The 72,089-nt window shown below is 42.2% G+C and overlaps 1 protein-coding gene across 2 annotated transcripts; it reads right to left on the reverse strand.

Annotated features, from left to right (window-relative positions):
• Nucleotides 1-7,191: 7,191 nt before the first annotated feature.
• VPS4B (vacuolar protein sorting 4 homolog B) lies at nt 7,192-54,800 on the reverse strand. 2 transcript variants are annotated; one of them, XM_030552273.1, is made up of 11 exons: nt 54,629-54,800; nt 48,431-48,542; nt 44,934-45,084; nt 42,673-42,740; nt 34,420-34,539; nt 33,743-33,899; nt 31,764-31,912; nt 31,495-31,576; nt 27,353-27,572; nt 17,914-18,054; nt 7,192-8,752 (listed from the first exon to the last, which is right to left on the reverse strand). In XM_030552273.1, the coding sequence occupies exons 1-11, from the start codon at nt 54,650-54,652 to the stop codon at nt 8,651-8,653; spliced, it is 1,326 nt and encodes a 441-aa protein (XP_030408133.1). In that variant the 5' UTR covers nt 54,653-54,800; the 3' UTR covers nt 7,192-8,650. The 2 variants fall into 2 exon arrangements, with proteins under 2 accessions (XP_030408133.1, XP_030408134.1); XM_030552274.1 differs by lacking the exon at nt 48,431-48,542 and having other exon boundaries at nt 54,629-54,701.
• Between the last annotated feature and the right edge of the window lie 17,289 nt (nt 54,801-72,089).

The following is a 72,089-nucleotide window of genomic DNA, read 5'->3' on the forward strand; positions in this document are numbered from 1 at the left end:
ACAACCTTATTACAAAGTTATTTTAAATATTTGTGTGAGGTACCATATACACAAGAAAAACTTCTAATGCCACAGCTAAAAGTGATCTACATATGAGAAAGGGGCACAAACACTTTTCTCCCTTTGTCTAGTGTCTAAGAAGTCCTTAAACATACTTAAATGAAATTTGTTTTGCCATATAAACATCAGGAACCTCAAGCTCCCTCATGCCTGTTTCATCTCCTGGAGGACTCATTGGAAGACTTCTGAAGTGACTTGAAAGCTTTTTCAGCCCTTCACTGCAGGTTGGGCTTGTCTGAATCATCAAGAAATTTTCTTCCAGCTGCTTATAGGATGCTTTGGTTGAAATCAGTATTGTTAAAAACCAACACACTTTTTTCAAGTATAAATAAGAATTCTGTTTCTTCTTAATCAGGTTTCATTTTCATGATACCTAAGATGTCATCCAACTCTCTAGTTCTCCAGGGAACAGACAAATAAACACTGAGGCAGACAAACAGACAATGACAAGTTTATAAAGTGCTTGTACACAAATACTAGATGTCTAAATAATAAGATGGGTGAACTAGAGTGCCTCATGTTAAAGGAGGATATTGATATAATAGGCATCACAGAAACCTGGTGAAGTGAGGACAATCAATGGGACACAATCATTCCAGGGTACAAAATATATTGGAAGGACAAAACAAGTGGGGTGAGGGTGGAGAGGAGTGTGGCACTATATGTGAAAGAAAATGTAGAATCGAATTAAAAATCTTAAAGTGAATCCACATGTTCCATAGAATATGGATAGTAATTCATGCTCTAATAAGGATATAACATTAGGGATCTATTATCGACCACCTGACCAGGACAGTGATAGTGACAATGAAATGCTAAGGGAGATTAGGCTATCAAAATAAAGAAGTCAGTAATAGTGGGGGATTTCAATTATCCCCATATTGACTGGGAACATGTCACCTCAGGACAAAATTCAGAAACAAAATTTCTCGATACTTTAAATGACTGCTTCTTGGAACAGCTGATACAGGAACACACAATGGGAGAGGAAATTCTCAGTTTAGTCCTGAGTGGCGTGCAGGATCTGGTCCAAGAGGTAACTATAACAGGACTGCTTGGAAAGTGACCATAACGTAATAACTTTTAACATTCCTGTGGTGGGAAGAACACCTCAACAGCCCAACACTTTGGCATTTAACTTCAGAAAGGGGAACTATGCAAAAATGAGGGGGCTAGTTAAACAGAAATTAAAAGGTACAGTGACTAGAGTGAAATCCTTGCAAGCTACATGGACACTTTTCAAAGACACCATAATAGAAGCCCAACTTAAATGTTGTGACAAAGTTCTTCCTCTTCCTTGGTAGGTCCTGCGCTTATTGGCAGATTTGCTCACCTCAGTGATCTTCCCCACAGTCTGGGTCAACTTCTCCTATGTCTGATCAGGAGTTGGGAGGTGTGGGGGGAACCCAGGCCCACCCTCTACTCTGGGTTCCAGCCCAGGGCCCTGTGGATTGCAGCTGTCTATAGTGCCTCCTGTAACAGCTGCATGACAACTACACCTCCTTGGGCTACTTCCCCATGGCCTCCTCCAAACACCTTCTTTATCCTCACCACAGGATCCTCCTCCTGGTGTCGGAGAATGCTTGTACTCCTTAGTCCTCCAGCAGCACACCCTCTGACTCTCAGCTCCTCTCACACACTTCCTCTCCTCTAGCTCCCTCTTCTCTGACTGAAGTGAGCTCCTTTTTAAATCCAGGTGCCCTGATTAGCCTGCCTTGATTGGCTGCAGGTGTTCTAATCAGCCTGTCTGTCTTAATTGGTTCTAGCAAGTTCCTGATTACTCTAGTGCAGCCCCTGCTCTGGTCACTCAGGGAACAGAAAACTACTCATCCAGTGACCAGTATATTTGCCCTTTACCAGACTCCTGTACCCCACTGATTTGGATCTGTCACAATATATACCGCAAATTAAAAAACACAGTAAAAGAACTGAAAAAGAGCCAATGTGAATTAACAACCATGTAAAAGAAGCAGTGGGAGATCAAAAGGCATCTTTTAAAAAGTGGAAGTCAAATCCTAGTGAGGTAAATAGAAAGGAACATAAACACTGCCAAATTAAGTGTAAAAATGTAATAAGAAAAGCCAAAAAGGAGTTTGAAGAACAGCTAGCCAAAAACTCAAAAGGTAATAAAATGTTTTTTAACTACATCAGAAGCAGGAAGCCTGCTAAACAAGCAGTGGGGCCCCTGGATGATCAAGATACAAAAGGAGCGTTTAAAGACGATAAAGTCATTGCTGAGAAACTAAATGGATTATTTGCTTCAGTCTTCATGGCTGAGGATGTTAGGGAGATTCTCAAACCTGAGACGGCTTTTGTAGGTGACAAATCTGAGGAATTGTCAGAGATTGAGGTGTCACTAAAGGAGGTTTTGGAATTAATTGATAAACTTAACATTAACAAGTCTCCGGAACCGGATGGCATTCACCCAAGAGTTCTGAAAGAACTCAAATGTGAAATTGCAGAACTACTAACAATGGTTTGTAACTGTCCTTTAAATAGGCTTCTGTACCGAATGACTGGAAGATAGCTAATGTAACGCCAATATTGTAAAAGTGCTCTAGAGGTGATCCCAGCAAATTAGAGACTGGTAAGTCTATCATCAGTGCTGGGCAAATTAGCTGAAACAATCGTAAAGAATAAAATTGTCAGACACATAGAAGAACATAAATTGTTGGGCAAAAGTCAATATGGTTTCTGTAAAGGGAAATCATGTGTTACTAATCTATTAGAGTTCTTTGAAGGGATCAACAAACATGTGGTCAAGGGGGAATCCAGTGGACATAGTGTACTTAGATTTCCAGAAAGCCTTTGACAAGGTCCCTCACCAAAGGCTCTTACGTAAATTAAGTTGTCATGGGATAAGAGGGAAGGTCCTTTCATGGATTGAGAACTCGTTAAAAGACAGGGAACAAAGGGTAGGAATAAATTTTCAGAATGGAGAGGGGTAACTAGTGGTGTACCCCAAGGGTCAGTCCTAGGACCAATCCTATTCAACTTATTCATGAATGATCTGGAGAAAGGGGTAAAAAGTGAGGTGGCAAAGTTTGCAGATGATACTAAACTGCTTAAGATAGTTAAGACCAAAGCAGACTGTGAAGAACTTCGAAAAGATCTCACAAAACTAAGTGATTGGGCAACAAAATGGCAAATGAAATTTAATCTGGATAAATGTAAAGTAATGCACATTGGAAAAAATAACCTCAACTATAAATACAATATGATGGGGGGTGTAATTTAGCTACAACTAATCAGGAAAGAGATCTTGGAGTCATCGTGGATAGTCTCTGAAGACATCCACGCAGGTGCAGCAGCAGTCAAAAAAGCAAACAGAATGTTAGGAATCATTAAAAAGAGGTATTACAAAGCTTATAATCTACTGAGTGTGTTGATCCTATTTGTATGAATGTATCATTCTTGTATCTGAAACTAGGAATATAAAATATAACTGAGTTCCTATTGTAGTTATTCAAAGTGTGGGCCATTAATGGTGGTTTAGAATCTTGATGGCACCCATCAAGTTGGACAACTGACTGCAGATGGCTTTGTTTGCTTGCAAGCCTTCCTGAGTCAGACTAGGAAAAATGAAGGCTTGGGGTCTCACAGGACATGTGACCCTGTCACCTGGTACTGGAATCCATCTTAAATCTGGTGCTTTTCCATTTAGAAGGAGGGGTGGGGACCCAAAGAGTCAAGATTACCGCTTTATGCCAAAGGTATATAAGGAGGTGGAACAGAACAAAGGGACTGCAGTCATGAGAAATCCCCTAGCTACCACCTGAGCTGGAACAAGGACTGTACCAGGGAAAGGATTGGGCCCAGACTAGAAAGGAGTCTTGTCTGTGAAAGAAGCTTATTAGAACATTTCTGAGGGTGATGTTTCATCTGGAATCTTACTATATTAGGCTTAGATGTGCATGTTTTTGTTTTATTTTGCTTGGTAATTTACTTTGTTCTCTCTGTTATTACTTGGAACCACTTAAATTCTAATTTTTATATTTAATAAAATCATTTTTGCTTATAAATTAACTCAAAGAAATTTAATTCCTGGGGGAGCAAATAGCTGTGTATCTCTCTCTCTCAGTGTTAGAGAGAGCAGACAATTTATGAGTTTACCCAGTATAAGCTTTATACAGAGTAAAACAGATTTATTTGGGGCTTGGATCCCATTGGGAGCTGAGTGCTAGAGACAGGAGCACTACTTAAGCTGTTTTCAGATATGTCTGCGGCTTTTGGGAGATGTGGTTCAGACCTGGGTCTGTGTTTGCAGCAGGCTAGAGTGTCTGTCTCAGTAAGACAGGGTACTGAAGTCCCAAGCTTGCAGGGAAAACGGGCTTAGAGGTAATCTCAGCAGATCAGGTGGCAGTCCCAAGCGGTTTCTGTGACCCAGCCCGACACACATACCATGCCACCTTTACTTCTGTGCTGCTGCCTTCAGAGTTGGGTGGCCGGAGAGTGGTGGCTGCTAAGGGCCCAGCTTGGCAGGTAACAGAAGGGTGGCAATACCACACCATGCCATCTTTACTTCTGCACTGCTGCTGGCAGCAGCTCTGCCTTCAGAGCTGGGGTCCCAGCCAGCAGCTGCTGCTCTCTGGCCACCATGGTGTTGCTAAATCAAAGAGCAAGGACCTGTATTGGAAATGTTTTGCTGCAAAATCAAAGTTTAGGAAGTATCTGGGAGACTGGTGAATTGGTGTATGGAGATTGGCATCATTTAAACCTACTGATGTCCTGCAGGCCCTTTTATTGATGGCAGCTAGTGTGGATTTTAGTGTTTCCATTGTGAATTTTGATTTTTCTTTTCAATAGATCTGTTCATTTTCTTGATATCAAGAAGCGGTTTGTAGCTTGGACTTTTTTTTTGGGGGGGGGGGGGGGAGGAATAATATACAGCAAAGCCTGTTTTTCTTCTGAAGAGGTGGGACAGGTTTAGTTGCTCCCATTTATAGGAGATTTAGGATGGCTGTCTGCATGCCCTGATTCCTCCTCAGGCAGAAGCTCTTAAGCTGTGCAGTTTTTCTTTTTTTAAATAGGTTGAGCAAGAGCATACTTGCAATACTGTCCACCCACCTTAGCACTGCTTGTGAAAGCATGTGGGGGCACTTAGGCTGTCAAATGACAATTCTCTCATTTTACTTATTCTTGTTGGCTTCATGCCCTCAACAGTTTTCATGCCCAAAGGAGGGGGCTGTGCTTATGCCTGCCTGGAGTTGGCTGCCTCTGAATGGCCTTTATAGAGAGGAGGCCACTCTTTCAGGTAAAACAATTCCTCAGTTAGAAATAAGTCCTTGACCAGTAGGGAAAAAGGCCTGTTTATCTTCAGTGGAGCCAACTGGATGAATTTTGATTGGTGCACACTGAGGAACCTTCTGGTCTTATAGAACGGGATAGAAGAACGAACTGGCAGGCAAGAGGTCCATCAGTGCCTGCCAGTTCTTCCACAGCTGGACTGATGTCCCTCTTAGTGCTCCATAGCTAGCTGCTGTAGGAAGGAGGTGGTAATGAAGCGTGGCAACCTGCAACAGAAGCTGAGAGCAATAACCATGACATTAGGGCCAAGTGATCCACAATGAGAGCTGGCACTGACAGCCCATTACCACGTGACAACTTGCTGCAGCATCTGAGGACAACAGCCCACTGCTTTCACAATCTTTAGGTGTGGCACAATGTCCCAACCTCACTATTATACAGTCACAGTGTACATTGAGGATTATCTGCCCTGTTACACTCCAGGAAGGTAAGAGGAGTCCCCTGAATCAGACTCTTCATAAGATGAATGGTGCTACGTTCGGGTGACTAGTGCGGTCTGAACATCTGTGAAACCTCTTTTTTATGCCTCATCTTGGTGGTTCCTCCTCCTCAGGAGCAACATTTCAAACAGATGGTTCCCTGGAGGGAGGGGGATAGGGCCCTTGTGGTTCCTCTTTCAAGTAGCACTCTTTCCAGCATAAAACCCCTTTTTCTCAGGGCAAGGTTCCAGCTGGGGGCTTCCCAGGGTCCCATGCTTTGTGTAAAGGAGATCCCCGGACAAGGCCTGGAGTTAGGCTGATGCCACCTCATGGACACCAAGCTGAGCCACTGCAGGGCTGGGCAAGGGGCCTGCTGTGCAATGAAGGAAGAGTGTGGCCTGCTCTCTTTGCTCTTTCTTTAGATCCCCAGTAGTAGCTCCCTGCCCCTGAAGCCATGTGGGGGTAGGCACTGGGCAACGGCTCTACGGTCAACAGACATGGCTATGGGCAAGAGCTCCAGGGGCTGGGCAGGAAGCTTCTCTGACCCTTTGCTACTGTGCTTCAACCTATCTTCCCCCCACAATGGGCAGAGGAGAGGGAAAGGAGGGATCAGTTGCTTGCTGGTCCCAGGAGGGTTGCTGTCGTCTGTGCCAGGCACAGGGGATTTTTCTTACAACAGACCTGGCAATGAAGCCATTTACTCCCTTCTTTTTCTTTAAAATTTGCTTTAAAGTGGGTGCAGGGGAACTGGTCTGTCTGCCTGCAGCTGGAGAAACAGATGAAATTTGGCAATTTTTCAGAGATGGAGCCACACTTTCCCTGCCTCTGACTGACACGTTTGGTCTGCCTCCAAGGCTGCATACAGCACGATACCCAATGTCATGGATCTGTGGACCTCATTACAAATAAGAAATGTAAGTTGATAACACTATAGCAGAAGTATTGAACATAGAACACTTCCCACAACTAAACAAACTTATTGATTCACATTTGAAATATGTCCAGCATAACACTTAATGAAGAGATTACCGAAAGGTGAATTGATGGTAACCCACAGTATGCTTAACACAGGTCTCTGCACTTCCAAGATACAGCTCTGAGAATCAGAAGATTGCACTAAAGTCTCTGGTTTGAATTTTGTCAGGTTTGTAAATATTTGGAATTATGCACACACTGTAATGTGAGACAAAGGCACAACTATTTCATTGAATTGAATGATGTAAAAAGGAATTTGGGTGTATACAATACAGTGAAAGATTACTGGAAGGAAATGAACTTTCAGTACTATGTGGATTATAAGAAATATCTGAAGATTGCTTCTGTGTAATAGTGCAAACTGTACCCATGAACTGCAGTAGAAAGTTTGTCCAGGACCTCCCAGAAAATACTGAAGGAATAAGCTGAGTATAGTTGTTGTACTATGACATTTTACTTAATTTAAGTACAGCAAATTTCACCAGTCCTATGATTTATACAGTACACAAAATATGTACATAAAAAAAACCAAACCCATCAAAAGGTGACCATATATCTACGAAATGTGCAAATTTCTTTTTTAATGCAAGTTAGTTTAAACAAAGCATATGCAGGGATAGAATTTTACAGTAATAATGGAATGTACTGTATTCTAAATACCTCAATGATCTTTCATATCTACAGTGCAAACTTACAAGGCACAAACTCAATGATGACAGTATAGTGTTGTAAGTTACATTCAGGCACATCTTAGAATCCTTTAGAAAAAAATCACAAAGTAACGATACTACTATTGTATTTTGTTTAGAGAGGTATTTTCAAAATCTTTAAGCATTAAATTGATACATGCTATGCACTGTATCTACTTAGGACAATTTAGCCCATCATCTCAAAGTTGTAGCCTTTTACTACTTCCTCCCTAAATTTCCCAGGTTCTGAAAATAAGATCACAAGTTAGTTCCAGAAGCATCTCACTTACAATATTCAAAGACTGGTTATACCTTGCAGGCCTTCAATTACATAATCTTAGGCAAGTACTTTAAAACATTCTATATGTTTGGTTGAAACTCCTATTGAAAGTAAATCTGGATTAAAAAAAAAAATCAGTGAAGAACTTTCTTCCAAGATTCTTAAATTTAGTTAAGTCTTTGCGAGATTGCACAGTGAAGATGTCTATCAGCTAGTAGAATTAAAAAACAAAAATTTGCTGTTTTAAGGCAATAATTAAACACAGCACACCAGAAAGAGAGCCAAGTACCAGTTCAATATCTGTATCTATCATAAGTACTGGCCATTACATAAGTTCAAAATATTAGCCCCCATCACAGTGTTCTTTGCTTACCTATTTTACAGGACATGTACATCTGCAATATCTGATTATTAGCAAATTTTTATGTATTTATTTAACTGAAAAGAAAGCAATTAATGTGCAGGCTAATTGACTTTCAGAACACTTGACAGTTACACACGTCCTCTCCCACCCCCAAAAAGGTCATTTATCATTGGGCCCAAAGGGACTTCATAAATAATTTATAGTCAGGCCTACCAGATATAGCCTAAAATTTAACATTTAGTAAAACTTAACTAATCTTTTAAGAGATTTCTAATATTTAAATACAATTTACCACATCACTTTTGCTTTGCCATATGATCCTAAAATTATACTCTTAGTATTACCTCTCAGTAGAAGACATTTAATAGACATTTGAGGAAAATAATACATTACAAAAGCTCAAAGGGTCTTTGCAAAGATATCTTCTATTCCATGTGCAAAGTAAGAAAGAAGTGATTTTTTTCATTGGCAATTATTTGAAATGCCATCAGTAAGGAGGCAAAAATACCTATAAAAGAGAAAACATAAGCTCGAATCTTCCACGACTGTCTTTGGTTTAGCCTTCCTGACCAAAGTCTTTTGTAAACTTCGTTAATTTTTCCAGATCCTGTTCATTTACTGTTGGTTTTGTGCTAGCCAGTGACCGTAGCATATCAGCCTGTCAGAGAAAGAAAACAGCACAGATGAATATATTAAGAACAGAAGTATTTTCATAAACACAACATTAGCAACAATATCATATCCAATAATCTTGCTGCTAATATGCAAACTGGAAAAAAATCATCAACTGGGACAGCCATGAAACATGGAAGTAAGAAGTTACACAAAAGTGTAAATGACCAAAACATTTACGTGCATACTTTCCATAATATAAAATATGTGGTCAATGAATAAAGACAGAAATGTCACTGATATACTTCTAACAGTGAAATCTTGGCCAGTAAAATTTTTACGGTTTAACCTACTCTGGTAACCAGCATACAACTTGGTTCATCATTGCTTAGTGGAAGTGAAGAATAACTTCATATGATAGGTCTGTCCATTGTTGCTCACTATCATAAGTGTAACTTCAATAATTTAATATTTGGGGGAGGGAAATCAGGAGTTCTCAAGTACATGCCATGGTACAATACAAGTTGAGTTGATATATGAAGCAAATATTTTATAACTGATATATAGCAAAGTTTAGCTATTCATGACTGACAGGCAAACTGTCTCAAAAGGCTAATATCGGTGTCATTTCAATTCAGCCAATCACCACTATGACACACTAGATTTTCCTAATCTATATCTATGAAGCCAGAGCCCTGGAGATAAAAAGTACTTACTGATATATTCAGGACAAAAAATTGTAGTTTCAATCATACGTAGTACTGATTGACTGGAGTAGGTACATTACAACCATACTATTAAAAAAATCCCTGCCAAACACACGAAACATTAACAGGGCTATTTTTTAGACAATGATCATAAATGAACTGACAACAGATATTACTCTTTAAAAAGAATCAACGCCTGATCTGATTAAGAACAAGAGCTGATTTCTAACACTGAAAGACAAAACATTGGATTTCTGCCAGTGAAGAAGTTGGGTTTCTTAAATATGTCCAGCAAAACCAGCTGTAACAATCTGGGTCCAGACACCCCAAGGGGAGAAGAGGTTACTCACCTGTGCAGTAACTGACGATCTTCGAGATGAGTGTCCCTGTGAGTGCTCCACTCAGGTGTTGGTGAGACCCTGCACCTTCACTCTGAGATTTTTACAGGAGTACTCGTACCCATCGTGCACACGCAGAGCCTGCCCCCCAGCTCTGAGTGTACCTTAACAGTACACGTGCGTGACCAGTCTCCTCAGTTTCTTCTCTACAATGGAGGCTACCCCCAACTCCAAAGTAGAGGGAGGAGGGTGGGTAGTGGTGCACTCACAGGGACACTCATTTCGAAGAATGTCAGTTACTGCACAAAGTGAGTAATCTCCTCTTCGAGAGATGTTCCTGTGGGTGCTCCACTCCAGGTGACTTCAAAGCAGTGCATCACAAGGAGATAGGGATCGGACCATGTGGCTGTCTAGGCCACGACGGGGCAATGAGAATTACTATGGCACAATCTGTCTGTATCTTTGTCAGAACTCTGTGGAGAACTGGTATTGGGGGGGGAAAGCATACGTTAAGTGTTCAGCTCATGATATCGGGAATGCATCTCTTAGGGAATGGTTGCCCAATCCCACTCTGGAGCAAAATTTGGGACACTTCTTGTTTTTCGCAGTCATGAAGAGGCTCAGGGTTGGATAGCCCCAAACATGGAATATGTTGTGTATGATCATGTGATTTATCTCCCATTCGCGATCTCAGGGAAAATGTCTGCTTAGTTTGTCCGCAATGGTATTCAGGGCCCCCAGGAAGATAGGTGGCTGATATCCAGATGTTGTTCACGTGGCACCAATTCCAGAGCTTCATGGCTTCTGTGCAAAGCGAGTGAGATCGAGCCCCCCTCCCTGCCTGTTGACATGCATGCAATGTTGTCTGTCATTATCTGAACATGTTGGTTCTGAATGAATGGAAGAAGTGACGGCAGGCATTGCGCATGGCTCGCAGTTCAAGGAGGTTTGTGTGTAGGGAGGCTTCGGTGGAAGACCATCGCCCCTGGGCTGTATGGTGGGACATGTGTGCTCCCCATCTGGTGAGGGATGCATCAGTAGTCATTATAAGTGATAGAGAGTCCTGGAGAAAAGGGACTCCTGAGCAGAGGTTGGAGGGAACTGTCCACCATCAGAGGGAGTCTTTGACTCTGAAGGGTATCGATAGAGGCTTGTTTAGAGCGTGTACATTCAGTTTGTAATCTGTGGCCAACCAAGCTTGGAAAGCACTTCATGTATAGGCATGCATTTTTTACCATGAAAGCACACGAGGTAAGCCTAATAGTGTGGCCTAATAGTTGCAGGCAGTCTCGTGCAGTGACCTGGGGACTGTTGCAAAGTTTTGTAACTAGGAGCTTTATGGTGTTGAAACAAGTGAGCAGGAGAGACGCTATTCCCATTCTGGAATCGAGGTGCGCTCCTATGAACTTCTGTTGTTGGGTAAGAGATAAGGTGGATTTGTTTTTATTTGTAGGCCAAGGGAAAGGGAGCAAGCGACAGTAAGCTGCGTGGATCGAAGTGTTGAGGCTTTGAGGAGACAATTGTTGAGGTAAGGAAATAATATAATCCCGTTTCCTGAGGTGGGCAGTAATCTCGGCTAGCAGTTAGAAGAAAACGTTGGGGCAGTAGATGGGCCAAAGGGCAACACTCTGTATTGAAAATGTGTCAACCGAGAGTAAAATGAAGAAAACATCTGTGGGAATAGTCACATGAAAATAGGTGGCCTGTAGGTCGAAGGCTGAAAATCAATCACCTTGTTCCAGTGCTGGGATTATAGTGGTGAGGATAACCATTTTGAATTTTTGCTTTTTGATAAATTTGTTTAGCCACCTGAGGTCGAGGATCGGTCGCCATCCCCCGTTTTCCTTTTCTGTTAAGAAGTAATAGGAATAGAAACCTCTTTCTCTGTGTTGTTCAGGCATGGTTTCTACTGCCCCCAGTTGAAGGAGATGTTGCTTGTGAGAGGAGTCCCTGAAGAGGGACAGGGAGGGTGGGCAGGAGGGAGGCAGGGAGAGGAAAGGGATGAAATAGCCAACTGTGACGACCTCTAAAGCCCACTTGTAATATTTCACCATTGACAGGAGAATGGGCACAGGCAGTGACCAAAAATAGGGGCAGGCGGTGTAAGCGCTGAAGTGGAAATATCGTTTTCTATACCCTTAACCAAGGCTTCAAATTTGCTTATTAGTTGAAGGGGGTTGAGACGCTGCCGAGGAGTTGGGACCGCGGAATTGGTATCTAGATCTCTGGCGTTGCTGTTGCTCGTGAGATCTATGGAATTGCTGGATGTACGCGGGGTAGCATGGTGGCTAGGAAGGCTGATATTTATATTGTCGCCTTCTGGTCGTAGGGGTTTAAAATTCCTAGAGACCGGACAGTTGCCCTGGAGTCCTTCATGGAGTAGAGCTCGTCATTTGTGGTGGAGGCGACAGTGGTTACCGTTGAAGGGGAGATCCTCAATGGTACTCTGGACATCCTGGGGAAAGAAAGAGGACGAGAGCCATGACCGTCGGCGCATCACGACTGCTGTGATAGTGGACTGTGTCACAGCATTGGCCACAGCAAGGGCAGCTTGAAGAGCAGTGCAGGAGAGGATTTGTCCCTTGGAAACTATGGCTGTAAATTGTTTCTTTTCTTCTGGAATGTGATAAATAAAGTTCATGAATTTATTGTAATTTTTGTGGTCGTACTTTGCTAAACAGCTGTATAACTAGCAATGCGACATTGCAATGTGGAATAAACGGATACCTTATGTCCAAGCAGATCTAATTGCTTACTGTCCTTGTTGGAAGGGGTGGAGTGGGGAATCTGGTGTTTGTTCTTTTGGTTAACTGTGTCTACTACCAGTGAGTTTGGTGCTGAGTGAGTAAACAGAAATTCCAAGCCCTTGGGAAGGAATAAAGTACTTCAGTCTGCTCTCTTACAGGTAGGCAGGCTTGCAGCCAGGGTTTGCCAAATGGCCTTGGCAGGTTCTAAAAAGGCTGCATTGATAGATAATGCAATTCCAGAAGAAGAAGAGGGCTGCAGGATGTCAGTTAGCTCATGCTGCTGTTCAGAGACTTCCTCCAGGTTAATTCATAGCTCACTGGCAACGCTTTTAAACAGGTCTTGAAATTTTGAGAAGTCGTCTGAAGATATCAGGGGAGGAGGAAACAATGCTTCATCAGGCGGAACAACTAGTTCTACAGGGTTAGAGGCAGGCCGTCCTTGCTCTTGCAGTTGTGACAGGGCTGCCTGATGTCTGGAGTCAGTGGCAGGGTCGCCAGCTGGTGGCACCAAGCCGGTTTCATGTCTAGCTGCAGTGGTATAATACTTGGGACCACACTCATAAGGAACCCATGGAGCCCAATATTGCCACTGTGGTGGGAAGGGCATGGGTAGTGCCATCCAGGGGTTCACGCACCATGGGGCAGGACCCTGGGAGTAGGACAAGGCAGCTTTTCTATGACCTCTCTTGATTGGGGTCTGTGAACGGGAGATCTGATAAGGTGAACATTGTCCCTGCAGCCCAGATTCCTCATCACTGGACTTTGCTTGAGTGCCTGGAGAGAAGTCGGTCTTAAGCAGGGGTGACTGCAGGATAGGTGACACCAGCAGGTCCCTTGAGTGTGTGAATTGTGGTGCCGCAGCACCTCTGTGAGGGGAGAGCTGTGTGAGAGGAATTTGTTGTGAGGAGGGGTTCCTCTGCACCAGCATCCTGAGTGTTCTGTCACTGCCATCTAGTGAGAGAGGCAGCCAACTGAAAGCCTGAAGCCCTGGCACTGGAGATTAGCGTGACCGTGACCACTGCAGCCAGAGGAGCCTGGCGCATCATAGGTAGTCAGCTGAGGGAGCGTGGGGAGGGAAGCAGTACCTGGAGAAGGCTTATCCCTGCGAATACCCTTTGTGGGTGAGAGAGACTGATGTTTTTGGAAGTTTTCTTTTGTCTCTTTGAAGTGGGGGCGGGAGGGGCAGATGCGGTGTACAGCAGAGTCAGAACCCGGGTCTGAGGCTGGTCCAAGGGATTTTTGCAGAAGTAGTTTTAACCGCAGCTCCCTGTCTTTGCATGCCCTGGTTTTCAACTTGCTGCAGTGGGCACATTTTGGGGGGGATGTGGAACTCCCCCAAACATTTAATACATTTAGAGAGGCCATCTGAAAGAGAGGTAGCATCATTACAGTTAGAGCAGCGCTTAAAACCTGGAGAGCCAGGCATGTTGGAAGCGGCTGCGGTGACAGGAAAACGGTTTTTTGTTTTAATTAAAAAAGAGAAGAACTATCTAATACTGGTAAGCTAAACTAAGAGGGAAAAAAGTTGAACAAGGGAGAGAAGAAATCCTCTAATGAGTCTGCCGAGCTCCATCTCAGGCTGGGGACGGTAGAGAATGAACTGAGGAGATCAGTCACGCATGCATAATATTTAGGTACACTTGGGGCTGGGGGGCAGAGGGGGGAGATAGGCTCTGCACGGGCGTGACCGGTACGAGTACTGCTGTAAAAATCTCTGAGCAAATGCACAGGGTCTCTCCAACACCTGGAGCAGAGCACCCACAGGGACATCTCTTAAAGAAGAACAAAAGGTTTGAACTCTCAAAATAAGTAGTTAAATCAACTGATTGCATACAAATGTTACAGTACTATAAAAATATATCGAGTAAAGTCTTATGAAATCTTGTAATGTTCTAAACACAACCATTATGACACACACAAATTTGTATATATAGAACACTGTGCTGCAACTTCAGTCACATTTTACAGTAGGGTGATGAGCACTCAGGCATGGAGGGGCACCTCGCAAAACAGTTGTTTACACCAGTGGTTCTCAAAGCCAGTCCGCTGCTTGTTCAGGGAAAAAACCGCAATGGGCCAGGCTGGTTTGTTTACCTGCCGTGTCTGCAGGTTCGGCTGATCACAGTTCCCACCGGCTGTGGTTCGCCACTCCAGGCCAATGGGGGCTGTGAGAAGCAGCGTGGGCTAAAGGATGTGCTGGTCACCCTTCCCGCATCTCCCATTAGCCTGGAATGGTGAACCGTGGCAAGTGGGAGCTGCGACGAGCCAAACCTGCGGACGCGGCTGGTAAACAAACCGGCCCGGTCCTCCTGGGGCTTTCCCTGAACAAGCGGTGGACCAGCTTTGAGAACCACTGGTTTACACAAACCCAGCTCCAGGCTTCAAGTAACTATCTGCAGTCCATCCCAGGAAAGGACAACGGTGAACCATTACAGTTAATGGAAAGTCTCTGAAATAACTCGAAGTTGAAAAGAACACAGTGGCTCCTCAACATCAAATCAGGAGGAAACTTCACACCTGTGATTAACCATGCATCATCATGGACTGAGAGAAAAAAAGAAAAAAAAAACAGAAAAGGAAAACCCTTTTTAAAGCAGACTTGGAACTGAGCTGAATCCAGAAGTTGGAGGACAGTTTCATGGCAGGAGGCTGTCTGTGAACGCTGGATCCCTCCTATAGCTTGGGGTATGCTGGGAAACTGTATTAAGGCAATAGGTAACTTATATTAGAAAAGGGAATTTATCTGATATAGAAGTGCAAAGGCTGAGGTTATGTCTTCATGTTTATTTTCTGTGACAGTCAGATGTTTGCTTTCCCTTACTATTTCATCTTTGATCTGCGGATTTTCTATGAAATACAGTTGTGTTCATTTTTGTCCCAAACAGGTCTCTTTTGGGCAAACTGTGTGGCATGTGCGCACCATGGTGAACTGAGAGCTGGGGGGCTGATTTCACACCTTTGGGGGCAAGGAACCAGAGGGGAAAAGTTTAAGTGCCTGGGAGGACATAGTTGGGGAGACGCAGGACTAGAAGGGTTGTTGGTGTCACTGTGCAAAAGAGTAAGTAGGCTAGTGAGCCAGAGTGACACCATATGCTTGTGGACTAGCTACTGGTATCAGGGATCTGAACCACAGCTGCACAGTACAGAGGCCCCCAAGTACCAGGGTAGGGGTGACAGGTTTGGGTAGTCTCCAAAGTGTAACAAAAAAGGTCTACATAGTACCCAAAAATACAGTACATAGTACTGTAACAGACAAAAACCCTGTTATACCATCAGACAGAGATGCAGACTAGACTTGCAAAATTGGGTGTGCACAAACATCTGTGTATGACTAACTTATGCAAATACCCTGAAGGTGCACAGATACAATATGGCTAGTGTTAATTTTTAGTTTTTGTTTGTTTTTGGGAAAGGAGATGGAGAAGCACTGAAACCTAAGTAAAGAGCTAGTTTCTAAAAAAAAAAAAAAAAAGGTAATTCCAACTAGAGGCTTTCAAAATTAAAGAATTTTATCAGAACGGAGGGCAAAATTAGACTGGTCAGTTTCACAGAGAAGTTCTGATACAGACAGTAAAATGCAAGTAGTCAGACATCCATGGTGAAAAACAGTATAGAACATTTAAAAACAAACTAAGAGAACAGGGTCACACACACCCAGAGCCATATAAAGTTCTCTGAAAGTGCAGCAAATAGACTCCTGCTATGACTGGCTACTGCTTTCAGGTATCAGAAGGATAGCCATGTTAGTCTGGATCTGTAAAAGTAGCAAAGAGTCCTGTGGCACCTTATAGACTAACAGACGTATTGGAGCATGAGCTTTCGTGGGTGAATACCCACTTCGTCGGATACTGCTTTCAGAACTCCTAGTCATGCCAGAGATGCCATGTCAAAGGTGTCTGTCATTCAACTGACAACTTGTAAATGCGTGATTGTCTTAAATAGAAAAAAAAACAAAAAAAAATGGGTAATCGTAAGAACCTGAGGTGGTGTGCTGCCCAGTAGGCAACAAGTGCCTTGGGGCTAAATCCTATTTAGTCTGAGGCCTGGTCTACGCTATGCTGTTAAACCGATTTTAACAGCGTTAAATCGATTTAACGCTGCACCCGTCCACACTACACTGCTCTTTATATCGGATTTAAAGGGCTCTTTAAATTGATTTCTGTACTCCTACAAAACGAGAGGAGTAATGATAAAATCGATATTACTATATCGGATTAGGGTTAGTGTGGATGCAAATCGAAGTTATTGGCCTCATTATTTTACAGCAGCTACCCACAGCACACCGCTCCAGAAATAGACACTAGCCTTGGACCATGGACGCACACCACTGAATTAATGTGCCTAGTGTGGACGCGCACAATCGACTTTATATCTGTTTTATAAAATCTGTTTAAGCGAATTCGAATTTATCCTGTAGTGTAGACGTAGCCTGAGATAAACCTACTACAAATTAAAAGTCCCCCAAAGCAGATTACTTGTACTCCGAGTAAAAGTTGTAGCTAAAATACCCCAGCTAGTGCTTTTAAATTTCATGAGTGCTGATGATCTGATAAAATCTCTCTTTCACTACTTGAATAGGTACAACATGGACAGTAGCAGCTCAAATCTCTCCCCAACTCTCCCTCCAGCCAAATATCCACTATTTTGTATAGATCTGGTCTTGCAATTCTTGGAAAAATATGGCAGAAAGTGTCCTGTAACAGATTTCACTACAGTGACTGAACTGAAATCGAGTGAGACAAAGACTATGATCTGTTTTATAAACAGGATAGAATTGTTGTTTCTCTACACACAATAAATGTATTCTATGCTCCAGAGTAAAAATTAACTCTTTTAAAGAGACGAGTATAGGAAGGGAGGGGGAGAGGAGAGGGGACCCTCATACACCTTTATGCAAAATCCACTGAAACTACCATTATACACATATATAATCACTTGTCACAAAATTGTATTTGATAATAGGAGTTTTCAGCAATATTTTCAATCTGTAAACACCAGCCTGCAGTATAACAATTGACTATATTCTCTCAATACAGCAATACAATCCTGAGATTCAGGGATGACAGTGATGGAAAAGGCTACCACATAATTAACAGCTGATAAGAGAAAGGTGCTAGCTGCATGTCAGCTGATGGGCAGGATGAATACAGGGAAGCTGTAAGTCAGGGTGGGGAGAGTTGGCTCTGTATAACAAAAAGGGCTTACAATTGTTGAACAAACTGTACCAGACTCATGACTAAAATGGCATGCTGGGATTAACTGAGTGCTGATGGGTGACTCAGCCCTTCTGAAACCAGGCCACTAATTTAGGTGCCTAACTTCAAGCACCCACGTTGGAAAACTTTGCTTTAAGATTATCATAAAGTTCTATGAAGCATGAAGAAATGCATTTCGTAATGAAAACAAAATTCTGACCATGGAAACAACAGGCTCCAACAGCTTATCCCCTGGGACATCCATCCAGGTCATTTCAATCGCATTAGGATCACCTGGGGAGCATGGAGTAAGCATGTCTTCTACCAAAATATTTGGGTCGGCCAGTGACGGTGCTCTTACCTGGAAACAAAAATAAATAAATAAATAAATAATCATACAAATGAAATATTATAGAAAAAAATGTATAGACCACTGACAGAAGATAAAAAACCCAGATGCCAGTCAATACATTATTTGCTGCAGAAAGTAATTAATGTTGAAAGAACTTTTCACTATTTTCTATGCAAGGAGTGGGAGAGAGGAAAGTTATTTTATTCTCGCCTTCCAAAAGATTCTCTATTGGTAAACCACCGGTTAGGTCTTATGTTTTCAAAAAATGTTAATATTTACTAACTACAGTTGCAGCATATAAGATTCTTGACAATTGAAATAAATTTTGGCCTTATTTGAAAAGAGTGCCCTCTTTTTAGTCTGACTTCCCTCCCTTTAGTAGGCTCCACTTTCTTGCTGAAGTCCTGTGAAACAGAAGCCAGATCTTTTTGACCATGAGGGCAGTGGCAGCAACAGCTGAACATAAAGATCACTTCACGGAAATCTGTTGCTTCTTTGGGGATTGGGTAAGGTCTAAGTTCTTGCAGATGACTATCAGTGCCAAAGAAGTTGCTTGAAGTGCTTCTGAGAAGCAACTATACGAATCTATAAACAGGATTACGGAAATGCTAAGAGTGCCAAGGGTTACAGTGGACACCCTTTCCACTTTCTGGTAATTGTGCTGGGTGATTTGCCCCTACTATCAGCCTTCCCGTAACATCTGGATAGTCATCCTAGAGTGCATAGCAGACAGGAAATCCCCAGAGGCCCCTTGTAAACATACAGCTACTGCTTCAGTCTCTTCGGAGCTGCTTTCCAGCTCCTGCATTACAGAACTTGAGATGGAAAGTGGGGCCATCTAGTGGAAGTAAAAAAAGTAATCTTCAGAGGGAACACTGAGAGACAGCACTAGTATAATTTTTCCCACCCACGTGCGGAATGAATTTTGTTTGTGTGTACTAATGTGGAAGTGATGTGTGACACATCACCTCCATACTGGTGCACATAACAAAATTCATGTGGCAGGGTGGGGCCAAGAGGTTCTGAGTGTGCGAGGGAGTTCAGGGTTGGGGAAGAAGGCTGGCGTGCAGGGGAGAGGGGTGTGAGGGCTCTGGCTGGGGGAGTGGGCTCTAGGGTGGGGCTGGGGATGAGGGGCTCAGGGCTGGGGTACAGATGGGTGAGGGCTCTGGAGTGGGGTTGGGAATGAGGGGCTCAGGGCTGGAGCAGAGGGTTGGGATGCGAGGGGATTAGGTGCTGGGTGGGGTTGCAGGCTGTCCTGCCCTGGGGCTACAGCAGAGGGGTGGGGAGATTCCCCCCCAGCAGCACTTGGGCTGGGGGGAGGTGCACATCTCCCCACCACAGCAGCTCCAGCGGGGCTGGGCTGGGCTAAGGGCTCCTCTCCCTGGTCATGGCAGCACCAGCAGGCCTGGGCTGGGGTGTCTCTCCCCAACCATGGCAGTTCTGGTGGGCCTGGGGAGGGATTCCTCTCCCGGGCAACTCTGGAGGGGCTGGGGGACCTGCATGGTCCTAAATAGCCTGCTGCGTGGCCCTGCAGCTTACAGGGAACCCAGCTGTTGATTACTCGCAGTTAACTCATGATTAACTCCAATTAATGGTGATTAATCACAATTTTAATTGCACTATTAAATAACAGAATACCAATTGACATTTATTAACTATTTTGGATGTTTTTCTACATTTTCAAATATATTGATTTCAATTACAACACAAAATACAAAGTATGCACTGCCCACTTAATACTATTTTTCATTACAAATATGTGCACTGTAAAAATGATAAACAGAACACAGTATTTTTCAATTTACTTCATACAAGTATTATAGTGCAATCTCTCTATCGTGAAAGTGCAACTTACAAATGTAGATTTTTTGTTGTTCCATAACTGCACTCAAAAACAATGTAAACCTTTAGAGCCTATAAGTCCACTCAGTCCTACTTCTCGTTCAGCCAATCGCTCAGATAAACAAGTTTGTTTACATTTATGGGAGATAATGCTGCCTACTTCTTATTTCTAATGTCACCAGAAAGTGCGAACATGCATTCGTATGGCACTTTTGTGCTGGCATTGCAAGTTATTTACTGCCAGATACGCTAAACATTTGTATGCCTCTTCATGGTTTGGCCACAATTCCAGAGGACATGCTGCCATGCTGATGACGCTCGTTTAAAAAAAAAAAGTGTTAATTAAATTTGTGACTGAACTCTGGGGGAGAATTGTATGTCTCTGGCTCTATTTTACCTGTATTTGGCCATGTATTTCATGTTATAGGAGTCTTGGATGATGACTCAGCACATCTTCATTTCAACAACACTTTTGCTTCAGATTTGACAAAATGCAAAGAAGGTACTAATGTGAGATTTCTAAAGATAGCTACAGCACCTGACCCAAGGTTTAGGAAACTGAAGTGTCTTCCAAAATCTGAGAGGGAAAGGCTGTTGAGCATGCTTTCAGAAATCTTAAAAGAGCAACACTCTATTGCGGAAACTACAGAACCCAAATCACCAAAAAAAGAAAATCTACCTTCTGCTGCTGGCATCTGACTCAGATAATGAAAATGAACATTTGTCTGTCTGAACCTGTCATCAGCATAGACACATGTCCTCTGGAATGGTGGTTGAAGCATGAAGGGACATATGAATCTTCACAGTGCATCTGGCATGTAGATATTTTGCAACGCCAGCTACAATAGTGCCGTGAGACCACTGGTTTCACTTTCAGGTGACATTCTGAACAAGAAGCAGGTAGCACTATCTCCTGCAAATGTATACAAACTTGTTTGTCTGAGCGATTGGCTGAACAAGAAATAGGAATGAGTGGACTTGCATGCTGTAAAGTTTTACACTGTTTTATTTTTTAATGCAGTTTTTTTTGTACATAATTCGACATTTCTGAGTTCAACTTTCACGATAAAGAGATTGCACTACAGTACTTGTATTAGGTGAATTGAAAAATACTATTTATTTTGCTTTTTACAGTGCAAATATTTGTAATAAAAATAAATATAAAGTGAGCACTGTACACTTTGTATTGCTATAATTGAAACCAATGTTTGAAAATGTAGAAAATATCCAAAATATTTAAATAAATGGCATTCTATTATTGTTTAACAGTGTGATTAATCGCGATTAACATTTTAAATTGCTTGACAGCCCTAGTTTATACATTATTTCCACAGTCATATATCCAATATATATATATGACCAAAGTTAACTTACTAGGTTTTTAAGCAGCATAACTAGTGTTGACAATGCTATTTTACATTGTCATTTGTTATATTATACATCTTCAGTAATTCTGAATACATGCAAACTGCTTTTAAAGTACAGGGATTTTGGGGGGAATGTAACAGTGAGTCTTATACTTTTGACCTACTGAATATTTTGCTTGGTAGTCTGCCTATATGTTTAAATAGACTACAATTTTCAGAGCAAGGAATGGTTTACTCTGCTTTGGTACAGCACTTAGAACCTATAAGCCTTGATCAGAATCAGGGACACACTGAGCTAATATAATAAGAATAAGGGTAAGCTTTTGACACCCATGATTAAGGTAACTGTATCCCAGAAGGCACAACAGAGCAGATAGGCTAAGCTTTTCCTGAAGCAGCACTCCAGAACACTGGTAAAACATTTGAATAGAAACAAGACTACATGTCCTGACCATCTGCCCTTTTGTTGCTCTATAAACTGCAACAGTACTGTATTATTAGATGGCTCTCTGGTACTCAAGTTAGAACAAAGTTGTAGATCTCTGTGACCACCTCAAGAAATTTTATTCTTTGTAGCTTGATGTGAACAAGATCAAAAATGCTAGAGAGGGTCAAGTTTTAGTGCCTTTTGCTAGGATATGATTGGATTGGAAGTTTAGTTAAGATGACATTTAAACACAAGTTAAGGTATATTTAAAGTGTTCAGCAGATAATTTCAGACATCTTCACCAGACAAAGAAACCACTTGGGAGATTGTCAGATGGAAGGTGACTTTATGTAAGGTATAATACAGGGATTTTACGCTGAACCAGAAAAAATACATGTTTTCTAAGAAACACAACTGTAGGATTGCTTTTATTGCTGCTTGACATCAAATTTCTAAATCTAGGGATTTAAACTGAAACTACCAAGCTATCAACTAAGCTTCCTTTACCAGTATAAGAACTGTGAATAGTAAATAGTATACTCTGGACAGTTATTACCTAATTCCCTTCCAGGCTGTAGAATTTTTTTTTAAAAATCTCATACTGACTCAATCTGTTCAAGATTTGGAATAAATTATCCTTAGTAATCCCTCGTGCAGCTTCCTCAAGATGCCAGTGTAACTGATAGCTGGTCTACTGGATTTCTCTCTAGATCAAAGCATTTTTTGAATTAGGATCCCACAGGTTTTTTTTTTTTAAACCAGAGGTTACAATCAAACAAGGAGCAGTAGTAAAAATCCAGCAGAAAGACATTAGGTTTGCTGACAGATCATTAATATTTCCCTTCAGGAAGGCAAGATACCAGTCAGTCTTAAAATAGATGGTGGATAAGTCCCTGCTTAAGAAATCTTTCCTGACACTGACAATATTACTAGTTATTCCCTCATTTCTACTCTTTTTAGGGAAGGCTATGGAGAACACTGGGATAAAGCAGAGTAGATGGATAATTTAAATCACTGATTTAAATCAATTTTATTTATGATTTAAATCAGCAAGCAGGAAATCTTGATTTAAATAATCAATGTTAGAAGTCTTGTTTTGGATTTTTACTTTTTATTTTCCTAAGGAGTTGATTCTCATTGGCTAGTAAGTTGATTTACAATTAAATAGGAGTATTTACACAACATTTTCTTTTTTTGCTAACCAGGATATACTATACATGGTTCCTGAAGGAACTATATAGCTTTACTTACATTTATTCAGATTCTTAATTTTGTACCTCTTTATTACGTTAGAAAATGGTGATATGCATTTCTCATTTATTAGATTAATTTTTATTTTGTGTCAAGCTATATTTAGAAGGAAGTTGGATTTAAATTAAAATTAACTCTGTATTTAATTTTTTTAAAATTAAATTAAATTAAATTAAATAAAACTACTTCAAACGTGCTTGATACATGAGAAAAAAACAATTATTAAAACTTGTTTTGCATTTGAAACAAACATTTTGATTCCAGGTGCTTAACGAGTAACTTTCACCAGTTTTACTTTAAGATTCCAGCTGGTATTGCTTAATTTAAAAAAAAAAATTAAATAGATTAGAATGAAAGTTTAGTCCTTAACACACGTCATCATAATTTCATATTTAAAATAGTTTTATTTTAAAAAGGTAAATGTACTTACGTTATTTATTTTAAAAATATCAGGATAAGGCACTTTCAGTTAAATCTGGAGTACAGTAGTCAGGCTGTATCACATGAAAAAAAGCTGTTGATCCCTTAGGTTAGCAGTCTATTCATGGTGATGGAATCTAAACAGGTTTGTCTGTTCATTATCAGATCTGATAGCAGCCTTTGGTACTATTGACCACTTAGCTGCTACCATTCGTGAAAGAACTAAATGTGGTTCTATTCAGGGTTTAAGGCTACTATAATGGTCCCTGTTAGGCATGAACAAGTAAAAGGTCAGGGATGAAGTGTGGTCTTTATTAGAGCAGAAATCGGAGCAGAGGACAGGGTTCTAGTCCCATCTCTACCTTACACTTCCTTTGTGACCTTGGGAAAATAATTTTGGGTTTGTTTACAATCCACAATCCACTGTGTTACCTAGTTACAGCACAATTAAAATGTGGCTGGACCTAATATGTTGCAATGGGTCACAAACCAGTCTAAAATCATATCATATCTGAGGGCAGTGCATCTTACAAATTTTAACTGTGTTCTAATTAGGTGAGGCACAACTGTCTTCAATACATTTTTTTGTAGTGTATATAGAGCCTTAATAGCAGTGCTTCAGTTTCTTCATCTGTAAAAACAAGAATCTCTCTCTCCTTGCCATAGGTGTTATGAGGCTGAATGTGTTATTTTGAAGGTGATATAGGATGAGAACCCTAGCTTCAACCAAAAATAATTGTAGGAGTTCAGTTTAATTTAGGGTTTAATTTAGGCTCTAAGAAAAATCACGTGTGAATTAATTTCCATCTAATAAAAGTTCTTCTAGTTAGAACAAAAGAAAGACACTACCCTTTAGGGTGACCATGTTTCCTATGCTGAATATGGGACACCTGGTAAAATTTCTCATATTCAAGCAAGTTCAATGTCAATCAGAACTATGCAGTACAAACATTCAAATTAACATCAAATTAACAGAGCCCCTGTTAAAAAGAAATACTGCGTACTTAGATTCTTTTTATTTAGCTTCTTATCTTTAAGACTTTAAGGTTCACATGGGGAGAGGTGACAAACACACCCCTCCACCCATACACCTCTCTCACATGGGGGGTGGGGGTGGGTGAGAGAGAGCGCGCGCGCCAACCCTCCCTGCCCAGCGCTCTCACCCTCTATGCCTAGCTGACCCCCAGGGACAGACCTACCTCTCCCAGTACCTGGTGCCGTGTCTTCTCAAGGCAACATGTGGAGGGGACACGCAGGATCACATGCCCCCCTCAGCAGATTTCTGCCAGGATTCACCCCAGAATGTGGCCAGCAGCAGTCTTTTTGCACTGCGTAGGAAGGAAGGGACAGGAGCGGCTTCCAGCTGCAGGGGAGGAGCGGGGGAAGAGATGACCTGGCCCGTGTCCTTGCAGAGCTCATCTCTTCTATCTCCCTCCCCTGTGGCTGGAAGCAGCTTGTCCTTTCCTGCCCAGTGTCGAAAGGCAGCAAACACTTCCAGGCTGCTGTGGGCCACCAACATAACCCAACTGCCTCCTGTCCACCAGCTACAGTGCAGGCAGCAAGGAGTTAAGCCCTAAGGATGCATTGTGCACCAGGGCCCAGGGAACCTGACTGTAAGCGCTTTAGTGAACCCAGTCAGAGACGTGGCTCAGCAGAGGGGAGTGCCTAAGGGACGGAGCAGCCACATGCTCCCTGGGGGCAGGACCCAGGGCAGGTGAAGAGGGTGCTAAGGATGCTGTGGAGCCTACAGGATCGGGGCACAAACAGGCTGGAAATCACTTCCCACCACCATTCCAGAATTAGTTGAGGAGCTGAGAGGCTTCCCTGTGCCAACGCTGTGCGGGGCTTTGCACATGCAGGGCTTGGCTCCTCCTGGCCAGCGCCCCGGGCTGGAGGGTCTTGGGCTTTCCTGGGGTTCCAGCCCAGCCAGAGGCGGTGGGGGAAGGAAGGAGCCTGCTGGCCAGGCTGTCAGTGAGCTGAGCACTCTGACCAGGTGGTTTCTCCACAGCGCTGGGAGGATATGCCCCGCTGGGGGTGAATATGGAGGAGCAACGGGGTTGGGGGTGAAGGGGAAAAGCAGGGAGAGGACGGCGAGAGGGGGAGCACGTAAAGGGACAATGGGTAGTCAGCAGAGGCGACACATAACTGGCCATAGCCTGCCTGCACTTACCAGCCACCAGAGCGCACAGCCAGTGCCAGATAGAAACAGGATGGGGGGAGGGACCATGCTGGCAGAGAGCTGGCATGCAGCAGGGGCTGCACTGATAGACCAGCAGAGGGAGCAGCCAGCCTTGCACACTGCGGCTTTGTCCCACCACCAACCTTGCACACCCCCCCCCCCCATTATCGGCCACTGGATCCTCCCACTCATCTCTGGTGGGCGGGTGGCTGGTGAGCAGGGATCTGGCCAGCAGCAGGACCCACCAATATTGATTCGGGGCAGGGGAGGGGGGGGAACAACACCAAAAAATATGAGATAATTGGCCCGTTTTTAAGAAAAAGTTGGAACACCTGCTGGAAGGCTTAAATACAGGACTCTTTAAAAAGGGATGTCTGGTCACCCTACAACCCTCTAAAGAGTGGCAGAACTGCTATCAAATAGAAGTTAAATGAAACCCTATCCTTAACCATCTTGAGAACAGGTATAGTTTTCCTGCTTCTCCCAGAAAACACTGTTTCAAAAGCAAACAAATGTTAAATGAGATTTTACTTTTGCTAAAGGAAGCAAATATGTGCACCTGTGCAGAGAAGCTTATATAAATTCCTGATAGATGTAATTTAACAGCTACAAAACAAAACTTATAGCAGAAATATAAATAATAATTTAAGTATGGTTCTACCCTGAAAAGGGATTTTATAGAAAGAACAGCACTAGCTTACTCAATATATCTCTTCCTAGTGTATATGTAGAAGTATAGTTCTGAGTATACTGACAAAAAAAAGATTTTTTTTTTTTTAAGGTTTTTTAATTCCTTTTAGCACTGCAGAACCAAGCTAGGCAGGCAAGCTGAAGACTATTCCATTTTGTGCATCAACAGAATTAGTTCCCAAGTCCCAATCACTTGGGAAAACTCTGTGAAGGCAGAGGAGTTGCAGAGATGTAACAGACCTAATTTGGCCTGTAGAATTTGGTAGCATTGTGAGATGGAAAGAACTCAGCCGACTTTCAGCTCAAGTTGAGCTTGCTAGTCCAGTTAGAAAAATCATTTTAAAATGGACTGTATCTGATATAGAAATCTCTGCAAGACAATATACATGGAATCCCATGGCAGTTTTAAAAGTTCTTTCATTGTACTGCTGCATGTTAAGTGCTGAGACAGTAACCCACAAGATGTTAGGTGTTGTCCAAATAGTGACATACAGTCCCTGCTCAGAGAGCTCAGGTGACACCATCAACTTAAAAAAAGTCACTCAAAAATATTTTTACCTATTATTGTCCCAACTCACTGCTAAGATTGGGAGAGCTTAAAGATGGAGAAAAGCCTTTATTTTTTCCTGTTTATTTACTTTGCAGATTTTTCAGTGCTCATGTATAAGCAATTGCCATCTGTATAGATTCTTCTTATAGCAACAGGAAAGAGAAATACAAAAGGAAAGTGCAAATATAAAAGCCTTTGACAATTCTCACAGAGCTCAGGGAAGAAGTTTACACCTAAAGTTAGCTACTTTTAACGTGGTTTTAAGTGGAGGATTTCAAAGTTGATGGTGTCCCTTTAAGCAGTAGTCAGAGGAAATTTGTCAGAGCCAGGAATACAAGTTACAGACTCCTGTGCCATGCTCAGACCAGTTCTCTGAAACAGAGCTAAGAGAAAAGGTCTTTGTTCTAGCATGTACTTTCTTTTCATAGATTAAAAGCATATGAAAATTCACACATAAGTAACATTAACCAACCACAAGTTAAAAGCTCAATTTCCAGAAATCTCAAAATAAAAGGAGATTTGAACGCTAGAAACAAGGAGTTAGAAATCCCGCTACTTATTATTTTTTTTTATATACTTACTTTCTTAAAGTGAGTGGCTGATTGCACTTTCCGAACAGGCTGCATCAGTGCATCGCGAACAATGATGCTGATGTCAGCACCAGAATAGCCATCAGTTCTCTTTCCAAGCTCTCGATAGTCTGATTCTGTCAGGCTGTTTGGGGTGTTCCCAAGGTGAAGCTTAAACATAGCAGTCCTACCGTGGTCCTCAGGCAAAGGAATATAAATACGCTTCTCAAACCTTAATTAAAAAAAGCCACAGACACTGATTCTTGCAGGTACTTGATGGAAAGCAGTTTATGCAAATCAATAAAAGGTCTAATGCAACTAGAAAGAATAAGGAAGCAATCTGAGCATTATAGCTTTAAGAATGTGTGTGCGCGTGAAGTGAGAGTGTGGAACATTAGCACTGTTTATTTTATAAGTCTGCTAAAAAAAGTACTGTAATAGTCATAGTAGCAAACACTAATTAAAATTACGTTCAAAATATTATAACTCCATTTCTTCCTTTTCATGACTGAGAAATCTTCCCTTGGGTTTGAAATTATCCCATGCTTGCGGCATGTCTACATGAGATTTAGTGCACGACAAGTAGGGGTGTCAATCTACAGTGCACTAGCTTGCCAAACACTAACTAGTCACATTGACCCTGCTACCATGCAGTAGAAGTTCCACAGTGTGCTTTATGTTTGAAACAGCAGTACATTAAAGCATATTATGTAACTTTTAGGCTCCAGCTACATGACAAAGATATGATATGCTCATGTATGCACTAGCTCTCATCAAGCTGGCCTGACTATAAACAGCAGCATAGCCATGGTAGCATGGGAGGCACAGCTTAGTCATGCACAGGGTGACCATATCACCCAGGTCAAATATCGTGATGTGGTGGGGGGAGGAGCGGGGCGGGGGGCAGAGAGGAAAAAAATGACGGCGGAGCAAAAAAAAATCCCCCATCCCTGATTCCTCCCCCCCTCCGCAAGCGCTGGAGGGAGGCCCAGGAGACTCAGGGGAGTGCGGGGCCGGGGTGAGTGAGAGTCTGGCCTGGCCCCGAGCAGGCAGGACTCGGGCTCAGTATCTGGAGGGAGAGTAGGGGGCGGCCTGTGGGGCCAGAAGGCGGCTGTTCTCCCCACCTGGGCAGTTCGACTCGGAAGCAGCCGCTGCTGCAGCTCCCACTGCCGTGGGGGGAGGATGCGGCCGCTGGCCAAGCTTGGCGGCTGCGGTTCTGGCGCCCATGAACCCCCTGAGCCCAGGCCTGCTGCGGGGACCCAGCGCGCACGCTGCGCCCAGCCCCGGCCAGTCGTGTCTGGCCTAGCTGCCCAGCTGGTGCAATTCCGCGGGTGGCCCCGGAGTGGGGGCAGAAGGGCCCAGCCCGCCCATCCTGCTCGGGTCCTGCAGGGGAACGAATAGGGCTGGGCTGCTGATGCCTCTGCTGCGGGATTGCACCAGCTGGACAGCCAGCCCAGACGTGACTGGCCAGGGAATGGGCACAGCGTGTGTGCTGCTGGGTCCATGCAGCAGACCCGGGCTCGGGGGTTCGGGCCCGGGTGCCAAAGCTGCAGCCGCCGAGCGCCACATGCTTGGCCACTTCCTTCCCCGCGGCAGTGGGAGCTCCAGCAGCGGCTGCTCCCGAGTCCCGCTGCCCAGGTCGGGAGAACAGCCGCCGCCTGGTCCCACAGACCTCCCCCTATTCTCCCTCCAGGTACCACGCCCGAGTCCTGCCTGCTCGGGGCCAGGCCGGACTTACACTCACCCCAGCTCCATGCTCCCCTTCGTCTCCTGGGCATGGCGTGCTTGGCAAGAGGCGGGGATTTGGGGAGGGAGCCAGTGGCGCAGTGAGGGAGCAGGGATGGGGGCAGGGATTTGGGGAGAGATCCAATGGGGGAAGGAGGGGGCGGAGTCGGGGCAGGGGAGGGCACGAGTCCTTCCAGGCTCCAGAGCCTTTGCTTGTTTGTCCAGTGTTCCGACCTAACATTGGTCGGGACGCGGGACAAACAAGCAAATATTGGGACGTCTGGTCACCCTAGCCATGCAGTGTATGTACTCCACTTGAAACTGTAGGGTAAGTTCTCAGCACAGCTAAGCTGTGCCTCTGCTGCTGCTACCCATGCTACCATGGCTATGCTGCTCTTTATATTCGCACCAGCTTGGTGAGAGCATGTGTACACAAGCAGGGGAATCACACCCCTTGCCTGTAGAGTAGATGTGCCCATAATGCATGGCAGTAGGGTCTACAATGCCAATTAGTAAACTGCAGATTTACACCCTGGTTTGTTGCACACACCCTGGTTTGTTGCACACAATGTAGATAAACCCTTAGTCACAGCAGACAGACTTTGTTTCTAGAAGGAGTTTGAGGGACAAAAATCCCTACAATATTTTTGAGGTATGCAGTGTCAAAACAGTTTTTTTGCTCAATTAACCAAAGTATGGCTGAACAGCTTGACTCCCCTCTGTTAATAATGTTCTTTATTTACAATAGCTTTGTAAACTTAAGTTAATCAACTGAAATGTAATGTCAGGGCATGTTCAGTGAGACTCCGCTAAAAATTTTAGTATCTTGATCAAGTCTTCTTCCCGATATATTACTAGGAGGCTTTTAGAATTGGAGTTCTCCCTGATAAGCACAGTGACTATTGTTCTTAGACTGCTGGGATTATTTCCCCAAAATGCATGCATACAAAGCACAACATATTCTCATTTTTCAATGCTGGAAAAGTTGCCACAAAATATTAGCTAGGGCAGTGGTTTTCAAACTTTCTTTCTGGTGACCCAGCTGAAGAAAATTGTTCATGCCCATGACCCAATGGAGCTGATAATGGGGGGTTTAGGGTGTGGGAGGGGCTTGGCTGGGACAGAGAGTTGGAGTGCAGGGGTGAGGGGTGAGCCTGGGGATGAGGGTTTTGGGGTGCAGGAGGGGGCTCCAGGCTGAGGGTGCAGGCTCTAGTGTGGGGCTGGGGACTCCGGGTTTGGAGTGCAGGAGGGGACTCCGGGTTTGGAGTGGCTCAGGGTTTGGCGTAAGGGGTTGAGGTGTGGGATGGAGTCAGGTCTCTGGGCTGGAGGTGCAGGCTCTGGTGTGGGACTGGGGATGAGGGTTTGGAGTGCAGGAGGCGGCTCCGGAGTGCAGGAGGGGGCTCCGGGTTGGACATGCGGTTACCTTGGGCAGCTCCCGGTTAGCAGCACAACGGGGATGCTAAGGCAGGCTTCCTCCCTGTGCTGGCATTGTGGACTGCACTGACCCCTGAAGTGGCTAGCAGAAAGTCCAGCTCCCAGGCGGAGGCATGCAAGCGCCTCCACTTGGCTCTCACCCACAGGCATGGCCTTCCCTTGCCCCTCCCCGCCCCAGCTCCCATTAGCCGGTTCCTAGCCAATGGGAGTGCAGAGCCAGTGCTTGGGGTGCGGGCAATGTGCAGAGCCCCGTGGCCTGTTCCCGCCCCCACCCCTACATCTAGGAGCTGGACCTGCTGCTGGCTGCTTCTGGGGTGCAGCGCAGTGTCAGAACAAGTAGGGACTAGCCTACCTTAACCAGGCAGCACTGCCAACGGGACTTTTAATGGTCCGGTCGGCGGTGCTGACCAGAGCCACTGCAACCCAGTGCCTTACATTCCGTGACCAGTACTGGGTTACGACTCACAGTTTGAAAACCACTGAGCTAGGGGGTAGGTAGTGCAACAAGTTCATGCACTAGCTCTTTACCATATTGACACAGACCAGAAAATTAGCTTCTCTATTGAATCCACTTCAGCATAATTACCATTCTTTGCTCAAGAAAACCTGTGGACTAGACTAAGTGGGTGTTTTCAACTGAGGTAAACTTAAAACTCTGTGTATGTGAGAAGAGGGCGATAAAGGGGCAGAGACCTACATTGCACCAGCACATATTGCATGCAAACAAACACTGGCCTGATTGGTATTATTTAAAGTGACCACAGGACCTCCCGCCCACACATTCAGGATCTACTGTAAAAGAATTGGAGTGTTTTCCAGTGTACAGATATTCAGGTCTCCCATACGAGGTAGTTAAAGCAGGATAGTATTTCCGAATATTCACAGATTAAGCCACCACCTAATCACTAGTGAATTGAAAAAAACCTAACACTTTGTGTTGTACAGTGTGAAGTTGCATATTTTACAGGACAATACATGTTTTTGTTATAAGTTACCTTCTCCTGATAGCAGAATCCAGAACCCAGGGTATGTTTGTAGCTCCCAAAACCAAGATTCCTTCATTGTCTACACCAACCCCTACACCAGAACAGGTAATATTTAATAATGCAAACACTTTTTTAAAATGCATTTTAAAACATCTTGAAAGGTTCATCTTGAAAAACTACAAATTCTCTTCAGTAATCTTATCCAAACTGAGTATCAAACAAGCCAAAACTGATATTAATTGCTTTAATTAACTGTTCCTTAAAGCCATTAATCTTACCTTGCATCTGAACTAGGAATTCTGTTTTAATTCGTCTAGCAGCCTCACTTTCATTCTCACTTCTTGATCCACACAGAGAATCTATCTCATCAATGAAGATAATGGAAGGTTTGTTTTCTCTGGCAAGCTGGAATAAGTTTTTCACTAATCTAGAAAAAAAATTAAGTTATCTTCGATGAGAAGACAGCAAGTCAATATTATTGTACTGCATCATATCAAGCTTACCACAGGATAAGGAATCAAGGTTCATAATCATGATTTTAAGTAAGCAGTTGAGGATCCTCAAGAGACAAAGTTCTTTAGCTCTGTAAATGGTGCTTCACTCTAATCCAAGTCATCTGGCAATACTGGAGGGAAACCAGGACTATAGAGTATAGTGCTTCAGTGACGTTCTAGCTAGTGAAAGATCTGTTCTGGGCGGCCCTAGATATGCCCAAGATCTTACACATGTTCATATTTATTTGTTCAGGAAAAAAAAAAAGATTGATTAATATAAAAGTTGATGCCAACAATTTAAAACAGAGAAGTCTCAGGTAAAGCTCTGAAAAGTGACTAAAAATGGTGTCAGATACCAGGTCTGTCTCTCAAATTTGTTGTTTTTGAGTGGAAAATTGTTTTCTAATTGCAAAATAAAAGTCAACCTGGGGTTTTTATATCTTTCCTGCTTTTCCATCACCGCCAGTAACCCTGACTCAACTGATATGAATTATAGGAATATTTAAAGTGTCTAAAATTTGTGCATTTTTAACAGTAAACGAAAGTCACTTTTCCTCTCAGATTTAACTTCCTTGGCATTTCTGGTGTGATAAACTTGCAAGTTCTTCCATCATCTATGAATTCTTCCTGGAAAACAAGATGGGGAATACCTACATTTCTTGGTCCTTTTAAAAAAAAAAATTATTTAAAGAGCTTTTCCCCTGTAAGCCCTTCAGGCTTTGTTTGTACACCTTAAAGAAGCAGAAATAGTTGTCCAATATTTACCATTTTTCTCCTTTGAAGGTCACTTTTAATAAATCGCCCAAGTTTTGTTACAAGTCAGGAAGGAGAAAAATGATCCTTATAATAAAGGATCCACACCAAGGACCACATATAGTGAAGACTCTCTTTTCATGCACAGCTGTAGAAGAGAGAGTCAAGGTTGATGTGGGGATAAAATCAAGTTTCCTGTCCTTTTTTGCTTTATTTTAAAGAGACATATATAATACAGACTGCCAGAAATTTTCCAAGAAAAATGCTGGTTTGTGAACCTGAGATGTTTCAGGAAAAGTTTGGGTTTTTACAAAACTTTCATCAAATGACTGGTAGGAACCTGACTGGCAGACTGCTGGGGGACCCTGGGTTCAAGTCTGCAGCCCCATCATGAGTACTGCCCCTCAGCCTAGGGAACCCTGGATCTAATTAGGGCTCAGCCCTGTAGCGTGGAAGCTCTGAGAGCCATGGCTCAAGCCAGTGCTCTCATGGCTACCAGGTTCCCGGCCGCTGAGCCAAGAGCCTGGAAGACTCTCGGGGCATCTGGCTCCCCAGGCTGTGAAGTCAGGCAGCCCACATGGCTGGCTGCCCAGGAGCTGCTGATCCCTTAATCCCCAGCAGCTCCAGGGCGAACTGGACAAGAATGTGTGTTCACTCAGGAACTGCCAGTGATCTCAGGGAAAATATTTCATTACACAAACATTACATTTTGACATTTCCAAAGCAAAAAAATTTTTTTTTAAATTTCCCATTAATGGGAAATTTCAAAACACTGAAATTTTTCTAAAACCTGAAATTCTGAGTTTTGGGCCAGCTCTAGTATACAAAGTACCTCAAATTTTACCTACTTTTGAAAGCACCATGAAGTTGTGCAAATATTTGAAAAAAGAAAATAGTAGTGATTACATTCCTGAACCTCAGAAGACAGTGGATTGCAGTGTTTCAGAACCAAATAAAACCATTTGGTAAATTAAAAAAAAAAAAAAAAAAAAATCAACTGAGCGACTTACTTTTCACTCTCTCCTAACCATTTTGAGACAAGGTCAGAGGAGGACACTGAGAAGAATGTAGAGTTGTTGGCTTCTGTTGCCACAGCTTTTGCCAAGTAAGATTTTCCTGTTCCTGGTGGCCCAAACAGAAGAATTCCTCTCCAAGGTGTTCTCTTTCCTAAGAGAGTTATATTTAAAAAAAAAAGAAAAGGACTTGCCTGAAGAATTTTGATACAAGGATCAGTTTGGTATAGGAGTTAGTAGAAAAATGAATCCTCATCCAAGCTTGTGAAATTGTTTATATATTTATTCACTTTTGCAGTTGAAAGAAGTTGGTATCTGCTGTATTTACATCATTTAAATTCATATATAATTTGTCGCTTTATTAATAAACTATACCAATCATCAGTTTTCCAAAGTTAGCAAATGTGTAAGAGAAATACAGCTTGTAACATCGCTGTATTTAGAGTTATCATTGTTCTTGAATCAACCTCTCCTTTCTCCCAATATAATTCCCCAACTGCTCCCACCATCTCAGCATACACATCCCACCAGACTATGGAATAGAAGCTCTTAGAGGACACCTAGACATAGGTCACCACGATGACAGTGTAAAATACTTCTCCCACCTCGCCAGCCACGCCTCTCCCCCAAACTGCAACCATTAGGACCAAGAAAGTGTATTAAATTTATTTCACCTGTAAATAGATGAGGAAATTTAATGGGCAATATCACTGCCTCTTTAAGTGCTTCTTTGGCTCCTTCAAGACCAGCAACATCACTCCACTTTATATTTGGTCGCTCCATAACAATGGCACCTATAAATAAGAGACCAGATAAACTAGGAAGGTATATTCCTTTCCAAAGGGCCTCTGTTGTCATAAAGAATTAAAATCTTGGACCCTGTTCATATATGAACTGCTGCTCGTCAATTCCAGCACGGCTTCCATGAACAAACTGCAGCATGTACAGATTTCAACAATGTTTAACCACCATACTTAAGCAGGGTTCAAGTTCTGCTGTGGCTAACTAGAGTTAGACCATGATTTGACCAGCAAGTACGAGTTTTCAAGCAGAACACCGCTCTTTAACATCATTTGGTGGTGTGTAAATGGGCATTGTCTGCTATAGTCCTCTAAATCAGCTCCAGTAGTTTCTGCAGAACTTAAGCTTCTATTTAAAATAAAATCGCTAGCCCTTATGTAAAGCAGTGTGGCCCAGGGGACAGATCACTTGACTGGGACGACTCGGACATGGGCTTTATTCCTGGCTGTGCCTACTAGGTGACTGTGGGCAAGTCACTTCACCTCTCTGGGCCTCACCGTAAGACATAAAGCCTTCTTTGTAAAGCACTTTGAGGTCTATGTACGTAAGAGCATATTGGGGCCTTGCCTCTCTCGAAGGATGAAGTGGACTGATCACGTAACAGTGAGTCCCAAAGGCCTAAGTGGGGCTTTCCATTTAGGTGACCTAAAGGCAGAACTTCACTGCTACAAGCCAGTCTGTATATTGATGACAATGCCCAGATTTGCTAAGTCATATTCCTATTACATCTTGGATCCTGGTAAACACCCACTAACACAGATAAGAGAGCAAAGCTAACAGGCAATACCTGTGGCAACACTGGTCGGAGAACATGAAGATTAGCAATTTGAAGGATACCCGAGAGTCGAGATAAGAGTTTAGAGAAATGGCCTAGCCAATGGTGTGAACTAACTGGGTTCTTTTGTTGGTTTGGTGAAAACCATTGTATCTGAAATAGGTCTCAAGTCCACAGATTTTTGGAGCAACAAAACAATTGAAAAGAATCCTCAAAACACAAGACTTCTGTGTTGACTCCAACAAAATTACCTCTTATTTTGTGGGAGTCAATATAGAGTCTGTTTGAGATATCCAGTTTCTTGACATAATTCCATTCAGGTGGGCTGGAACTGAAACTCCATCTGCAGTGGGCAAGGGTATAAAATACTAATAAACCCCAGGTGGCAATCTCAAGCATCCTGCAGTCATTTTCTCTCAATTTTAAAATATAAATAAAACTTCTGTTCCATAATGACATTATAAATGGGATTGGATCTGTATGTAAAAGAGTATTAAAAGAGCATGATACTTAGTTGTATTTTGGATAAAGTAGTTCTTGAAACTATATATAAAATCTTTTAAATGAGAGGATCTGATGTTTGTTAAGCTCAAAAACAAACAGAAAAAACACAAAAGAGAAATTCTTCTTAGATTCATAAACATCTTTATGTAGGGCAGCTACAAATAATTGTGCACCATTGAAGAGTAATCTAACAACACTGGATTTGGAAGTTATATTAGTTTTCCTATTTTTTCTCATTAATAACTGACATCTCTGGCAAAGAGGCTCAACTTATCCAGAGCAGGGTCACAAGACAGGCAAAATATTTTGCCTAAGGAGAACTCCTGGGGAATATATTTCAAAAGGTTCCTGAGATCCTTCTAAAAAGAGTTTTTACCAAGATGACTGAGTAAATGGAAGTATGAAGGACCTGGTAGCTGTTGTAAAGAGTATCAAACAGACGCTTTAGTTTTCCAACCTGCAGGTTCAACAGGAAAAATAAACACGCAGCTGAAAGGGTAGCTTTATGGAACAAAAAGGATATAGAGGATTCCACCTTGTGACAGAGGGATACACCTTTTCCACAAAAGGTGTTTGATACTTCCAAATCTCTAACATATGAAATTCTCATCAATGAAAGACAAAGCTATTCAGAGCAGTTGCTGTAGCAGACACTTTTGGGGATCAGTTTGATCTGGAAGAGTATCCAGACTCTCTGTGAAGTAGATTGTCCAAAACCAGTCAAGGACAAACAGTCACAAGAGAACAGTAAAAAGACAGCTGCGGACCAAGGTAAGCAATTGTCCACTGCTGCTGAAAACCCTACATGAAATAAAGCTAGGAATCAGAGCTTCCCATTTGCAGGAAAATAAGATATTCTACTATAAGAAAAGGAGGTGCAAGCAAATAAAGCTATTTCCAAAAGGAAAAAAATGGTCTCCCAAAACATCATACAGCCTCTCAGAGTTCAAGCATTTCCACAGGAAAGAGGGGCATGTTCAAGCTCTTCATATCTCTGTGTTCCACAAAGGCACAATCTGGAAGCTCTTGCAAGAATCCCTGGTGGCAGTACTCCCACCCCCAGATCACAACTTTAGAGCAGACAAATCTAGAGTTCCCACAGAACAAAAGACTGCTCAGAAGAGCTTCTAGTTTTTTTAATCAAGCTCAGGAATTTCACAGAACTGACCTGCCATGAAACTCTATGGGTCGTTCTTACATGTTTGGGACTCTCAGAATCTCTTAGCTTTCACCTGCTTCAGAGTATAAATTCTTCCACAGCATAAGAACTATACAGGAGAAGAAACAACAAATACTGTGCAAATGGACCAAGAGGCCAACCACCAGGAATTAAAATGAAGTCTGTGCTAGACTATTCCATTGTGAACTGAGTGCTTAAAGTGTTTTAAACACTGTTGGGGGGGGGGGGGGAGAGGGAAGGGATCAGAGGGGTCTAGCACTGCAATGGATGAAATGATATTAAACCTACTAGAACATAAGAACGGCTGTACCGGGTCAGACCAAAGGTCCATCTAGCCCAGTATCTGTCTACCAACAGTGGCCAATGCCAGGTGCCCCAGCGGGAGTGAAGCTAACAGGCAATTATCAAGTGATCTCTCTCCTGCCATCCATCTCCATCCTCTGATGAACAGAGGCTAGGGACACCATTCTTTACCCTTCCTGGCTAATAGCCATTTATGGATTTAGCCACCATGAATTTATCCAGTTCCCTTTTAAACACTGTTATAGTCCCAGCCTTCACAACCTCCTCAGGTAAGGAGTTCCACAAGCTGACTGTGCGCTGTGTGAAGAAGAACTTCCTTTTGTTTGTTTTAAACCTGCTACGTATTAATTTCATTTGGTGACCCCTAGTTCTTGTATTATGGGAATAAGTAAATAACTTTTCTTTATCCACTTTCTCCTCATCACTCATGATTTTATATACCTCTATCATATCCCCCCAGTCTCTTCTTTTCCAAGCTGAAGAGGCCTAGCCTCTTTAATCTTTCCTCATATGAGACCCTCTCCAAACCCCTAATCACATTAGTTGCCCTTTTCTAGTGCTAGAATATCTTTTTTGAGGTGAGGAGACCACATCTGTACACAGTATTTGAGATGTGGGCGTACCATGGATTTATATAAGGGCAATAATATATTCTCAGTCTTATTCTCTATCCCCTTTTTAATGATTCCTAACATCCTGTTTGCTTTTTTGACCGTCTCTGCACACTGCATGGACATCTTCAGAGAACTATCCACGATGACGCCAAGATCTTTTTCCCGACTCGTAGCCAAATTAGCCCCCATCATATTGTATGTACAGTTGGGGTCATTTTTTCCAATCTGCATTACTTTACATTTATCCACATCAAATTTCATTTGCCATTTTGTTGCCCAATCACTTAGTTTTGTGAGATCTTTTTGAAGTTCTTAACAATCTGCTTTGGTCTTAACTATCTTGAGTAGTTTAGTATCATTGCAAACTTTGCCACCTCACTTTTTACCCCTTTCTCCAGATCTTTTATGAATAAATTGAATAGAATTGGTCCTAGGACTGACCCTTGGGGAACACCACTAGTTACCCCTCTCCATTCTGAGAATTTACCATTAATTCCTATCCTTTGTTCCCTGTCTTAACCACTTCTCAATCCATGAAAGGATCTTCCCTTTTATCCCATGACAGCTAAGTACACTATGTCCACTGGATCCCCCTTGTCCACATGTTTGTTGACCCCTTCAAAGAACTAATAGATTAGTAGACACGATTTCCCTTTACAGAAACCACGCTGACTATTGCTCAACAGTTTATGTTTTTCTCTGTGTCTGACAATTTTATTCTTAACTATTGTTTCGACTAATTTGCCTAGTATTGACGTTAGACTTACCGGTCTATAATTGCCGGGATCACCTCTAGAGCCTTTTTTAAATATTGGCGTTACATTAGCTAACTTCCAGTCATTGGGAACCGAAGCCGATTTAAAGGACAGGTTACAAACTTAGTTAATAGTTCCACAACTTCACATATGAGTTCTTTCAGTACTCTTGGGTGAATGCCATCTGGTCCTGGTAACTTGTTAATGTTGAGTTTATCAATTAATTCCAAAACCTCCTCTAGTGACACTTCACTCTGTGACAGTTCCTCAGATTTGTCACCTACAAAAGCCAGCTCAGGTTTGGGAATCTCCCTAACATCCTCAGCCATGAAGACTGAAGCAAAGAATCCATTTAGTTTGTCTGCAATGACTTTATTGTCTTTCAGCACTCCTTTTGTATTTCGATCGTCAAGGGGCCCCACTGGTTGTTTAGCAGGCTTCCTGCTTCTGATGTACTTAAAAAACATTTTGTTATTACCTTTGGAGTTTTTGGCTAGTCGTTCTTCAAACTCCTCTTTGGCTTTTCTTATTACACTCTTGCACTTAAGCTGGCAGTGTTTGTGCTCCTTCCTATTTGCCTCACTAGGATTCGACTTTCACTTTTTAAAGGAAGTCTTTTTATCTCTCACTGCTTCTTTTACATGGTTGTTAAGCCACGGTGGCTCTTTTTTAGTTCTTTTACTGTGTTTCTTAATTTGGGGTATACATTGAAGTTGGGCCTCTATTATGGTGTCTTTAAAAAGGGCCCATGCAACTTGCAGGGATTTCACTTTAGTCACTGTACCTTTTAACTTTTGTTTAACTAACCCCCTCATTTTTGTATAGTTCCCTCTTTTAAAATTAAATGCCACAGTGTTGGGCTGTTGAGGTGTTCTTCCCCCCACAGGGATGTTGAATGCTATTGTATTATGGTCACTATTTGCAAGCGTTCCTGCTATAGTTACCTCTTGGACCAGCTCCTGCGCTCCACTCAGAATTAAATCTAGAGTTGCCTCTCCCCTTGTGGGTTCCCGTACCAGCTGCTCCATGAAGCAGTCATTTAAAGTATAGAGAAATTTTATCTCTGCATTTCATCCTGAAGTGAAATGTTCCCAGTCAATATGGGGATAATTGAAATCCCCACTATTATTAGGTTCTTAATTTTGATAGCCTAATTCCCCTTAGCATTTCATCATTACTATTACTGTCCTGGTCAGGTGGTCGATAATAGATCCCTAATGCTATATTTTTATTAGAGCATGAAATTTCTATCCACAGCGATTCTATGGAACATGTGGATTTGCTTAAGATTTTTACTTCATTTGAATCTACATTTTCTTTCACATATAGTGCCACTCCTCCCCCTGCATGACCTGTTCTGTCCTTCCAATATATTTTGTACCCCGGAACGATTGTGTCCCATTGATTGCTCTCAGTCCACCAGGTTTCTGTGATGCCTATTATATCAATATCCTCCTTTATCATGAGGCACTCTAGTTTACCCATCTTATTATTTAGACTTCTAGCATTTGTGTACAAGCACTTTAAAAACTTGTCCCTGTTTATTCGTCTGTCCTTTTCTGATGCGCCAGATTCTTTTTTACATGACTGTTTATCATCAGATCTGGCTCTTACATTATCCTCTTCCGTCCTCTGTTCCTGACTATAACCTGAAGATTCCCTAACATCAGATTCTCCCCTAAGAGAAGTCTGTGTTCGATCCACATGCTCCTCTGCAGCAGTCGGCTTTCCCCCATCTCCTAGTTTAAGAACTGCTCTACAACCTTTTTAATGTTTATTGCCAGCAGTCTGGTTCCACTTTGGTTTAGGTGGAGCCCATCTCTCCTGTATAGGCTCCCCCATCCCAAAAGTTTCCCCAGTTCCTAATGAACGTAAACCCCTCCTCTCTACATCATCATCTCATCCACGCATTGAGACTCTGAAGCTCAGCCTGCCTACCTGGCTCTGCGCGTGGAACTGGGAGCATTTCTGAGAATGGCACCATAGAGGTCCTGGATTTCAGTTTCTTCTCTAGCAGCCTAAATTTGGCTTCCAGGACAACTCTCCTACCCTACACGTACCACGACCACAGGCTCCTCCCCAGCACTACACATAAGTCTGTCTAGATGCCTCGAGAGATCCGCAACCTTTGCACCAGGCAGGCAAGTCACCATACGGTTCTCCCAGTCATCACAAACCCTGCTATGTTTCCAGTGATCGAATCTCCCATTACTAACACCTGCCTTTTCCTAACAACTGGAGTTCCCGTCCCCGGAGAGGTAACCTCAGTGCGAGAGGCAACCCCAGCACCATCTGGAAGGAGGGTCCCAACTATGGGAAGGTTTCCCTCTGCTCCCATTGACTGCTCTGCTTTCCTGGGCCTTTCTTCCTCCTCAACAGCGCAGTACATTTAAAAGAGTTGCACTGCTAAAATATAAAATAGGCCTGGGGTACATGGAAAGATTAATAAGTAGTCATGGATCATAGCTTTACAAGATTCACTAAGTCATTTAGAAACAAACCTATCTGATTTGGTCACAATAATAGTACCACACAGTGGATTACAGTCTTGAATGACCAAAATGGATTAAACCCTTCAAAGAGAATCACTACTCACGTCAGTGTGGAAAAATATAATTTGAAACTCTGAAACACTCCTTACCTATATGGTTTTTTTTCCATATTCAAAATGCCCTGGGTGCGCTCCACACCATCCTGGGCCAAAGAAATATCAAACAGCATACTGAATGTTCTACTTCAGATTATAATAAAGTGCCTTGAATCACAACAGACTACCAGTGGTTATATAACAGACAGAGATTTAGTGGTATGTATGAATGGAAAACCTATAATCAATACACATAAAGATCCTTTGGGGCAGACTACATTATTAAATCTGACTAACAGCTATACTACACAATGATAAATACCCTGAAGAATGTTACAGTTAGCTGCAGGAACCGATAACACATTGATTACAGGAAATCTGAATGCTAAAGTGAAAGTGATGATCAGAACATGACAAAATATGTGAATTAGGAAAGATCAATGTCAAGGTCACTGGTTCTTTAACATTATTTTTTCTCTGCCAATGAATTTTTTCAATAATACTAAATTCAGCTGGAATGTTCTAAATTAGCTACACAGAAAAGTCAAATCTTTTTTCCATTGTGTACAAAGCTACTGTTTTCTGCTACACTGAAACACTGATGTGAAGCTTGATTTCAAAACATAGAAGACTCATCTCAGCCAACCAAGAATGATGTGCTGAGATAAGAGGAGAAACCCCAAATCACTATCCCTTCCTCTCCCAGATGGGCAGTGGGCAGAGCATGCCAAGAGAAAGAGAGAGAAGAATGTCAACAACAGGACTATTAGCTGAACAAATGCCAAGAAATACATAAGTAAAACACTGTCCTTTACATAAAAGTTTGAGAAGCAAGGGAAACTTGAACAGGAAGGAGAAGAAAAGTAGAGAATATATTTTGGCCAAACAAAAATCAAAACATCTCCCCTTATGGTGGGGAGCATGCATAAAGTACCTGGGGGAAAACTGTTAGTCATCAGAAAGATCAAGGATCAGTAAATTAAGTCTTTCAGCTGTTCTTTATCTATTTAGATTATAAGCTTGTTGGGGCAGGGTCTGTCTCATACTAAATGCTTGTGCGATGACTACCATGATCTGAGTCTCTAGGTACTAATGATACAACTATAAATATTCATTTGGCCTCAAGGAGCTTTTCCCCTTTGTATGCATGCAGTAATTCAGTCGCATGTTAGAATGGGGATTGACGTAGACAGGAATTATGATAGACAATTTAATAAAATCCAGACTATCCAAAAGATCAGTTTATAGTGAATGTACAGAGGAATTTCTATTGCATTTAAATGCTCTGTGGCAAAGTCAATCCACAGCTCTTTTATAGACAAAAAAAATAAAATTAGGCAATTTTGATCTATTGGTTAACAAGCCACTTGATACAATGATTTCTTTAAAAAAAAAGTTTCAGAACTACCTTGAAGTTGATTTTGCAGTTTCTTTTTTTCAGGATCATCAGACTCTCCTTCCCCATCACTGTCAGTCCTAATTCAGACACAAGCAATAAGATGCTCAACTACAAAAAAGCCATCTGTCTTACACAGCAAGACAAACAATTTTGTAAATGGAAACTACAATCTACCTCACATCTTCCATCATTTTGGTAGAGATATTCAGGGAAACATGTTTTTTACGTTTTATAACAGAATTCTGTAGATTCTTTGAGGGCCCAACAGCCCTGTTGAATGAGGTCATTTAATTTTTAAAAATCACATGACAAAAATATAAAGCCAATGAGTGTCATCCTAAGATTCATATAAAATGTGATTTCTTCTTTAAAATATTTTTGACAATTGTAATGAAGTACATTTTAATAAGTTTTCCTATGGCATTTTTAATGTTTCCATGATTTTTAGAAAATATTTATGGCCTAAATTTCACTTTTACTGGTTTTTAATTAGATTTATTACAGGTACAATTGTCCTTTTTTCAGTGTAGGCAGATCTAAGCAATCCTCTATATGTCTGGAGCAGCAACTGGAGTTATTGGTCAGATCCAGCTAGTGCTATGTTCCTCTTTACGCTGCTCTGGCAGAATAATTAAGAGAAGATCTAAGGGAAACCCATGGTTTGCAAATATGCAGCATAGAGGGCATGCCATATGCCCAATCTTACAGCCATCACAATAAGCATGTGGAACATGGTGCAGCTCTGAGCTTTTATAAAACAAAAAAATCCCAAATCAACTGTTGCTCAGCTGACCAGTACTATAGGTAGAAAGGGTTCTGGTATGTGTCTATTCAGAGTTTCAGGGACAAGCTACATTCACTGAAAAAAAAAAACTAGAAAGCTTGGCAAATAAACTATATGCAGTATAGTTGTAGTGAACAAAACAATCACTAGGTCTAACCTATCAATCCTCATTCTCAAAGGAAACCTGCACATTTTCAAAAGATGAGCCTGGGAGCTTAAATTCATAACATTGCTAGACACCAAAAATCATGGACAGAACAGAAACACTGGATTTACGGCTAATTACAACAATCTGTAATCCACTAATCCCTCTTTTTGTCCTATGACTGTGAGATGTTAATGGGCTACTCTACTTAATACGGTCCCTTAGAACATGTGCTAATTACTTATGCTAAACAATCTGTTCTGCCTTGCATTTAGCTGTGATGCCCAAACCTGAAGAAGAGCTCTGTGTGGCTCGAAGGCTTGTCTCTCTCGTCAACAGAAGTTGGTCCAATAAAAGATATTACCTCACCAACCTTGTCTATATTGCAAACGGTTTAATAACTGAACATAGTATCAGTCCATTTAGAAGACTTAAAAAATAACACGGAAAATAAGATTACCACCACAGAGTTCAGGTGACTTTTTTTCCTGCAAGTATTGAAAACATTAGGCATCAGAAGCAGAGCACTACACTGTCTGCTGCATTAGGGTCCCCTGAGGCCATCAACTTCTGCAGAAAAAATAAGGATCCCTGGATTCTGATATGGGAGAAGTGACAGTAACTGATTTTCACATGATATACTGCAATGTGCAAACTGAATTTAGTTACCAATCTGAGTCAAGTACAACTTTAAACCCTTTATTAGATCGATTATGAGCCATAAACGAGGAGAGTTTTCCCTGCGAATCACTTAAATTTTACTGCAGTTTTACGTTTCAACGAAGAAATAAAATATTAGGTATAAATGTAATTATCTAGATGTCCAACAATTACTGTTGCCAACAACAAGAATTGGGTGAACAGAAGTACGACTAGATGGTGCAATGGACTGGGAACGTGATATAGAGTTTTGACCTCTTGAGCACATGTTCAAAACTGGCCTAAGTTATCAGTGGTTTAAATGTAGTCACTGGTGTTCCGAAGATCTAGATTTTAAGTAGGTAGGTGTCCATGTCACAGGCCACCACAGTTGTCATCCAGCAGGAAGGCTAATGACCTGCTAGACATGAGTTAATTTACTAGCATGAGAGTTACTGCAAGTGGATCTTCCAGGGTAGGGCTAAGGCCTATTGGTAAAGAAACATAAGAAAGCTTGTAGTATTAGTATGCACGCTGTCCATATTGTTTGGTTAGTTACTGTACTTCAGTATTGCTCATCTGACACATTTCACACGCATTAAACTTACTGAAAATGTTCTTTCACAAATTTAACTTTTGTTTCAGCTGAGTTTGGAACACGAAAAATATTGCATTTTGCTTTACAGTCTCCAAAAAACATACCCTTTTTCATCGGATGGACCAGACTCTTTCACTGGCTTTGCTGGAGCTTTCTCTTTCTTTTTCAGATACTCCTTCAGTTTTTCTGCTCTGTCCAGATATTCTGTACATTTCGTTCTGATACTTTGTTTTGCTTTATCACCCTGTGCTTCATCTAAAAAAATTGAAAAAATGGTTATGCTTTACTGGAAGCCAAAAAACCACATAAATCAAACAGAAAAGGGTAATAATTCTGTCCCAATTTTAATACTAAATGTAATAGATTACGTAAGAAAGTAGTGTGTAGTAGTTTCTCCAGTCTCAACGAAGAAAAAGTCAATTGAAAACCTCCAACCTGCAAGAATCCATTATGTGCTTAGTGAATGCTTCAAGAGGCATTTAGATGCTTATATTGCCAATATCCACCATATTATCTGAGCAACAGCCAACTATTTCAAGAGAGCTCTTTCCTTCGCCTGTAGGAGAGAAAACTTGATTAAGCTAACAGGTTTTTGCTTAAGATACACTTTGAACTGGACTCTCTATTGAATGGGAAGCCAATGCAAAGAGCTGAGCTCCATGCTGATATGTTCATTGCGATTTGTGCTGCTAAGCAGATGGGCTACTGTGGTTTGTATCAGGTGGAGCTTTTTCAAAGTGTGTGGCTTCACTCCTAGTTATGAGCTGCAATAATCAAGCCTGCAGAGCACACGTGTGGCGGTCACTATGACCAGATTTGTACTGATGGGATGGGATGCAACTTTAGGGCCAGTTGTGGGTGTTTTGGATCCCATAAGCATACAATTATTCAACAGCACTGAGATTAAAGGACAGAGTTACAGACAGAACTGAGGGAAAATGCATCTGATAACGGAGAAGTGTTAGGAGGCAGCAAGTTTATAGATTCATAGATTCTAGGGTCAGAAGGGACCAATGTGATCATCTAGTCTGACCCCTTCCTTCTTCCTACCAAAATCACCTCAGTTTTACCTGGGTTCAACTATAGCAAGATGCTTTCATTTCAGGCGCTGATTTCACCTAGGTATTGAAGTTGTTGGTACTCTTAACAGCCAAAGTACACGAGATGTTGTACTGTGCATTGTCTAATGTTAACCTACCAGATCTCCTAAAAGCTTCAGGCAGATGTTGAATAATATAGTGGAAAGTGACTAAGCCTTGTAGGATTCCACAGGTGGGGGCTTTAGAAGTACAGGATCAGTTGACTATGACAAGATTATGGATTTGGTGTGAAAGGATCCAAGCCATTTCAGGGTAGTTCTGTTCATCTCAAAGTTTCTTGTAAGCAAGCCAGGAGTACATCTCTGCATCATTACGTGATCTAAAGCCTGACTGCTTGAGAAGGATCAAGGATATTGGTAGATGGATAGCTTCTTGATTAGCTTGCTTAAAAAACAGATGTTACTGGGCAGTAGTTTAAGAGATCACTAGTGTTGAGCAGTGGTTTTTGTTTATTTACAATGTATGTTCTCAACCCCCTCTGCAATCTTCCAGTTTCTTAAAAAAAGTTGTAATTCACATTAAAAGGGAGATAGGCATAAAATCTGAACAACCTTTGCTCTGTGTAAGCTCGAAAGCTTGTCTCTCTCACCAACAGAAGCTGGTCCAGTAAAAGATATTACAGTAACTCCTCACTTAACGTTATAGTTATGTTCCTGAAAAATGCGACTTTAAGCGAAACAATGTTAAGTGAATCCAATTTCCCCATAAGAATTATGTAAATGAGGGGGTTAGGTTCCAGGGACATTTTTTTCAGACAAAAGATTGTTTTTATTTATATATACATATACACACATGCAGAGTATAAGTTTTAAACAATTTAATACTGGTACACAGTGATGATGACTGTGAAGCTAGGTTGAGGTGGAGGAGTCAGAAGGTGGGATATTTCCCTTACTGCTAAATGATGAACTAGCAATTGGCTGAGCCCTCAAGTGTTAACTTTCTCTCTACACAAGGCAGCAGGAATGGAGGGAGATATGCGCATTTCCCTTAAGTACACTGCCTTGTTAATTAGATCAGCTTGCTGACAGGCAGCTGATGCAAGCTCCCTCTGTTCTGAGTCCTGGTCTGTTCCCCCTGCTCTATGGAAGATGGGCTAAGCGGGGTGCAGAAGCACAGAGGAGGGGGACACCCTGACATTAGCCCCCCTCTTCCTTCCCTCCTCTCTGCACAGCAAGCAGGAGTCTCGGGAAGCAGTTACAAGGCAGAGGGCAGGAGCAGCACATAGCAGTGGGGGGAGGGACGCTACTAAACAGCAGGCAGTTGCTGCACAGGGAACTTAGGTGAGCTGATAGGGGGCTGCCGGTCAAGCCCCCAACAGCTACCTGCAATGGGCTGGTCTTCCTGCAAGCAGTAGACAAAGCAGGTGACTGCCAAACATCATTAGAAGGGAGCATTACACAACTTTAAAAGAGCATGCTCCCTAATTGATCAGCAACGTAACAATGAAACAATATTAACTAGGACGACTAAGTGAGGAGTTACTGTACCTCACCAACCGTGTCAACCTTAGATGGCACATTAATAGTTATGGTCTCTAATCTATTAAAAAGCATTTCAGGCTACACAACAAGAGGCATGCACACTTTATGTAGTAAGGCCCAAAAGTGTGTCCAGCATTGCAGAAGACACATTCTCTTACCCCACAGAGCATAATTTATAGACACAAAAGATAGACAAAACCCGCACACAAACTGCCCTGAATGATCAAAGGGAATTACTGAAAATGTGACAGTACATCTAATGTGGAGTGAGTTTGCATTGGTAGGTTTGGCAGAAATAACACGTTCTAAGGTGGAATTTAACTTAAGGCATTTCCTTGCACATCAAAGGCAAGAGCAAGAATTCAGGCATAAGAGGCAACAGAGAAGGAAGCATGAAGACAACAGTGAAGGAAGGATGTAAAGGGAACTGTAGACAAGGTACTAGCAGAAGAAAAATGAGAGCATAAGTATCGGCCTAAACTATATATGTTCATTTGTGCAGAACCTTTAAGATAAGCATAAGCAGCTTGAATCTGATAGAGAAATTGTTTCACCAGCAAGAAAAGACAGTAACTTCTGTGAGGTCACTGCAAAAAGACTGGCTTTCCAGATACCACCTGACTTTCCCTACATAAAAAAGGAAATACTTAACCCTTCCCACCCTTCACCAGTCCGCTCTCCACTGCAGCCACCTTGGAACTTTCTGAAGAAATCTTGCATTTGTAGCAGGATTCCTTTCTAAATAGCAACAAAGTGGACTATTTACAAGACTGGAGCAATTGGAGAGCATGTGCATGGTAGAAGAGGAAGACACAATATGTGCCCTTAAATAAAAGTATAGCTGGCAATTCTCATTTGACTGTTTGAGAGATTTAGTATCTTTAGACAAAATACTTATTGATGCTTAACATGGTGAATATTTTGCATTTTGGTTCTATCAGGTAGACTGCTGTAACTTTATATAATTTAGCTTTTACAAAACTGTAGCAAATAGCTAGCTAATATACCAAGTCTTACATTTAACAACATGGAGAAAATACTGCACAGCATGTTGGTACAAGCGGAGTGCTTCCTCATAGTTTCCTGCTTTGTCTTCTTGTGCTGCCTTACTAGCAAGATCTATTGCTTTCTGTAAAGCAAAAAAAAAAAAAAAAGTGATGTGATTAAAATGACAACTATTATGCAAGAGTACTAGAACATCAGAGTGATAATTTAAGCTGTTGCCCTGAAAGCTGAGGCCTCACCTTTACAAAACTATGCAAACAAGTTGAAGGCAATTGATTATAAAGTCATTGGGACTGTCCTTGTACAGTCCTGAACACAGGATAATTAAAAATTGCTAAAATATTACTAAATTGTGAATATTATGTAACTAATCTGCCAGGAAATAGGATCTCTTTTCATTTTGTGGTAATGAGACCTATTTCTAGAAATATTGAAACAAAATTCACTGAATACATATGCAAAGGAATTCATGCTCTCATCTTCACTGGTAATATGCAACCAGTCTTCTTGTAAACCCCAGAAGGAGTAATTAACCCAAAACAATACCAGAGGTATAATTATTAGTAGAAATGTTAAATTTACACATAATACCAAAAAACAGTTCTACTGCAGATTGAATAAAACTATTGTGCATTGAACTGGGTGTACTCTTCCATTACCAAATGAAAGAAAACATACTAAGGAGAAAAAACTCAAGGATCCTAGCAACAGCTGGGTGATACAGGTCTTACCAAGATTTTTATTTTGCTTAACTATATCATGTGACTAAGTAGAATTATGCTTTCTGTAATGGTAAGTCTAAACGATTTTTAGCTGATTTTTTTTTTTTAATTCTGTGCTGTTTTCTTTTGTATGTCAAACAAATGTTTGCATTTAAAATACAAATTGTAGTAACTTAGGCCATGCTCATATAATAAGGACTCCTTCATGCACTTCTTGCTCACTGTAGAACCAGGGCCTTAAGTTGGAGCAACTGCTGTTGGGTATCTCAGGGAGAAGGACTGACTTCAGATTGGACTTGGGAAATATCATGGACATAAAGCAGGGGTAGGCAATCTGCGGCACGCGAGCTGATTTTCAGTGGCACTCACACTGCCTGGGTCCTTGCCACTGGTCCAGGGGGCTCTGCATTTTAATTTAAATTTTAAATGAAGCTTCTTAAGCATTTAAAAACCTTATTTACTTTACATACAACAGTTTAGTTATATATTATAGACTTATAGAAAGAGACCTTCTAAAAACATTAAAATGTATTATTGGCATGTGAAACCTTAAATTAGAGTGAATAAATGAAGACTCGGCACACCACTTCTGAAAAGTTGCCGACCCCTGTTATAAAGCTTTGTGAGAGAGCTGGCTGAGATCAGTGTGGACACAGAGCCAAAGTGACCTTAGTTCCCAAGTCTGGATATATTACAAATGTGATTAAAAAAAACAAGTGCACACACAAAATGAAACCACCAAATGAAACAAAATGCTATCTCAATTTATTTAAACAATATATTCTAGGTGGAACAGTAGTGACACAGAATTAAAGGCACTTGAGCATTTCTACTCTAAAGCAGTTTTCAACTGCCTGTTGCTTGAGGAAGTTTGACCTAAGAACCTAATATTAAGATCTGATTGGAGTACATTCCTATTTTTTTTAGTCTGAGCTAAAACAATTCACTTGTCTCAAAACATGAAAAACATTTCCTTTTATTAAGAATGAATGCAACCTTTTCAAATGCTCCAATGCTGACACAACTGGGGTAGAAACAAGAAATCTGACAAGAATAGTTCTTACTGATAAGAACTTTTCAGTGTTCTGCAAAGTGATACTTCACATGAACACAATTCAAGGTTTTGCAATCAAACATTTAAAAGCAACATCAGAAACAATAGTAAACTGGCACGTGCTGAGATTGTGACAAAGCTATTCTCTTAATCTATTAAGGGTGTACCAAGCCATTCATCAATGTCATGTACACTTTGCAGAGTTTGCACTATATGCGACAGTGACGCACTAAAAAGGAAAGAGTGCAACTCCTGAGGATCCAAGAGAAGGACTCTCCTAGGTACTTTTTAAGGTGCATGAGTTAGGTGGTGTTCTGGTGGCATCTAGATCTTTTCCTGTTTAAAGAGCAAAAATCAAATAAAAAGTCTATTTAAAATTAATGCTATAGTTACATAGGTAAGCTCTTAAGTAATGAAATGCCAAAGCTGAAGTTGCATGCGCTACCATAACTCTGCTTCCCTTGTGCATGTGTTGCAAGACTGTTTATTACATATTCACAGTATTGTCTACAGCTAAGTAAAATGCCTCTTGCCAGGTGTGCAGTCAATGAAGAAGGACTCCACCCATCTCATTTCCTCGTAGATATTTCACAGAAATGCACTCCATGAGTCATTTATATAAGATGCCATACATACATACTTAAAATTATAAAATATAATTTGAGAAATACTATGTGTATATCATAGTATGTTCATAAGGAGGAGAATCAAGGATGCACATACAACCTTACCAAAGAAATGTCAAAGTTAAGGAAGGCTGGATTCTACAAACAGGCATGAGTAAACTTTATTCATACAAGTCATCCTATTAATATCAATGTCACTACCTGCTTGAATAAAAATTAACTCACATTTAAGCGTTTGGAGAATTTGGCTGTAAGAGCTTACTGGTGCAACTTTTAGGCCCTTTTCCTGCAAAGACTTATGTGCTTATCACAGTAGCAAAGCTGAGAATGTGCATAAGTCTTTCCAGGATCAGGATCTTATTTTCTTTTAATGTAGTTTGGCAGAATACAGAATGAGTTTAAAATCTCTTCTATTAGGGTGCCCTAGTACAAGACCTCCTAATTCTTTCCAACATATTAAAATACAAAAGTTGTGAAAATAAAAAAACACCTTATTTTTAAATGAGCTGAAAACATAATCTAACAGAGAATTGTAGATACAATAACAAACCGCAAATTCATGTCTTCATCTGAACAGATATTAGCAGTAAAAAATATTTTTGCATTAGGCAACAATCAGTATCTGTCTACAGTACTTCTAAAGCTAACTTGAAACCAACATGGCTACAACAACACTGCCTATAACTTGAAATCTAGTCAATTTAGAAGTATTTTTATTAGTATTTATATTGCAGTAGCACCTAGAGGGTAAGTAGGTCAGAACCCCTTTGTGCTGAGTGTTGTACTCATATAGAGTAAGTCAACAGTGTACCTTCAATATATATCTGTAGTACATAAACCAGAAGCGACAGGCAGAAGCGTTCCTCTATACTAAGCTATAGTTATTACTGGAGTGTTAATCCAGCGCTTCCAGATTTTTATAAGAGATCTCTTATGATAATTGAAAAGATGTATGGAGAATCCACATAATTCTCAAATTTATTTTATCTCCATAGTGTAGAGAAATTTTTAAGCTATCAAAGTCAACCGTTACTAAAAATCTTTTAGTGAGGCTCCAACATGATTGAGTCACGTGAGCCACTTCAATACAAATAACTGATAAAAACTGCATTATGATTTGAGATTAGTTCTGGGGAAAAAAGATGTAATGGAGCAGTGCCAAATATTTATAACCACAGGTTTAGAGTTCAAGTAAACATAACTCTTAAGTAGCAACAATTCTGTATTTCAAAGATTCTGAATGTGGTTCTCACCTCTTATAAAAAGGTTAAGTCAAGTGGTACGGTTTTGTGCCATTCTTTATGCATGAAAAACTTTTCAGACACTTTTTACTTTTCTTCCCTATTTTGTGTTTTTACTTCAGAAACATAAGGGGAAGATTTGGTTTTGAAAATCTCCCCCAGTAAGACATTTGCTGGAAGTCTGTCTTGGAGGACTCAGTTGTAGACTGGAAGCTCTTTCAGTACAAAACCTCAAAAAGTTGTAAACAGTCTGAATGACGGTAATTACTCCTCAATTAATTCAGTTTCATATCCTTAGTATCTCAAGAGTGTCTTCCAGGAAAAAAAGGGCAAACAAGGACTGAATTCCTAACAAACAAGGAGGCAGTGGCCTTCAAACATTAGAAAATTGTATAAAAGGGCATTTTTTTGTCCTTTCCAGAATACCTAACAGCTATAGTTATATTTGTGCATGGAGAAGGGGAACAGATTATTGGATGATTTTACATTTCTAACTAACTATTTAGAATTTGATTTTATTTGGCTCACACCAATATAAAAATGTAGCCACTTAACCGCTAACAATTTACTTAGAGTAACTATACACATATATAGTAAATGTTACTATATTCAGTTCTCTCATACACAGTTATTTCCTCTGCTAACTGTACTAACAATGTGATCTTACTGATCATGGAAACTCAGCAACAAGGCTGTTTCTAGCAGTTTCAAATACAGTATGAACTTGTCCTTGGTCTCTTGTGAATATATCCATGTCAGGATTTGGGCTCTCTCTAACATATCAGACAAAACAAAGCGGATACACAGCAACAGCACCAGTAGGGATCAGAAAAGAAGTAGCACAGTATCTTTATTGTTTGGCTTGGTTTTGACTCAATGGCACTAGAGTCAAACCTTTTGGTTTCAGGTAGATTAAACTAAAAGGAGCTTGTTTCAAATGGGAGACCCTTTAAATGGTGAGCCAACAGGTGTGAGAAAAATTTTGAATCTTTGTCTCATTAAAACCATGAGCAAAATCTTCCATTCTGGAGGGTACGTGAAAAGACCATCGGTTAAAGCAGATTCCCAGCAAGAGAGGAGATTATGTTACATTCCTGTCCTGCTCCTACCAAACAAACAAAAATCTACACACTTCATTGGCCACTTCTGAAATCCACTTAAATTAGCCTGAAACTGACAAGGGGCCTATGCCTCCCCTTTTATAAACACAAGAAAATAATACAGAAACAACATGTTAGACTACTAGAGATGCCAGAACATCCATTTCATTGTGGCAGGGAAGCCTTCTACAAAATATTCTCTTAAGTGCTATGATAATACAAATAATAGTGAATCAGGAAAAAAAAAAGGGGATGTGGAGGGGGGAGGAGAGAACCTAGGGCCTGATCTGCAGCCAGTTTTGTTACAGTGTAACTATTTCAGTTACAGGTGTGATTTTTTTATAACTGATCTAGCATGAAAGCAGTTATAAGTGTGTTTGTTACCACTTTAACAATACCAGTACTACTTTTGTGAGAAGACAATGAGAAAGGAAGCATAGTGCAAAAATAAATAAAATAAAATTAATAAGTAACTGTGCAGCCAACAGCGCAGAGGAGATATTAACAGTTACAGATCTTCCTACTCCAACCTCAAATATATAGTAGCATGTGGGATATATGCTTCTACAAGTTATCAGAAACAACCTGAGACTTAATTGAAAAGTGAGGAGGTAAATAAATCTATGTGCTATCCTGGGAGTATGGTACGAGATGACAGTGAACATCAGTGTACATAGCCACTGAACCAGGACACTAATGGAAAATGGACAGAGGAGATAAACCCTCAATCAGCGCAGACATATTATATCTGCTTTTGACAATTTGTTTAAATTCTGATGGAGGGTGCATTTTTAAAACAAATAAACCAAGGTATTTTAAAGTCTTAATGTAGACAGGACAAGAGATGCTTTAACACAGGGGTTCTCAGACTTTTGTACTGGTTACCCCCCCATGCACATTAAAAACACTTTTTATATATTTAACACTATTATAAAAGCTGGTGGCAAAGCAGGGTTTGGGGTGGAGGCTGACAGCTCGAGACCCCCCACGTAATAACCTTGCGACCCCCTGAGGGGGTTTGAGAACCCCTGCTTTAACATACGTTGGCTGGATGAAGATAGTCCTGGCCACCTACCAAGTGTAAATTGCCCCTTCTAATAGTAGGAATTGGCGAGAGGTTGGAAAAAGCGGCTAAAGCGACACGGTTTTAAGCAACCCCCCCCCCGGCTTTTTATCGGACTCGAGACGAACCTCAAGATACAGGACAGAAGCCGTCCCACGGGGGCCGGGAGCCTCAGACATTTGAGACACGCACTATGGAAGCTCCAGCACCCAGGGGCCGGACACCTCCCCACAGCCCCGACATCCACCCCCTCCTCCTACCCCATGCCCCGCCCCCCGCTTCCTCTTCCCCCACCCGAGACACCCCCGGGGGTCCCGACACCCCCTCGCTTCCCCCCCTCCGCCTCGACACCCCCACCCCCAGCAGGGCGCTCTGGGCGGTGCCCCGGCTCCGCCCGTCTCCACCTGTAGGTTGGATGTCGCGGCCATGGTGGAGGACGCCGCTGCCGCGCTGTGTCCGGTCCCTGGAGCTGCTCCCCGCTACGGAACCCACTGCCCGGACCCCGCGCTACTTCCGTGTCCAAAACGCCGCCGGGACCCCTCTCCGCTTCCGCTTCCGCCCAGCGCCCGCGTGACTGCGCGTGACGTCACGCAGCCTCTCCCTGGGCGCAGGCTGGCAGGGCGGGGGGACGTTATGCGCAGGAGTAGCCTCGCCCCCCGGTCCACGGGCTTCCGAGGTTCGGGGCTGCCTGTCTGTCAATCAGGGCGCGCGCTGCCCGCCTCACGGTCCCCGATTAAGGGGCCTAGGAATGGCCCTGCCAGTGTCCGCCGGTCTCAGCCTGGATGTGAGCCCTTGGGTCCTGGACTGCCTTTTGCTGCACGCACAGCTCCGTGCACAGCAGTGGCTGGGGCACTGGGAGCCTCCCACTCTGTCGAACCTTTTGGGACCACCCCCCATAGTCACCCGATGTTTAAAATTGGTCTGTAAACCACTTCCAGTTTGGCCCCTGGGTTTTCTGTTTGGACATGCAGCGCCAAGCACAGTGGTGGGTGCTGTTGGTGTCACTATGCATAACCCTACATAACTCGGGAGGGTGGAAGGCCACAAGAGTATGGAGCTTTCCTGGTTTTAGGCCTCAGCAGACAAGAGTCCCTCCATGTTTGAACTTTAATCGACCTAAAAGGCCAGGTGTAACAGCCGTTATCAGTTGCAACAGTTCTAACTGGTCTAAAGCAGAAATAATGAGGCCTGTGCACCTTTAGCAGAAGGACAAGATAACTTGCAGAAGGAAAACTTACTAACGAGCTGCCGCGGCCAAGATTACTTAATGCACCTGCGCTTACGTAATTGCTACAGGGGGAGGAAGGAGGAGGAGGGAGGGGAAACGGGGGATTGCTAGTCAGTGAGAAAAGTTCTCATGGATATAAAGGAACAGACTGCTTGTTTTAGGTGTGCTTGATTTGAGTCAATCTCCCTGCACCGCTTTGAGATCTCAAATAAACTTGGTTTGCTTCTCCACCCTGGTGTGTTTATTGGCGCGGCACACCAGGCAACGGACCCCCCCACTGTTGCTTGGCCTCAGGCAGTTATCTGCCGGCAACTGTTCTTGGCGCTCAATGTGGGGCATTGAGGCTAAAATTAGCCTTGCCTGGATCCCTTCTGGTGGTCGACGGATTGCGGCGACGACTGACGCCCAGCGCGCACCGGTGACTTCACCGGGGGCCTCGGCGGAGACTCAGTTTGACTGACCCCAGAGGGCACAACGGTGCAACGCGCTCGAGTAGTGGAGAAGCAGTTGAGGGCGACGGTGAGGAACCGGTCCCTTGGATAAGGTAGGAACAGTCCAGTGGTCTGGATTTTTGCCTGTTATGACCTGGGGACGCCCAGTGTCACCCTAGGATATGGGGCAGGGACAGAGTACAGGCAGGGCATGGTGTACACCCTTAGAATGCATTCTAGCGAATTGGGAAGTGCTTGGATCAGATCCACTAACTAAAAGCAAACTAAAAAGTTCTGTATAGTAGACTGGCCTCAATATCAACTAGAGGACCAGAAAGGTGGCCACCGGAAGGATCACTTAATTATAACATGATCCTCCAATTACTCCTGTTTTGTCAGTAAATGGGTAGCTTCTGAAGCTGTTTGTATGGAGAGCTCTTGTAAAAATACCCCACTGTAGCTCCAGTTCTTCCCTCTGTCTGGCAGAGTGCAAGGATCCAAAAGCAGGTTAGGGATAGTGCTGGGACAAAGGAGGGACCTGTCTAGAAAAGGGGGAGACCCTGTGTCCTAGTGCACTCTCTCCCTGTTGTAGCTAAAAAGCAAGATCAGATGCAGAATGGTACTGGGGGCCAGTGTGAGTGACTGTTACCGGAAGACGCCCAGAGTACCCTGTGAAGCAAAAGCTCGTGACCAGGACTACTCTAACGCAAGCCCAGTAACTAGTGGATCTTTAGGAGGTCCGACCCATGGTGGGCTGACTTGGCCTGGCATCGTCCGGTGAGGAAGCTGCCTGGGTCTAGGAGTGTGTGTACCCATCTTCCCTCCCCCTTTCCTTTCCGTGTGGGCTACTGACAGTCTGATCATCTCACTGGATGCAATCAGAGTAAGCGGCGCCGTCTCCGAGAGACTAGCCGACGCTCTTTGCTGAAGGGAGGTATAGGAGGGTCGTGGCCATCCTCGTTAGCCTCTCCTGTGTGAGTACCCTGTAGGGAAAAATCATTAGTTTATGAGCCGCTAGCGCGGACAGGGCACCCTCCCTGTGTGTGTAAGTGGAAAATGGGTGGGAGGGGGCAGTCTAAACATTCCACTTCACCCCCTAGGGTACCCCAGCATATTACATGTACTTACATTATGGTTCAACAACCTGCAGGTATTTAGAGAAATGGAATATTTACACGCGTGAAAATCCATCCATCCATCTAAACAACACTAGAAGGTACTTCAATCTAGATAAGATCATACATCGAAGAGGAGCGTTTAATCACCAAAAAAGCCCTGACACAGGGTGAGCAAATTTGTCTATTGAGGAAAGGAACGGGTTAATTTAAAAATCATCTTGGCCTAGGGATGGAAGGGGGGGGGGGTTGCTCTGCGTTCAGGGTCAGGAATCGGCGCGGACTGTGCTTGGTGCAGGGAGGGACTGCTTTCGGCCCCAGCTGGATGTGAAGGAAAAAAATATAGACAGAGGCAAACCAAAGGCAATACAAGTTACAGAACTAAGATTACATTTGCAAAGCTTAACTGTGCAGTAAGATCCAACAGTGTGCCTTTGTGACCCAGGAGCCAGTGTGGCTTGGTGACACTGAAGAAGCCACAGGCAGCCAACCTGGACTGGAATCTCTGAAAGAGACGCTGCAGAAGATTCCAGGGTGCAAGAGAACAGCCCTCCAAAGAGCGGAAGCATGTTAGAAATTCTGGACAAGCTGTATACAGGATAATCTCCAGTCCACCTCTCCCCCTTCTCTGAACATTATACACAGAAGTGGCCAGTCTGGACGTACGTGTGTGGGTATGAAAGGGGCTTGGGGCATTAATGTTTTCCTGAGTGATGAGGGAGCGTTCCCAACACTCTCCATTGTTGTTTTATTATTTTATTAATGAAGCTTTAAAATTCAGTTATATGGTGTGTTTTCTTTATCTTCCCCCAACGATCCTGTAGTGTCAGCCTGATCACCTGACATGAGGGATAGATTGGTAACAGAAATTTGTCACAGTTTGGTGAGCAATTAGGAAGGGGGGAGCCCTGCAGAATTTACACCATCTATTTGTTTTACCCTTGTTATTTTGTGTTTGCTTTGCTTGGTACTGTTGGTGTTATATGTTGAGAACTGCATGAGTAAAAGTGAGTCCTAATAGGATAAGAAAACGCTATCTGGTTCTGGTTCTGTTCTGTTTAACCGGTTACTGTTGTTTTTTTGCTCTGTTCGTTTGGGTGTTAGGAGTGTGGGCAGAACTGAACCTCTTGTTCGTAATTCCTCGGAGTGGAAGCCATGTGTGCGAGAAAGTTCTGAGGTTGAATTGAGATCCTTCTGTCCCGTCCCCTGTACCGGTCAGTGTATAGAAGTGGGAAAGTCTGGCTTAGACTGTAATTCCCTCTGCTCTCTGTGTAATTCTCTTTTCTGTTTAAGTGTCAAACAGATGAATGAGTCTCTGGGTAAACCCTCTAAGAATAGTCCTTTAAATTATATGTTAAGTAAATGGCCTTTGCCCAATGGGCCATGTGTTTTTGTCCAGGTGGCAAGCCTCATGAAGGAGGACTCGGGTAGTCTTGTGAGTAAGAATGTTTAAGGGAAGAGACCAGGAGGGGTGGGGGCTAGATGAGAAGTCCACCCTCCTAGCTAAACTGGTAGTGGAACAAGTTGGTGCCCATGGAAGGGACGGTTCAGCAAGAAAAGCAGGATTGGGCCCAGGCAGGCAGGCAACAGAGAGAGAGAGAGAGAGAGAGAGAGATTGGAAAGCAGGTTAGAAAACTTTAAGGGTGTAGTGGAAGGAAGGAGTCAGTAAGTATAAGCATGAGGATTTAAAATACCTAGGACTTACTTGGAATGGTGATTTGAGTTGATAAAAGTGGTTGTTGGGAGACAAGCAAGTGATTTAAGGGAGAGTGAGAAGTTAACTCTGTAGTTGCTGAACGAAACAGCAGTTGAACTTTGTAAAAATGCTAAAGAAAAAAAGTTTTTGGTGTCTGTGAAATGTTTGTAAATAAATTCAGGCAAAGAAGTTATTGGATTGCAATCATTTGGTGTGGCTATGAACAATTTAGTTGAATTAGCTGAAGAATGTATACAGTGTTATGTAATTGAAAACCTGGGCTGCCTATGAAACAAATACAAGAATCTATGGGGTAATTCCTCTGTTTTTCCTGAAGCCAACAAGAGTATTTGTATATTTCAAGCGATGATTGTCTGCCCAGAAGGGGTGGGTAGACCTCTCTTTTTTTTTGTCTTTCAGATAATCAGAGAAAACTGATGCCAGCTGAACAGCATTCAACGTACCATGCATTTACTGGCACAATAGGAATCATGTTTTGTGTTCTATGTTCTGTCCTGTGGTGTTTGTCTTGTGGCCGGAATTGTTGTGTTTAATATTTTTATGAAGTGGTCTGGTTTGAGATCAAACAAAAAGGTTAAATTAAAATGCAGATACTTGTTTTGTTCAACTTGAAATACAAAGTGTTTAGATAAATCAGGAGAATGTAATATACTAAAGTCTAATGCATTTCCTTAAGTAAGGAAAAGAAACTTTATTGGTCAAACTGTTAATTGCAAAATTGTTGTTAACATTTGCATACCAACAGTCTTTGAAAGCAAAGACATGAAAAGTTAACCCACTCCCCATATTGTACATGGGATCTTTCTGGCTACTTCAGATTTCTAGCCAGAGGGCTGGGGATGGTGAAAGGCTATTGGACTAGAGGTTGTATTGAGTGAACTCCTCAAAGTGGGTGTGCTTGTCCTGGCTTGTTGCTCCAAAGCTCTGTAATAAGGTTATTTTAGTAAAAGGGTGTGTGTGGCATATATTAAATAATAAGACTAATGTACTGTATAATGACAATGTTTATGTCTTCATTGTTGGGAAGAAGGTATATAAGTAAAAAGTGGAAAGTTTCCTTTGCAGGTTAAAAGAAGACAAGAAAGGAAGAAGAACAAAGCACAGAATGAGTTAACGGGAAAAAAAAGAATTAGCTAGCAAGCTCAGGCTATAGATAAGACACTGACTCCATTCAAGGACACTGCTCACAGTTAAGACTTGGCTAACAACTAGGAAAAGGAGGGCTTGAATTTGCCCACAGCTATGAGATCTGAAAAAACATTGCCAGGCACTAATGAAATGTGTTAAGTTTCTTTTCTCACAGGTAAAGAAGGGCTACCCAAAGACCCTAGCAGCCCTGCCACTCCTTGGAACCAGGAGACAGGATTGATGTAAAGGTCCACCAATGAAAGACTGCTCTGGCTACACCCTGGAAAGGCCCTTATTAAGTCCTGCTACCTACCAACACCACTGTGAAGTGCCAAAGACTGACTGCTTGGACCCAAAATTCTCACTGCAAAAAGACCCCTCCACATCGGGAGAATTCTCCTACTGATGATTAGCCTATTTCACCTTCTAGCTCCACTGTGCCTTCTGGACAGTAGGGAAAAAGTACAAGGATGCTGCACCACGACTGTTTTGGGAAAGAAGAAGGAACACTCGCTCCACTGAAATTGCCAAAGTCCAGGAATTCCTGACTAGAAAGGACATTAAGAACTGACCCTGGTGAAGAAACAAAGAATTATACACTGGTGGGAGGACATTTGTGGGACCCATGTTTGGGAATGTGGTATTAATTGGATTTTGGGGTTTATTCTACAGGCTGCGCCCTGTGTTTTGGATAAATCCTTCAGCATATATATCTCTCTCTAATTGGATTTTAAATAACAAGTACCCAAAGAGTTTGTTCTGCTACTAGAAATTTTACCCGTATTGAAACCATTCCAGTGACTAATAATGTATGCTATTAATGGGAATGCCTTTTGACAGTACCTGACAATAGTTAAATAACAGGTGTATTATAGTACTACACCAAGAAAAGATGGTATTAAATATCACTGAGGCTGGGAAGGCATAGCAGTGGGATCTAGTATGTTTAGGAATTCGGGATTTCCTGAATTACCAGCTGATGGCCATTTGGAGTGATCTTAAGTACCAGACTTGGCCCACTGCCCTTACAGATGCATCAGGAATACCATCTGATCTGTGATCATGGAGACATACTTGGACACTTCCTGGGTGGAAGTGTGGCTTCCCAGGGCTGGGTGTGCACCCTTATAGGGGATGAATGCTGTACTTATGTCCCAGAAAGCGCACAGGATATTAACAAGCACATCCTGTCAGCCAAACAGGCTTTTGAACAGTGGAAGGCCCAGGAAAGGAAACCTACTCTTTCTGATTCCCTCTGGGGCTGGTTACTCAACCTGGGAGAACTAGGGGAAGGCATTGTTCACCTCCTGCTCACTGGTGTGGTGTTGTGTATTGTTACTCTTCTCTTGGTTGCTTGCTGTAAAGCACTCCAGCTCCCTAGAGCTTAATCACATGTTATCCTTTAAATGTGAGAACACTCAGCCAAAAGTTTGTTGAGTATTCTCAAAGGAGGGAGTTGTTGGTGTCACTATGCATAACCCTACGTAACTCGGGAGGGTGGAAGGCCACAAGAGTATGGAGCCTTCCTGGTTTTAGGCCTCAGCAGACAAGAGTCCCTCCATGTTTGAACTTTAATCGACCTAAAAGGCCAGGTGTAACAGCCGTTATCAGTTGCAACAGTTCTAACTGGTCTAAAGCAGAAATAATGAGGCCTGTGCACCTTTAGCAGAAGGACAAGATAACTTGCAGAAGGAAAACTTACTAACGAGCTGCCGCGGCCAAGATTACTTAATGCACCTGCGCTTACGTAATTGCTACAGGGGGAGGAAGGAGGAGGAGGGAGGGGAAACGGGGGATTGCTAGTCAGTGAGAAAAGTTCTCATGGATATAAAGGAACAGACTGCTTGTTTTAGGTGTGCTTGATTTAAGTCAATCTCCCTGCACCGCTTTGAGATCTCAAATAAACTTGGTTTGCTTCTCCACCCTGGTGTGTTTATTGGCGCAGCACACCAGGCAACGGACCCCCCCACTGTTGCTTGGCCTCAGGCAGTTATCTGCCGGCAACAGTGCTATGACATCTTAGTGCTTGGGGCTTTTGTGTAGGCTCATGGATCAGAAATAAAACTGACCCAGCTGCACTCCCAAGTTCCTGATAAATTGGCAACTCTAGCCTCTCTGTTTTTCTTGGAGGTATTTGTGGAGGTTTTATCACGTGACATAATCTTCGATTAAAGATTAATATTTAATTATTGGAGACTCCAGGACATGCCTGGAAGGCTGGCATACCTAAGAGAGGCTCACATCCCCACAGGTATTTAGGTTCCTAACTCCCATTGAAATCAATAGGTGCCTAAATACCTTTGCGGATCTGGGCTATGGAGACTAGGCTAGACCCCTGCCTCTCTGAACTCCCAGTCTTAGTAGCTGATAAGGAAACAAGCTTTTCTGTATATGACAGAAGTATTGTGGCTTAGCGACAGTACTTCTGTAGTATGCTGTCAGCTGTGAATTTTCATGGAGTGTTATAGCGGTGTCGCTCCCAGCATATTGCAGAGACAATGAGGTAATGTCTTTTATGGTCCAATAAAATACATTATCTCACACACCTGACCTCTGTGTTTCCTTGGTCTGACATGGCTACTCTACTACTGCATACAACATTGGAGATAATGAACCTTACCATCTAACATGGAAATTCCGCAACCTGAAGAAAAAAGAAGCAAAACTTAACAGTGACATCTACTTCCTAAGCAAATGCAAGAAACAAAACATCCTCAGTGGTCTCACCATCTATAGCCCTTTGATCTTTACATACAACCAGAAGCTAGTCCAGTAAATAATACTACCTCATCCACCTAGTCTATCTGTGAATTTGGGCAGAAATTGTCAGTATCGAAGGGTGTGAAAAATGAAGTATTGAGTCAGTATTATACTATTTGAGAACCTGAGGTTGAATCCTCAAACTTTTACTCAGGCAGAACTCATTCAATTCAGTGGGATTTGTATCCACATGAGGACATAGTAAAAACATAAGGGTTTCACAGCTGATTTTTAAATAATTTGAATCTATACTAATTTTAAATTATGATTGCCAGACTCTTGCCATAGAATCCCATGTCTGTCAGCTAGTGCACTATTAGTTTTGATTTTAGGAAACTCCTTCCCCCCCCCCCCCCAAAAAAAAATAAAGCATTTTTTTTTGGAAGGATTGCCTCTGGCTTTCACAGCATCTGATTTGTATGTACCATGAATGATTAATACTGTTTATTTACAAAACCAGTTCTTGATGAATTCTGTTTTGGTTGGGAGCAGTCACTTCCCTGAGCTGTACTAATGAAATAGAAGCTAATATGGTATTAGAGGAAATGACTCATAGCAAGTTTCAAATCATAAACCAATTTTGAAATGTCAACCTACTAGTGCTAAATTAGTGTCATATTTTATCTTTCCTGATATTAGTATAATTGCTTTAATTAATGTCACAATGAGTATTTCAAGAACTGTTCCGTTAATTCATAGCTCCCCTCCCCCCACCTCATAGGAATTTAAACAAAATTATTAGGTGATTTTCTAAAGTTTGAGAATATCAAATGGATAATTTTACAACAAGCAATTTTTCTGTCTTCAAATAGTATCCTAATTATTGATATATTTATTTAATTGCTATCTTTATGATAGCAATGCCAACAACTATTGCTGGTTAATATTTATTTATAGAGTGCTTGATGCGTACATAGAACTTTACAAGTATGAAAGAAAACATGGTTCTCTGGGCCAATGGTATCTAATTGAGACAATTACAAATAAAAAACAGTAAATGCAAAAGTGGGAAGAGAGAGGAGACAGCACTCGCAGGCTAAGATAAAAAAAGTGGGTTTTAAAGAGATATTTGAAAGAGGAGAGAGGTCATTTGGCACCTAGGAAAACATAAGTGGTGGTACAAATATGAATATTATATTGACTGAGCTAAGGAGGCAAAGTTTCTGCTTAGAGGAGCGTTTGAGCAGACAGCAGGGTTGGAAGGATGGGAGAAGTATAGTTGTTAAGGGTATATCAACACTTCAGTAACAAAATTACTGAAACATCTCTGACCAAATTAGTAGCTGCACTGACTGCCTGCAAAGGAATCCACTGTCTAGTTTTTAAACCAGCAGCATGATAACTTTGAAGGTGTGGAGTGTAAAGGTGTTGGATGATCTATGCTCTGACTGTCAGATACTGCTTAGATCATTACTACTTCCAGTGGAATGTTTCTGTCACTAAGGCCCCAAGTTGCTTCATCAGTACCTATGATTTTAAAATTTGTATTTGTAACATTCTAATTAGCTATTAGGTATTTCACTCAATCATAGGTCTAAAACATTTGGGGAAGTCATGACACACACGGGTATGTAAGTGACAATTGTCTCTCCAGTCATATCAGACATTCTTGTGCAGCCCTGGAAAGACAATCTGCTTCCACAGATTTGAACCATAGCATACATAAACACCTCCAGAAAGACCAGTAAGCCTCTTAAAGATCCTCCTCATCTTCCCTTTTCCCAGCTAGCTAGGGTTGGGTCACTGGATCAGTCTTTTCCTGGCCTGCCAGTCTAATACTCACTCCATATTCATTTGGTCCTCCTTTACAGAGTCTATCTACCATTTTATTGGCCATCTCCTTGTTTTCCATCCATGAACTCTAGTCTCAAATGCCTCCCTAATAAGATTTCCTTCATCTGTCCATTTGCCCGTACCATATCAGCCTCCTCTCTTGGACCATCTAAATGATACTGGAAACCTTGGTCTCACTCCTGATGACATCATTCTGCATCTGGTCCAGTGCAGTCACTCCCAAACTGTACTCAAACATCTAATTTCAATGGCTTCTGGTCATTTCAAGTGCCTCTTTGATTGCCTATGTCACTGATCCATACAGAAGAGCTGGTCATAGCAGTGGTTTTATAGTTGTCCCTTAAGTAGTCTGGGCATCAGTTTATCTTCCGTTACGCTACTTATCTTGCACCAGACTTTCCCTGCACTCAGCAGCCTTACTTGCTGTTGTTTGTCAATTTCTGCTTTACCAGCTAGCAAGCCCCCAAAATACTTAAACTCAGAAATCTGATTTAGGCACTGGCCTTTGGTGTAGATATTAATCTGTCATGGTTTTGCACTGGTCTCCCATATGACTTGAGTTTTCTTTTTGAGGCCTGTCATAAACAGATAGTTAAGGGTTAATGTCTCTTTTACCTGTAAGGGTTAACAAACAGGGACCCAAACACCTGACAAGAGGACCAATCAGGAAACAAGATACTTTCAAATCTAGGTGGAGGGAAGCCTTTGTTTGTGGGTTTGGGGTTTGTGTGTTGTTCTCTCTGGGTCCTGGACGGGACTAGAGGTGCAACCAGGTTTCTGCCAATCTCCCTGCTACAGTCTCTTATCTATTCAGAATAGTGAGTAAGTAAAAAGGTGGTTATAGTCTTTTAACTTGTTTTTCTTTATTTGCAGATGTGTACTTGCTGGAAGTAGCTTAAATTGTGTTTCTGCTGGAGAAAGCTTCTTTCTATTGTCTATAAGCTATAAAAACCCTGTATATTTACCATCTTGATTACAGAGACAATTTTTATGTTTTTCCTTCTTTATTAAAGTTTTCCTCTTTTTTTTTAATCTAATTGATTTTTTTGGTTATCTTTTGTAAGACTCCAGGGAAAGGAGTCTGCATTCACCAGGGAATTGGTGGGAGAAAGGAAACGGGAGGAGGGAAGAAAAACCTGCTCTCTGCGTTTATCTCTGTATCTCTTTCCGGGGAAGAAGGGAGGGGGAAGGTAACATTCCTCTCGGGGTGGTGATTCAAGGAGTTGAATCATGGTGGTCTCCTAGTGTACCCAGGGTGGAAAAGAGCTGGGAGGAAGAAAGGAGGGGGAAGGGAAATGGTTTATTCCCCTTTGTTGTGAGACTCAAGGAAACTGGGTCTTGGGGGTCCCCAGGGAAGGGTTTGGGGGGACCAGAGGATATCAGGCCCTGGAATTCCTGATTGGTGGCAGCGCTACAGAATCTAAGCTGGTAATTAAGCTTAGAGGACTTTAGGCTAGTACCCATATCCTGGACACTAAGGTCCAGAGTTGGGAATTATACTATGACAAGGCCATAGTTTATTAGTTGCCTGTTCGAGGCATCAGTCGTCTGGACCAAATCTTCCTCACTATCAGCCCTAGTTCACAGATCAACTTCATTCCACCTTTCATTAGGATTTGCTTACTTAAGAAGTCCAGCACAATTTTGAATAATAATGGACTAAGCGCTGATCCCTGGTGGAGCCCAACCTTTACTTGAAACCCTTCATTTCACCATAGGGCATCCCCACTTCTATCATGGTACCATCACACAAACCATCTGTATAAGGTCCTGCAGTAACAGCAGTGGCCGGGAGCCCCGGACCCTTTTAAATTGCTGGCCCTGGGCAGCTGACCCTTTTACTCCCCCATGTTGGCGGCCATGGGGGTAGGGGGAAGGGGCAATGACGTTAAAGTGCTGCTGTGGCCAGCTGGTAGGGTCCCTACTGGCAGGGCCGCCAATGGGGGAGAAAGGGGCAGCACTTTAATGTTGGCTGCATATGGGCCGGTACTGGCTTCTTACCAGTACTCCATACCAGCTCACTTTCACCCCTGCCTGACCAACATTTGTGGTGGGGTGGAGCCTGAGGAGGCACAATCCCACCCACAACTCTCTGTACAGAAGGAATGTGTGCTCGCTGCACCATCCCTGCTCTTCTGCCTGCCTTCTTAGGACATTTTCAGTGTTACTAGCTCTCGCAATTTTATCACAATTATTAATTAATTATTATTATTATTTATTTTAAACAGTTTATCATAGTCTCCAGATGTCTGACAGCATTCTTGCAAACTTTTGCCCTTTGTCAAAACAGGTTCTATCTTCCATTACTTTCTAAAGGACCAAAGCCGCAAGCCACCCTCAACAAAGATGTGCAGAATCAAAACCAAATCTGGGCCAAAACAATGTTGATTTGTTCTGTAGGATCAATAGGGGTCTAAGAACCCTTTGAAGACACTATTAAAGCATGGAAGGCCCACTTTCCCAAGAGCCGTCTGATCCTGTAGGCACATCTCCTGCCATACGGGTGGCAGAAATGCCAGCTTTGCTCTGAGATTTTTAGGGATGTTTATGAAAAAGCTTTGGAAGGAATTAGAGGTTGCCTGGACCTCTCTCTCACCCCCTTTCCTTCTCATCCCTCCATTCTCCCCACTCAAATTGAGACCTCTCCCTCCTCCCCTCCCCTCTCTGTCTATGGCCAAAGGCGGGAGAACTGGGTCACCTGGGTCACCTGGGCTCTCCCCTCATTGCACTCATGATCCTCTCACACCCACCCCCAAACAGGGAAAAAGGGAGGATTGGCTCTAGGAAAGATGCCCTTCTATGCTGCATAGGGCCCTTATTTATCTTGGCCAGTTCAGCAGGGTCCACATGGGGCAGTTAGAGCATAACACCCAGTTTGTGGTTTGAGCGGCAATCCAGCAGCACCCCAACCCATTAAAAAATCACAGCAGCTTTCCTCCTATCAGATCCTCACTGTGCAGTCTGCATGTGTGCCACAGGCCAGTGAAGAAAAATGCCTCCTCAGCCACAGTGCTATTTGCTGTGTTTGTTGGACCCAAGTGATGGTGAGTGACCAGATCATATATATGTGATATGTGTGTGCTTTCAAAATTAATAGATTTAAGCTTGAATTGGTAATTTCATAATTACTGGAAAATCGGCTTGATTATGGACAATTAAGGTTAGCATCTCAGGGGTGGGGAGGCTCCCCAGTGACTGTGAGCTTCATGATGGGGCTCAGGAAGCTTTGATTTCTTGTGGATCAGCCAGTAGATTCCTCATCCAAAGGATGTTCTGATGTCCTGTTGCATCCCAGCTCTGGCCTGCCCATGCCACTTTCAAAGGCTTGTTTCTGTGATATTAATGCCAAGTACTACCTGGTACAATTGGAGGGATATGGTCCTGATCTCAATAGTGTTCTTTGTCTTTGAGTCCCCTTCCTGGGCAGCAAAGAGCAAACTAGGGAGCTGTTTTAAAACAAAGAAAATATATATTATGAAAACCTTGCCCCATGGTTTGACTAGTATTCATTCCCGGACAATGGGCGCTGGGGTGGTGGGTGGTGGTGCCTGCAGGTGAGAGCTAAACAGAGCCACTTGTGCGCCTCCACCTAGGAGCTGGACCTGCTGCTGGCCACTTTGGGGGGCACAGCACGGTCCACGGTGCTAGGACAGGCAGGTAGCCTGCCTCTGCACCCCAGCTGCGCCGCTGACCGGGAGCGACCCAAGGTAAGCCTATGCCTCAACCTTGTGCCGCAGTCCCCTGCTCCAGCCCTGAGACTCCCCCAAATCCAAAGATCCCTCCTGCACCCCAAACCCCTCATCCCCAGCTCCACTGAGTCTCGGGTATCAACAATTTTCTTCAACTGGGTCACCAGAAAAAAAGTTTGAAAACCACTGCTCTAGGGAGTGAGGTTTGGCAGGTGAGAGTTGAGAATTTCTAATACAAAAGCTACAGACTTTCATTCCAGGGTAAAGAAACTATGCTCATAACAGAGAGTGAGATGTTGGTTTTAGGCAGTGACCATTTAACACTTAAGGCAACATTTTCAAAGGGCCTAAATGGATCTCTTAAGTTATACACAATCACTGGGGCATGCCAGTGATCGACTCTGCAGCTACAAATGGCACTGGCCTTTCATTTGCACACATATATCCTGTTTTCAGATATGGAGTCTATCATTTGCACATAGCAATGACTCTGCCAGCAGAATCATTCATGCAAAATTAGAGGGCCTGTTTTGAAAATGTGGTTGTCAGTGTGCATTTTCCCTGTGCATTTTTTAAAAATAATTGTCTACACATCCATGTATTAATGTATTTCAGAGCCTTAAAAATTCAGTAACAAATACACATTTAAAATAATTTTGCATTTAAATAGTTGTAGAGTATTTATTTCATCCACAAACATCAGGTTTTGTTTTATTCACTCCGCTGCAGTATTTTTGTAAATGTGCCTATGGATCATTACTCTTTATTCCTTTGCCACTGTTGAGCCAAATCCTGACATCCTTATTTTTCACTCAGTCCTTATTTAGGCAACCTTCCATTGACCCAGTAAGTACTGAGTAAAAATAAAGTAAGGTCCTCAGAATATGGCTGGTTGCTTCAGATAGATCAAGTCTTATTATCCTATAGTGTTTTTTAAAGCAACCAAATATCTTTCCCTCTATCTCTCTTGTATTGTAACGATGCCATCTTGTGGTCAAACACCATCATATTTTGCTGTTCAGTTTATATACGTATATATCACACAGTGGGCCAGGCTCATCAACATTTTGATTTTTAAAAAGCCGTTTGATCACCTTCTACTTTTGTACCTTAATATCATGAAGAATCTTTAAAATAAATTCTGTCAAGCCCTAAATCTATTGTGCAAAAAAGAAAAAAATGAGACAGCAAGAGGTGGCTGCAACGTCATGCATCTTGTGTGACAGTTGTTTTTTTCACTGGACACTGCTGATTTGTCAAACTATTCATGGGAAAAGATTGGTTTCAATGAATCTTCCACTACAAATTTTTTTTGAAAAAAAAAAGTTTAGAAACGGTTGAAACAAGGTCAATATTTTCAAAATGAAGTTTGTTTTCCAGTTCAACATGATATTTTTGTTTAAAATTTTAATTAATGTATACTAAAAAAGGTCAAAATAAAAACAAATTGAAACAAACTGTTTTGATTCATCCAATCTGATTTTTTTTTTCAGATTCTTGGTTTGCAAAAATTTTTGAGATTTCAACTTGTCATCCCAGTTCAGGACAGGAAAAGATTTCAAAATTTTGTAAACTGTCATGGCATGGGAACACTATTTCCCACCCAGCTCTAACAGTTACACATCTGGTTCTGTCACATCAGCTGAACTTCAGAAAATCAACAGCCATTCTCCTGCAATTGTGCCTTCCTACTGTGTGAAGCTGGAGTGACACCTACTCAGCAAGCAGCTCTCTGCCTTTTCTCTGGCTGCTCGCACAGCTAGATCACAGAGGAGAAGATGGAGGTGATGTAGCAATGGCAGTGGCAGCAGGGCCGTCCTTAGGCATAGGCAACATATATAGGCAGCTGCGTGGGGCACCTGAAAATTTGGGGCACCACTGGGTCTTAGTGTCCACCCTCTTGTTTTCCTATCCCTGTTCTGATGCTTCCTGCAGGCTGCCACAGATGGCTGCTCTAGCCTGGTGAGTCTTCCTTGGAAGGGAATCTAGTAGTTAAAAGTGAAAAAACCTCCAGCCTGCCAGACCTATTAGCACAACACTGAAACTGATAAAGAGACATTCAAGGGGCAATAAAGCCATTTAACAGGCATTTGCCAACCCCAAGGTATATACTGACAGGTTTCAGAGTGGTAGTCCTGTTAGTCTGTATCAGCAAAAACAAGGACGAGTCCTTGTGTCACCTCAAAGACTAACAAATTATTTGGGCATAAGCTTTTGTGGACTAGAACCCATTTCATCAGATGTCCACGAAAGCTTATGCCCAAATAAATTTTTTTATACTGTCAGTTTCTGACTTTACTGACAAAAACAGTTGTGCATTAATGTAATATTTACACAGAACATGTCAGTCTACAGGACCTTAGTTTAAAATTTGCTTTAAAAATATTTCATTAGTGAGCTGGTGAAGATTATAAAATCACATTTCTAAAAAATGCTTGCATAGAGTTTTAGATGCACAATCATCTTTAGCCTTAAATGTGAGGATCTTCAGACATACAGTTTTTTAAATAAATCCTTCAAAAGACCTCCCTTATCTAAAATACACATTTTAATTACTATAGTTAAAAAAAAAAAGTGCTTCCAAGTCTTCCTGTGTCCTTTCTGTCCATCCCTTCACCACCTCTCCCCCCACTCCTCACTGAAGAGAGCCCTTAAAGGGACAACAGTCCTTCCCTTCCAGATAGCTGGACAAAGAGTTTCCCTTTCTTTACTTCTGACTATCCGATGAACTAGTTTTAAAAGAACCCTCCAGCAAAATCAGTACCTTAGTAAGACAAAATCCTTGTTATACCTAAAATCTTTGGAAACATATTTTTTTAAAGTTGGTGAAATTTCATAACCATGTCTCTTGTTATGGAGATCACACAAAGTAAATTACTGTTCCCTTTTTCTAAAAGCAATGAACATTGTTATGAACACACTAAACCTCTCTGATTAATTTAAAAGAATGTCTTTGTTTCAGTGAGTTAAATATGTAGTAATCTGGAACGCTGGCTTAAGATTTGAGTACATTTAAAATATAAATTCAGCTTAGAAATACTGATTAAGAAAATGTAAAACAGAGAAGAGCTGCATCATATATTCCATTATATGTAATGTTGTATTCAGCAGGACAGCTGACTCACCCTTACTATGAAGTTTTTGCAGATAAATCTCTGACAAACTTCAGGGCATATCAAAAAACCTGTGACTGACATTTTTCATTCCCAAATTTTAGTGCTTTTAATTAGGTACTTTCTTCATGTCCATTCTGCATGAGGGAGAGGGCATGGAAGTCTCTGTGGGGTAGTGTGACTCTCCACCACCATGAGGCAGGCCGGGCATCTCATTATCCTTTGCTGTCAAGTCCCTCCTCCCCCTTCCCCACCAGGCTGTGAGCTTGGGCTGCTATCCGGCATAGGGGCACCAGTTTAATAATACTGCTTAGGGCCCCATAAATCCTAAGGACGGCCCTGAGTGGCAGCACCAGAATCAGCACCATCAGAGGAATGGCCTAATACTGATCTTTGTCTCTCTCATCCCTCCTGTCAGCCCCTATCAAGCAACCCCCTCCATGTGCCTAGGTGCCTCATACGTTGCAGTCCTCATCCACCCACCAGCAGTCCCAGGCACACAGAAAACATACTTAGCAAAGTTCCCACCATTCCTTCCTATTCAAGCACCCCTCTATCCAAACTTCCCTGCATCCAGAACTAGGGTGACCAGATGTCCCGATTTTATAGGGACAGTCCCTATTTTGGGGTTTCTCTCTTATATAGGCTCCTATTACCCTCCACCCCGTGTCCCGATTTTTCATACTTACTGTCTGGTCACCCTACCCAGAACCCACCTCCAGTACCCCTTCACACCCTCTCACCTCCCCTACCCACAAGGGCCAAGTTTTGTGCAAGTTTTGTCCTATTTCTGCCAATATAAGCTGATGGTTGTGGTTATATGAACATTATCCCATTAAATGTTTTGCATGTAGTATACAGGTGGAGCCGCCCAAAACCTGGCAGCTGCT

Source organism: Gopherus evgoodei, chromosome 2 (genome assembly GCF_007399415.2).
Source record: "Gopherus evgoodei ecotype Sinaloan lineage chromosome 2, rGopEvg1_v1.p, whole genome shotgun sequence".
NCBI classification, from domain to species: domain Eukaryota; kingdom Metazoa; phylum Chordata; order Testudines; family Testudinidae; genus Gopherus; species Gopherus evgoodei.

Coding starts and splice junctions, on each gene's coding strand:
- VPS4B (XM_030552273.1), bottom strand. CDS start 54,652: ATGGCCGCGACATCCAACCTACAG. Junction 27,573..31,494: donor GATTCTGCTATCAGGAGAAG/GTAACTTATAAC, acceptor TTTTTAATTAAG/GTTTGAGAAGCGTATTTATA. Junction 18,055..27,352: donor CAGCCACTCACTTTAAGAAA/GTAAGTATATAA, acceptor TTTTGTTTCCAG/GTAAGAGCACCGTCACTGGC.